The 71,580-nt window shown below is 44.4% G+C and overlaps 3 protein-coding genes across 4 annotated transcripts; all 3 read left to right on the top strand.

Moving 5' to 3' along the window:
* The first annotated feature begins 9,489 nt into the window (after window positions 1-9,489).
* Window positions 9,490-19,410, top strand: LOC105923192. The gene is made up of 4 exons (XM_036128556.1): window positions 9,490-10,634; window positions 11,086-11,185; window positions 17,008-17,094; window positions 17,278-19,410. Exons 2-4 carry the CDS (start codon window positions 11,109-11,111, stop codon window positions 18,131-18,133), a joined length of 1,020 nt encoding a protein of 339 aa, XP_035984449.1. The 5' UTR covers window positions 9,490-10,634; window positions 11,086-11,108; the 3' UTR covers window positions 18,134-19,410.
* A 4,523-nt stretch (window positions 19,411-23,933) lies between these two features.
* Window positions 23,934-42,003, top strand: LOC105923191 (SE-cephalotoxin). 2 transcript variants are annotated; one of them, XM_036128557.1, is made up of 6 exons: window positions 23,934-24,072; window positions 25,039-25,767; window positions 27,850-28,013; window positions 38,947-39,029; window positions 39,136-39,183; window positions 40,168-42,003. In XM_036128557.1, the coding sequence occupies exons 2-6, from the start codon at window positions 25,066-25,068 to the stop codon at window positions 41,805-41,807; spliced, it is 2,637 nt and encodes an 878-aa protein (XP_035984450.1). In that variant the 5' UTR covers window positions 23,934-24,072; window positions 25,039-25,065; the 3' UTR covers window positions 41,808-42,003. The 2 variants fall into 2 exon arrangements, with proteins under 2 accessions (XP_035984450.1, XP_012714540.2); XM_012859086.3 differs by lacking the exons at window positions 38,947-39,029; window positions 39,136-39,183; window positions 40,168-42,003 and adding an exon at window positions 30,677-31,971.
* Window positions 42,004-47,783: 5,780 nt separating this feature from the next.
* LOC118557716 lies at window positions 47,784-48,676 on the top strand. The gene is made up of 2 exons (XM_036127942.1): window positions 47,784-48,003; window positions 48,112-48,676. The coding sequence occupies exons 1-2, from the start codon at window positions 47,872-47,874 to the stop codon at window positions 48,667-48,669; spliced, it is 690 nt and encodes a 229-aa protein (XP_035983835.1). The 5' UTR covers window positions 47,784-47,871; the 3' UTR covers window positions 48,670-48,676.
* The last annotated feature ends 22,904 nt before the right edge of the window (window positions 48,677-71,580 follow it).

Genomic DNA, 71,580 nt, shown 5'->3' on the forward strand with positions numbered 1-71,580 from the left:
CTAACTAACATGGGTAAATTTAGGATTAAAGCATCAGTGTAAAATGGTTACAATATTTATGGAGATTTAATATCTTTCAACTAGAACACAAATATCTCAATAGTCTTATTAACCAGTTAAACATCCTAAGGGGAAAAAAACACATAACACTGAGCTTAGCAAACCTTTAACCTGACAGCTTTTAGATCAGGATAATTTAATGGTTATCGTTTTACATACAGGAAATAAGTAAGATTACTTCAATTAGATTAAATTATGGGGACATTTTGGATCTGGTCAGGATGGTTGGGGGCTGTGATGATAAAAGGGTAACAGCTTGAAGATGTATCAGTGAATGAAGGTTTTCTCTGAGGAACATTAAAGCGGCAATGACATCCCACAGTGGAACTCCTGTTGTGTAAAGAACATCGTGAACGGGACATAAGGTGAGATCCTTACAATGAGAGACTTTCACACAGGGGGGTGTGGAGACCCCTGGGGCATGGCAACCAGGACGAGCTGCTGTGGACTTGACACAGCTGGTGGAACCAGAGAGACGACGAGGTGGTCCCACAGGTTACCTGACACCTAACACTGACTGTAAAGGGTTCTGGGTTTTCAGGGTTGCTGAAAACAGAAAGCTTCAGAGAACCTTAACCCTTCCTGACCAGGCACTCAGAATACATAGATCATAGATCAGATTACCAAGGCCTAGACAAATAGGAACGCAGAGACGTGTTCATCCAAGAACTTTTTAATCAAAGTCCTTAATCCTCAGTTTAAGAAGATAAATAGAATAAAAAATCACAATGTACAAAATGCAAGGTTTACTTTATTTTAGGATTAATTTGGGAACTAATTCTGATTTGCTTAAGTAGCTTTGGTTGTTCAACAATGTTAGAACGTTTTCAAAAGCTCCTGTTCTCTCCTGCTCACTGCTTTGTTTTGTAGAACCTTGGCGTCCTTGAACAGTAACAGCATGGTGTAAATATTTTGTCTTTTCGGTGCAGAACAGCACCTCGCTTTCTTTAAAAAAAAAAAAAAAAAAGAGGTAGAGAGGGAAAAGACTTTCACATGGAAAGGCTTTCTTTTTCTCAGTTGGGTTTTCAAAATAAAATGGGAAATGACATGAAACGAATATGTTGATGAAATTATGTTGCAGAGAACTTCAACTGTCAGACAACAACAGTTAAGACACACATTGAAAGCATTCTGTTAAGAATTATTATGAATTTACTGCATATACATTTGAACTTAAAGATTACTATTTTAATTAATAATTAAATTGCAGAATTCTGAAAGCTAAATAATTGTGCACAGAAATATCTTGAATGTGAAAGTGCTTGGAGGATGTTTTAATAAATGACACATGAATGGGGGTTTTGATAAGAACACTAATTACACCTTGTTTCTGTTCTCCAGTGGAAACAAGGACTCGTGTCTGCAGACCATCTTCACAAAGTGTTTTATTAGAGAGAAATGCTAAATAAAATGCTCAGTTCCCATCAAGAACTGAACGCTTATTACCATCCAGCTCAATCGTCCAGCCTGCGAGGAGGAAACAAGAAGAGGACTGGGGATGAAGAAGCCAGAGAACTCTGATTCCTTATTCTTCAACGGGAGGAGTTGCCTGAAGAGACACTAAGCGCGATTAGATTATTTTCTGCCTTGTGCCTGAATGGCCTGAAGGCTTTCTTAACTTTGCGTTCTTGACGTTCGGACTCTTCTCATATTGTGTTGCTGTTTGTTTAACTGCTCTGTTCCACTGACTCACATGTTTGATTTTTTTTGTGTTATGAGATCTACACTTTAATGTTACATCATGTTGATCAATATGGGTTTTATGGTAAAAAATGGAAACTGTTTGCTTCAGACACACAAGGATCTATGGTTTATGCACCTTTTGATTTGATATAGGAAGAACCAGGATCAGATTGGCTCTAAAGATCCTTTAATATTAGCTGGTAATGATAACACTTAGATTCAATACAGGGTTTTCAGGCTCAGATTGGCTGAGAGCAGATCTCCCTGGGAGGGGGGCCTTGCTAGTTTTTACTACCCCCTAGGGGTAGCTTTTTCTGTGGTTCCCCTGCCCGCACTGAACCTCTCCTGCCTTTGCTCCTGGTGTTGTAAGTTTGGAGTGGTGGATTATTGTCCATCGTAGGGGTGAGTGGAGAAAGGAGTTGGAGGGTATTCAGGGTGGGGTAAGAGTAGACGGATTCGACCTTGGTTACTGAACAGATTTTAGCTTATCTAGTCTAATGTAATTTCAAAATAATGTGCGCATAGGTACCTAAAACAGGCCTTACCTAATTAGATGAATCCTAAATTGTAGACAAAAGCTAAATCTTTGATCTTGTGTGTTAAAGCTCTATGAAGCATTCATGTTGATCTGTACTAAAAGTTCCAGCACTACCCGGTTCCAACACGGGAACCCTTTGGGTCCCACTTTACGAGTTTACAGAAATGGTTCCTCTGTGCTTTGTTCACATTTTCAAGTGATGGGTCATCTTGTTTTGTCTTGATGCTGACGATGCCATCATCAAAAAAAAAAAAAAAAAAAAAAAAGAGAGGAATGTTATAAGAATTATTATTCTGAAGTCACTATGGCCTCACACCACTTGGACAGAGGAGGCCTGGAGACCTGATGTCTGTGTATAAGATCCACTGTTTTCTGATTGCAAGGCCAAATGCTGCAGCTGCTGAGGGTTACGATAGACTGTCTTTGTTTTGTCTCATGGGAAGGCCACGGTGCAGTATTAGGGGAAGCAGGGCAGACGCAGACCGCAGCAGAACCGAGGGGTGCGATTACTTTCCAACTATGTGAATCTCTGCTCTGTTTCTCAATAAAAGTGCTGGAACTATATCACCACCGTCTCCTCCTTTAGTAAAGATGGGAACTCAGTTACTATTGTTTAGAATTCCACCCAAAACTCCCATAACACAGCAGAGTCTGAAACGGGCGTCGCGGTGGGCGACCCCGACGGCGAAGTAGCAGAGTCTGATGTGGCCAGCGGTGGAAAAGTACCCTGGAAGACAAAATGCTATCAACTAAGGGTGAAGCAGGGCCACAGGACACAGGTGTCACAGGACTAGAGGCCACGGAGGTCGCAGGACTAGAGGCTACGGAGGTCACAAGACTAGAGGCTACAGAGGTCACAAGACTAGAGGCTACAGAGGTCACAAGACTAGAGGCTACAGAGACCATGGGGCTACAAGCTACAGAGACCACAGGGCTACAAGCTACAGAGACCACAGGGCTACAAGCTACAGAGACCACACGGCTACAAGCTACCGAGACCACAGGGCTACAAGCTACCCGGGCTACAGGCTTCAGGAGACCCCGGGCTACAGGCTTCAGGAGACCCCGGGCTAAAGGCTTCAGGAGACCCCGGGCTACAGGCTACAGGAAACGCCTGGCCACAGGCTATAGGAAACGCCTGGCCACAGGCTACAGGAAACGCCTGGCTACAGGCTACAGGAAACAGTGGACCCCCCAGGGTCCCAGCGTCTCTGATAGGTGGTGGACACTCCTGGATCCCCGCGTCTTTGACAGGCGGTAGACACTCCTGGGTCCCCGCGTTGCAGGATGAGGGCGGACCCACGCCGGACGCCGGGCTGGCATGCTCTGCACCCGCGCCGGATGCCGGGCTGGCGTGCTCTGCACCCGCGCCGGATGCCGGGCTGGCGTGCTCTGCACCCGCGCCGGACACCGGGCTGGCGTGCTCTGCACCCGCGTCGGACGCCGGGTTGGCGTGCTTTGCTCCCGCGTCAGACGCCGGGCTGACGTGCTCTGCACCCGCGTCAGACGCCGGGCTGGCGTGCTCTGCACCCGCGTAGGACGGCAGACTGGTGTGCTCATCACTCACGTTGGACACTGGGCTGGGAACTGAGATCTTGGCTGCGGGCTGAGCATGAACTGAGTCCTTGGCTGCGGGCTGAGCATGAACTGGGTCCTTGGCTGTGGGCTGAGCAGGTTCAGAGTCTTTGGCTGTGGGCTGAGCAGGAACAGAGTCTTTTGGCTGTGGTTGAGGAGGATCTGGGTGTTTGGCTGCGAGCTGAGCAGGATCTGGGTGTTTGGCTGCGAGCTGAGCAGGATCTGGGTGTTTGGCTGCGAGCTGAGCAGGATCTGAGTCTTTGGCTGCGAGCTGAGCAGGATCTGGGTCTTTGGCTGCGAACTGAGCAGGAACAGAAACTTTGGCTGCGGGCTGAGCAGGAAACAGGTCCTCCCTATCCCCGTAAAAGAAATCCCAAAACTGGTTCTCATGGATCCGGGGTGCCCTAGCTGGACTCTCCCGAGTAGCGGCAGCAACTGTATCCAGCTGACTCACCAGGGGAAGAGAGGTGACGTCAGCTCCAGTTGGCGCGTCAGCAGCAGCAGCGTCTGGCTGGGCATGGAGAGGGGTCCTGTGCTGGCAGACTTGGCTTCTGCGCCGGGAGGGACCGGGCGGCGGGGTTGAGGTTTCCACCAACGATGAGGCAACGGAAGCTGAGGCAGAGACTACAGCAGGCTTAGCAGCAGCGGCGGTCAGATCAGCAGATGTAGCAGGAGCAACTGACGCGGAGGAGACAGAGGCAGCAGCGCTGGGAGCAGCAGCTAAAGGCTTCACCCGATGAGCCAGCTGAGTGTCGTGGAGGTGGTGACAGAGACAACAGGGAACGAGACGGCTTCTGCTCTGGCTCGCTGAGGCAGCCGCAGCGCTGTCGGACTGACTCACCAGGGACGTGGAGGTGATGTCAGCTCCAAGCCGCGGGATCACAGCTGTGCCAACCAGCTTAGCCTCAGGTTGAGCAGTAGGCGTGTTCTGGCATCGACGAGCCCGGCGTCTGTGTCGAGAGGAGCCGGACGGTGAGAGAGTGGCTGCAGTTGGCGGAGGGATAATGGATTCCGCATCGGCAGGAGTGAGATGAACTGAGGCGGGATCCGTTGTGGGAACTGTAGCGGACTCTGCAGCTGCAGTGGTGGAAGCAGTAGTGGCGGAGAACGAGGGTCTGGAAGGAGGCGCTCGGCCGAATAGCTGAGCCACAGCAGCCTCGTTGTTCCAATCGAGCTCCTCCATCAGCCCTGTCTCTTCAAAAAGAGGAATGACCTCGGCTTGACTTGTCCACAGCTTGCGTACCTGAGCGACCATGCCTACCCGCCTCCAAGGTGGACTGAGCGAGGCGAGGTTCTTCAAAACGGCCCGGGACTGGGCTATGAGTTGCTCCGCTGCGCTGTTGCCTGTGAGCGGAGCAACATCCTTCTCGCCAGTTCCTGCAAGGAGGCTCTGTGTGGGTGTCGGGTTCATGTGGTCGGTTCGTTCTGTCACGTTTTGTAGACTGAACCCGAACACAACCACAGCAGAGTATAGTTTAACAGTTTATTGAAGTTTGTGGATAGTGGAGGAAGGAATCAAGAGTCTGTGCTGAGCTGCAGCAGGAGGATGGTGAAGGCAGGAACTGGCAAGCGGGACGGAGCCAGGGCACAGAGGCAGCAGAACCAGAAGCACAGCAGAATGGAGACTTGGAACCAGGCTTGACCAGCAGCACGACAGAATGGAGACTTGGAATCAAGCTGGACCAGCAGCACGACAGAATGGAGACTTGGAACCAGGTTGGACTCACAGCACGACACAATGGAGACTTGGAACCAGGCTACAGCAGGCTGACAGAGAATGGAGGAACTTCGGACTAGACGAGACTGGATGAGGTGAGCAGCAGAATCAAAGGTAAACAGGAAAACAGAACGAACCGACGAGGAATGACAGAATGCAGTGAGCTTAAATAGTGAGGCTGACAGGTGTGCTGAATACTGGCTAATTAGTAGCTGACAGGTGTGGAGGATTACTGAACCAGAGACTGGAGCTGTATGGAAGGTGGAAAGTGTCTGAGTCTGTGCATGGTGCAGCAGACAGGCTGAATCATGACACATCTAAATTCTGACAAGACCGAAGTTGTAATCTTTGGGCCAGAGTCCTCAAAAAATAAACTTCTTAACCAGTCACTTAATCTGGATGGCATCAATTTGGCCTCCGGTAATAAAGTAAAAACATCTTGGTGTTATTTTTGACCAAGACATGTCAATTAAATCCCATATTAAACAGGTTTCCAGAGTTTCCTTTTTTCACCTCTGGAATATCGCCAAAATTAGAAACATTCTGTCCAGGAGTGATGCTGAAAAACTAGTCCATGCATTTGTTACTTCAAGGCTGGACTATTGTAATTCTTTACTATCAGGAAGTCCACAAAATGCAGTTCAAAGCCTTCAGCTGATCCAAAATGCTGCAGCAAGAGTTCTGATGAAAATCAACAAGCGGGATCATATTTCTCCAATTTTAGCTTCCCTTCATTGGCTTCCTGTTAAATCAAGAATAGAATTTAAAATTCTTCTTCTAACGTATAAAGCCCTTAATAATCAAGCTCCATCATATATCAGAGCTCTGATTACCCTGTATGTTCCTAACAGAGCACTTCACTCTCAGACTGCAGGTCTGCTGGTGGTTCCTAGAGTCTCTAAAAGTAGAATGGGAGGCAGATCCCTTAGCTATCAGGCTCCTCTCCTGTGGAACCAACTCCCAGTTTTGGTCCGTGAGGCAGACACCCCGTCTACTTTTAAGACTAATCTTAAAACTTTCCTTTTTGACAAAACTTATAACTAGAGTGGCTCATGTTACACTGAGCTACCTTTATAGTTTTACTGCTATAGGCTTAGGCTACTGGAGGATATCAGGATCTAATTTTCTCACTCTATAGAGTTCTACTGTTCTTCAATTATGCATTATGTGTTGTCATTTCTGCTTTAACTTTTTGCTCTCTCTCTTTTTCTTCATAGTAGGTACACCTGGTATGGCGTTCCGTTAACTGTGACATCATCCAGAGAAGACAGATCACCCGCTATTATCATCTAATGTAGAACAGATTACTAGATCAATGTGTGCTTCTGTGCTTTTTTGTCTCTCTTGTTGTGTCTCTGCTCTGTCTTCTGTAACCCCCAGTCGGTCGAGGCAGATGACTGTTCATACTGAGCCCGGTTCTGCCGGAGGTTTTCCTTCCCGTTAATGGGGAGTTTTTCTTCCCACTGTCGCTTCATGCTTGATCAGTATGAGGGATTGCAGCAAAGCCATGTACAATGCAGACGACTCTCCCTGTGGCTCTACGCTTCCCCAGGAGTGAATGCTGCTTGTCGGGACTTTGATGCAATCAACTGGTTTCCTTATATAGGAAATTTTTGACCAATCTGTATAATATGATTGAACTTGACTTTGTAAAGTGCCTTGAGATGACATGTTTCATGATTTGGTGCTATATAAATAAAATGTAATTGAATTGTTGTGATTATTCCTCTGGGAATCTACGGGTCGCTGTAGTGATCTGTCGATAAATGGGTTAATCCTAAATTATTCAAAAAATATTAAATTGACAGTAATGTTCCATATTAATGTGGTAATAATGCGCATAGCACTATCGAAAAATGGCAGAGTGAAATGAAAAAAAGCCTTATGTTTGAAACAAACCCTTCTTGCGTGGTAGCATGAATGTTACCTGGGAAGCTAATAGCATTATGCTAGTGGACATTCTGTGCTAATTTTAAAAGGCTAAAAGCTGTATTTTGGTCGTAATCAGTGGACCGGACAACATAAACATTAATATCCCATCAATGTATAAAACCCCTTTGGAAATAGTTTGTTATAACCATAAAACACACTCATGCTACATCAGCATAGCATGAATTCAAAATAGCTAGCGGGAACTATCCTGTAAGCTCCCGGGCTTTAAAACAAAACAGTAAAACCATTTTAGATAAACCATTTGACTTTCCCTGCTTAACTCTGCCAAACCTGTCTGTGCCTCTGTGTCAGTTCGGTTCACTTTGGGGAGTCCAGTTGGAAGCAGTTGAATCAGGGTGACGGCTGGTTGTCTGATAAGCGACAGAGAGCAGGCGGCTAGCTCGACACGTGGCTGTTAGGAGGCGGCTCCGGGTTCCTGGGCTGTAGGAAACTCAGCGCTGCGGGGCTGCAACATGTGGAAGCGGGGACTTCCATTTGGCTTCCATGGCGTAGCTGCTTCTGGTGAGGGCCTGTGCCGGTTGCAGTGGCTGACTTCAGATCAGCTTTTACTCTCAGCTTGGCCTGGCTGCAGAAGAGAAGATCGCTCCGCTCCGTCTCGATTCAGCTTTCCTGCAAATGTTTGTGGGCGTCCGAACCCATTCGGAACAAGGTAGCTGTCTCCACGGTGTGGGTGTCCCTCCAATGCTGCTGTTGAGGACCAGCGTGCAAACAGAGCGATTGTATGTGGACAGCAAGTCTTCATACCATGAGCCACCCCCCTCCCTTGCAGTCAGAGGCAGTGCTAACCCAGAGGTGACAAAATTGTTAAAATTATTCTAAAAATATCATTTAATTAATTGTTTTTCCTTCTGCTGTGCATTGTGAACTGGTTGTTTGAACACAAACTAATTGTTGTTCTTAACACAGCGCTGTATAACGTTTTGCCACTAGGAGCACTGGACCTGTAACTTCCAGGTCTGGCGCCCCTGCAGGCCACTGGCAGAACTGCAATGTTGCAAAATTAAACAGTCTCCCTCCGTGCTTTGGACCCTTATAGTAGACCAGTTTAAATCAACAGACTGAGAAGTTGTGGAGTTACTCGGAGATACACATCCACCCCTCTGGGTTAAATCCTACATCAGAGAATCAAAACTATGTCTGATCAGGTAAGTGCCATATCTGTTTAGTTGTGTTGTTACCTAGAGCGGGGTTTTAGGTCACATGACCCAACCAGCAATGGATCCAACGCTCTCATGTTATATAGACGAGTTTTTGAGAAGGGCAGCCGGCAAGCAGCATCAATTCATGCCCCATTCTCTATATTAACCTGATAAATCATTTATCTCAGATTAAGCTAATACTTGGGTCAAAATTTACACGGTTCTGCTTTAAAGTGTGAAAACAACCAGAGCCTGACTCCGTCCACATCTAAAATTTTAAAAATCCTCCTAAAGGACGTGTGCCCAACAGACGATAGATCGCAAAGCTTGCTATTCCAGCTCCATCTCCCGACAGAGGTGTAGGAGTTGGAGCTGCTTTGATACCACACAGAGGTAGAGCTGCTGATGTCAGTTTTTCTGGGTGACATCATCTCTTTTGGGCCAATAGCAACACTGATTTGAAATTAAATGCAGTACATTTGTAAAACCTGAGGAGGGCGCTACATGGACAGTTTTAGACACAAAAGTTGGATTTCAACAAACAAAATAATTCGTCAAAATAATGATGGGACACGAAGACTGCAATAGAGGGCATCCATGTAAACAGTTTAGTATGAAAAAAAATTAAAGAGTTACACTTTAATTAGTTTTATAGCTAATTGACTCTATTCCAAATTCCTCCAAACTGGTTTTCAAACAAGTAAACTGAACTGTTAGATTATTACATAATTTAATGGTTTCAGTCTCATAAACTAAAGGTTGTGAATCAACATTTAGTTTGATATTTTTCAGATTTTCTTTATTTTAACTTTAGTTTAGTTGAATATTACCGGTTTGTTTAAAAAGTATATTGACTGAAGTATTTTAATTGGAAGTATTCTTTTGATAAAATCTTCTATTTTGGAGAAAAGTTGTGTTTACTATGTAAATGTGAGCAGCGCTTCCTGTTTGAGAAAACCTGAGCTCAGTTTCACTCCTTCATCTGCTGTCCCATGATCCCATCCTCATAATAGTAATAATGAAACAATAACAGACAGACTGCGAGCTGATTGGCTGTTGACTCCTGAGGATCAGGCAGGATTCTGACATGGTCATTTTCGTTAAAATGACTAAATGTATTAATAATTATTGTAACCAACTAAACCTATCTTTGCACAACATATTTTACAATAAACCAACAGTTTACAGGAAAGTGCTCTAAAGGCTGTGGGATTTTTTTATTTATTCCTGACCTGTTTACATCTAAACCGGTTCTGCAGCTTCTCACCGTCACATGACCTCAGCATGATCTCAGCGTGGCACACGTTCATTTTCTGCTCAGCTAATATAAAGCCAGAGATGAATTGAATGTTTAGTTAATAAAGGAAACACCAATCTGTTTATTCTGACTCAGACTAAAGAGTTTAACATAGGACCCATGATTTAACTTCCCATTTTTAACATGATGTATTGAGGATCTACAACTGTTCTGCTGTTGTCTCCATGTAGCTCCTCACATCATAACCTTATTATTAATCATCTTTATTGTTCATTGCAACATCCATTCAAGTTAAATTCATCCTCTGCGTTTAACCCATCCATCAGGGAGCAGTGGGGCGGCGCCTGGGGGGCTACCGGGGGCTAAGGGTTTTGCTCAGGGACCCAGAGTGGCAATCTGTGGGATTTGAACCGGGGAGCTTGTGGCCTCTCCAGGATGCATCGGCCTGCTCTGACCACTGGGTCAATCCCCCCGCCCCCCAAACCCTGCCCATCACGTTGCTGCTTTCAGTTGTTTCTGTATCTCAGAATGTGACAGATGTTTTTATAATGAGAGAAAAAGTTGCTTTCTCTTTCAGACAAAGAAATACATTTTTATGAACACACCCTAAGGGGATTTCCTTTCTCTTTCTATTTAAGCATATGTCCACTTTCAGGTTAAGTCCACAGGTGTTTCAGGAGGCGTGAAGCGTCTCTGACTACATCCAGAGAGGTAAGAAGGCAGAAAGATCCGCCTCTAAAACTTTATTACATTCATTACCTCATAATATTTACTTAAGTATTTAACAATAAAAAATAATTTTAACCACGATTTTCTTGGTTCTTTTTCTGTTGTGAACTGTGTTAAAACGTACTTGTTAGTTTAGTTGTCTAGATTCTCATTTTCTTATGTGAATTGGAATATGTGAACTTATTTCTTGTTGTTTTTGTGTTTTAAAATATAGTTTTGATAGGTAAAGTAGGATGTCATTGTTCACTTGGGTAATGATAATAATAAAAACAACAACTTTACTCTAAAACATTAACAAAATCACCTGAAGGTCAGATTAACACAGACATCCGTACTTCTGTTAATTATTTTAATATTTACTGACATACTAACTGATTTCAGGCAGCAACCATCACTTTGTCTGTTATAATCTATGAAAATTATAATTTCCTAGTGGTTCCTGAGCATAAACCAGCTATGAGCGACCAGACGACCCACAGTCTGATGCACCTGATTGCTGCCATGGAGGAGCTGGAGAGGCTCCTGGAGGATCTGTGAGTTTAATATTTTATAATAATAATAATAATAATAATAATAATAATAATAATAATAATAATAATAATAATAATAATAATAATAATAATTTTATTTAAAAGGCGCCTTTCTGGACACTCAACGTCACCATACAAATAAATGGACAAAAACACATCAATATCAATAACAAAATCAAAAACACAGAATAAGGGCCGTTTTAAAAGATACAAAGGCTGGAACAAGGAGATTGATATCAAACAGAATATGCAATCTCTTTGATATCAGTTGATTTCTTTGAGTTGCAATTTCTGCAAACTCCTCCTCAGATTGATTTAGTCTGATTCTCAGTCACTTGGTTCAACACAAGGCAGGAAAAACAATTATGTCTGTGTAAAAAACACTAAAATTAAATCCCTATATCCCTTATTGTTCAAAATTAAATTTCCATTTAATTTTTTTAGATGAAAACCCCTTCGTATTTGAATTACCTCAAGTGAAATGAACGCCTCTGGATCATTCAGCCTCCAGGAACAAGTCTCTGGCTTTAAATGCAGCTCGCTGTCTCCCTCTGCAGGCTTACTGAAGAATTACTCCAACCGCAGACTTACAGGAAGTCACACCGTTTACAGACAACAGCGCAGAAATCAGAAGCTTTTCAATTGAACTAGAGTCCTCAGATACTTTAGTTAATAATCCTGCTATATGATCCTCACAGACAGACTGAAGGAGGAGCATCCAGGCTGAGAAAACCTTCCTGCTCAGCTTTCTGCAGGGCTGTCCAACCAGCAGTCAGAGGAAATCCCCAGAAGTCCCAACATGAAAAAGGCATTCATAAAACTTTCCCACTTAAAGTGGAACTTCCCACTAGATCCTCCCCTCCAGATCACTGAGATAAATAGACGGCAGGCTGATTTTAAAGTCCACAGATTATTTCTTATACAAGATCACAGAAATTATATTTCCTTTCTATTTTCATCTCCTGCGGTAGATAAGGTAGATTTTTAAATATTTTAAACAAATATCTGCTTGTAATATGATACTGGATGGTTCACATGTTGGTCAAAATTCCTGGACCAAATAGAAAATAAAAACTGAAACCTGAATCTTAATTGAGCGCACATAAAACCAACGCCTTTAATGAACAGCAACCAGTAGCCTAAATTATAGGATTTTAGCTGCTACAACTTTATAGTGTCTATTTTATAAAACTGTAAAATTAACTGAGACTTTTTAAAAGGACTAAAAAACATGACTTTTTAGCAGAATTTATGAGTTTTAACCTTGCGTAATAAGCACAGATGTGAGAAGGAGAATTTTAAATTCTATTCTTGATTTAACAGGAAGCCAGTGAAGGGAAGCTAAAATTGGAGAAATATGATCCCTCTGGTTGATTTTCATCAGAACTCTTGCTGCAGCATTTTGAATCAGCTGAAGGCTTTGAACTGCATTTTGTGGACTTCCTGATAGTAAAGAATTACAATAGTCCAGCCTTGAAGTAACAAATGCATGGACCAGTTTTTCAGCATCACCCCTGGACAGAATGTTTCTAATTTTGGCGATATTCCGGAGGTGAAAAAAGGAAACTCTGGAAACCTGTTTAATATGGGATTTAAATGACATGTCTTGGTCAAAAATAACACCAAGATTTTTTACTTTATTACCAGAGGCCAAGTTAATGCCATCCAGATTAAGTGATTGATCAAGAACTTTATTTTTTGAAGACTCTGGCCCAAAGATTACAACTTCTGTCTTGTCAGAATTTAAGTGCAGGAAATTTAAAGTCATCCAGCTTTTAATGTCATCAAGACATGACTGCAGTCGAAGTAACTGATTGGATTCATCAGGATTTATGGATAAATATAGCTGAGTGTCATCAGCATAACAGTGGAAATTGATCCCATGCTGTCTGATAATTTTGCCGATCGGAAGCATATATATAGTAAAGAGAATTGGTCCCTCCTCCCTGGGCTGCCACCTTACCATGGTGGAGGGGTTTGAGTGTCCCAATGATCCTAGGAGCTATGCTGTCAGGGGCTTTAAGCCCCTAGTAGGGTCACCCAAGGCAGACAGGTCTTAGGTGAGGGACCAGACAAAGCGCAGCCCAAAATGCGCCTTATGATAGGGTGACCAAACGTCCGTATTTCCCGGGACATGTCCGTATTTCACGTCCTGTCCCGGGCGTCCCGGGTTTTTTTTATAAAGTGAGGAAATGTCCTGTTTTTGAAATTACCTTCATTGGTACGTCACGCTGTGTGTGACGTAATCCCAGAGCCGCGTCAGTGTGGGCAGCCCTGTTATTAATCAGAAGATAGAGTCCTCCCTCGCGGTTGTCGGCCGCGCTTGTCTCTTCTCCCCCCCCCCCCCCCTCGGCCGCGTTTGCCTTACAACACCCCCCCCCCCCCCCCCCCGCTCCGAGGTGTCCTGGTTTTCCCAAATGAAAATATGGTCACCCTACCTTATGATGAGCAAGATTATTGGATTTCGTGTTCCCTTGCCCGGACGCGGGTCACCGGGGCCCCACTATGGAGCCAGGCCTAGAGGTGGGGCACGTTGGTGAGCGTCTGGTGGCCGGGCTTTTGCCCATGGAGCCCTGCCGGGCTCAGCCCGAAGAGGCGACATGGGTCCCCCGTCCGATGGGCTCACCACCTGTCGGAGGGGCCAAAGGGGTCGGGTGCAATGTGCAACGGGTAGCAGTGGAGGGCGGGGACTTTGGCGTTCCGATCCTCGGCTGCAGAAGCTGGCTCTTGGGACGTGGAATGTCACCTCTCTGGTGGGGAAGGAGCCTGAGCTTGTGTGCGAGGTTGAGAGGTTCCGACTAGAGATAGTCGGACTCACCTCGACGCACCGCTCTGGCTCTGGAACCAGTCTCCTTGAGAGGGGCTGGACATTCTTCCACTCTGGAGTTGCCCATGGTGAGAGGCGCCGAGCTGGGGTGGGCATACTTATTGCCCCCATCTCGGTGCCTGCACGTTGGGGTTTTCCCCGGTGAACGAGAGGGTGGCCTCCCTCCGCATTCGTGTGGGGGGACGGGTTCTGACTGTTGTTTGCGCTTATGCACCAAGCAGCAGTACAGATTACCCACTCTTTTTGGAGTCCTTGGAAGGGGTACTGGAGAGTGCCCCTCCTGGGGACTCCCTCGTTTTGCTGGGGGACTTCAACGCTCACGTGGGCAATGACAGTGGGACCTGGAGGGGCGTGGTTGGGAGGAATGGCCCACCTGATCTGAACTCGAGTGGTGTTTTGTTGTTGGACTTCTGTGCTCGTCATGGATTGTCCATCACAAACACCATGTTCAAGCATAAGGGTGTCCATATGTGCTCTTGGCACCAGGACACCCTAGGTCGCAGTTCAATGATCGACTTTGTTGTCGTTTCATCTGATCTGCGGCCGTATGTCTTGGACACTCGGGTGAAGAGAGGGGCGGAGCTCTCCACCGACCACTACCTGGTGGTGAGTTGGCTCCGATGGCGGGGGAGGAAGCCGGTCCGACCGGGCAGGCCCAAACGTATTGTGAGGGTTTGCTGGGAACGTCTGGCATAGTCCCCCGCTAGACGGAGCTTTAACTCCCACCTCCGGGGGGGAACTTTAAACACGTCCCGAGGGAGTCGGGGGACATTGAGTCTGAATTGACCATGTTCCGCGCCTCTATTGTTGAGGCGGCTAGTCGGAGCTGTGGCCGCAAGGTTGTCGGTGCATGTCGCGGCGGCAACCCTCGAACCCGCTGGTGGACACCAGCGTTGAGGGAAGCCGTCAAGCTGAAGAAGGAGTCCTACCGGGCTCCAACTACAGAGGGATCACACTCTTAAGCCTCCCTGGTAAGGTCTATTCAGGGGTTCTGGAAAGGAGGGTCCGTCAGATAGTCGAATCTCGGATTCAGGAAGAGCAGTGTGGTTTTCGTCCTGGCCGTGGAACACTAGACCAGCTCTACACCCTCAGCAGGATTCTGGAGGGGGCATGGGAGTTTGCCCAACCAGTCTACATGTGCTTTGTGGATCTGGAGAAGGCCTTCGACCGTGTCCCCCGAGGGATCCTGTGGGGGGTACTCCCGGAGTATGGAGTACCAGGCCCTTTAATAAGGGCTGTCAGGTCTCTGTACGACCGGTGTCAGAGTCTGGTCTGCATTGCCGTCAGTAAGTCGGACTCGTTTCCGGTGAGAGTTGGACTCCGCCAAGGTTGCCCTTTGTCACCGATTCTGTTCATAACTTTTATGGACAGAATTTCTAGGCGCAGCCAAGGTGTTGAGGGGATCCGTTTTGGTGGCCTTAGGATTGCGTCTCTGCTATTCGCGGATGACGTGGTCCTATTGGCTTCATCAGGGCGTGATCTACAGCTCTCACTGGAGCGGTTCGCAGCCGAGTGCGAAGCGGCCGGGATGAAAATCAGTGCCTCCAAATCCGAGACCATGGTCTTGAACCAGAAAAGGGTAGAGTGCCTTCTCCGGGTTGGGGAGGATGTGCTGCCCCTAGTGGAGGAGTTCAAGTATCTTGGGGTCTTGTTCACGAATGAGGGGAAGATGGAGCGGGAGATCGACAGGCGGATTGGTGCAGCGTCTGCTGTGAAGCGGGCGCTGTACCAATCCGTTGTGGTGAAGAGAGAGCTGAGCCAAAAGGCGAAGCTCTCGATTTACCGGTCGATCTACGTTCCTACCCTCATCTATGGTCACGAGCTTTGGGTCGTGACGGAAAGAAGGAGATCCCGGATACAAGCGGCTGAAATGAGTTTTCTCCATAGTGTGTCTGGGCTCTCCCTTAGAGATAGGGTGAGGAGCTCAGTCATCCGGGGAGGACTCAGAGTAGAGCCGCTGCTCCTCCACGTCCAGAGGAGCCAGTTGAGGTGGCTCGGGCATCTGGTCAGGATGCCTCCTGGACGCCTCCCTGGTTAGGTGTTCCGGGCACGTCCCACCGGGAGGAGGCCCAGGGGAAGACCCAGGACACGCTGGAGGGACTATGTCTCTCTGCTGGCCTGGGAACGCCTTGGGATTCCTCCTGAGGAGCTGGCCCAAGTGGCCGGGGAGAGGGACGTCTGGGCCTCCCTACTGAAGCTGCTACCCCCGCGACCCGACCCCGGATAAGCGGAAGAAGACAGACGGACGGACAGACGGACGGAGAATTGGTCCAAGGACTGAACCCTGTGGTACTCCACAGGTGACCCTAGAGTTTGAGGAAGATTTATTATTAACATGAACAAACTGGAATCTGTCCGACAGATAAGATTTAAACCAGCCTAATGCTTTCCCCTTAATCCCTACAGTATGGTCAAGTCTTTGTAGGAGAATATTGTGATCAACTGTGTCAAATGCAGCACTGAGATCTAACAGGACAAGTACAGATACAAGTCCATTATCTGAGGCCATGAGAATATCATTAGTGACCTTCACCAGAGCTGTTTCAGTGCTATGATGAGCTCTGAAGCCTGACTGAAACTCCTCAAGTAGGTCATTGCTTTGTAAATGTTCACATAGTTGATTAGCAACTACTTTCTGAAGAATATTAGATAAGAAAAGAAGATTAGATATAGGTCTGTAATTTATTAACTCATCTTAATACTCCCCCTACTGGCCACCTGCAGGATTCACCTTGAATACACTTCAAATTAATTCCTGCTGTGATGAACACAGGTAAAAGGTCTTTAGAACCAGATTTTGTATGTCCTTGCAGTAATATGAGATACACTAACCATTTTCAGAGTTTTCATGCCGATCTGTTGTTGATTTAAACTTGTTAAGAAAACTGCCCCCTGAGATTGTCTCCAATGATTTGATGAAGCCAGATATAAAGGAATTAAAACCTTTTCAGGGCCAATAACCCACATTTCTCTGTGCTTCTTTATGGTCGGGTCACAGCAACAACCGCCTCAGCCCCATTTTCCTGGCTTCTCCTGTCCGGATACTCTGTCCAGTTCCTGTTGGGGGATCACAAAGAGTGTCCAGGTAAGACTGTATTTGTAATTAATCTACAGCCTTGGTCAATTTCAGGCTGTCCTCTGTAATGGGCATGCCCAGATGGAGGAGCAGGAGAGAACCAGGCCAGCTGTGCTTCATAGCGATGGACAGGTTAAGGTTCAGGATTGGTCAAACAGCTGACGTTCAGTTTGTTGGTTCATCTTTCTCCAGGAGGAAACGGCTCAGAGGAGCTCAGAACTCTGACGGCACCAAGAGCCCCGATGAAAAGAACGGATTGATAAGGCTTGCTGTGGAGAACTGCACCAACCCAACCGTCAGGAAGTGGCTCAGAGAAAAGTCCCACACCTTCACCAAGCTGGTGGCCATGTTTAAGTTCCTGAAAGCACGCATAGATGAGGAGGAGAAGAAGGACCACAGCGACTCTGTGGACATCACCTTTATAGCTCATGGAGCGATCGCAGACTTCATGATCCCAGCCAGCTGTCTGCTGCCTCTGGCCTCCATCAGCGACGTGGTTCTGTATTCTCCCTGGAACTGTGTCTCTGCTGGTTTAGCGTACGGCATCGCCTCAGGAAGACTAAAGCCTGAGCACAGGATCTTCTACTGCTCCAAGAAGGACGGCTGTACAGTTCCTGATGAAAAGCATCGGCCACAGAAACTGCCGGACCATTGGAACTCCATGAGGAAGGCTGGAGATCAGATGATCCCAAACATCACAGTTAGTCCTCTACGACCAGACGATGGCGTTTGGAAAGGCTTTGAATCTCGCACCAAGAAATACGGCTCTATCGGAGCAAACCGCATCGTGATCCCGTTCATCCTGCCAGGAGAAGAAGCTGAGAGCGTCCCGTTCTCTGTGGTCACCTTGGCTCTGTCTCTGGTTCTGCTCCAGTCCAGGTTCAAAGCCACCGTCCACCTGGACGCCTGTCTGGGGGACAGATCTGTTGGACCCAAGTTTGATAAAAGCTACCTGGAGCAGCAGTATGCTTGTGCTATGGACAGCACCACCCTGGCATGTTCTCCTGAGACGTTCAGTCAGGCCCTGCTGAGTAGCCGGGTACCATGAGATGAGGCATAAACACCGTACCGAGTGCTGTCAGGCGTCATCACCCCAACTTCTTCAACTGTGAGAACCAAACTTTATGTCTGCAGACGTCCAGGTTCTTCACAAACTACAGCCAAGAACAAAGACTTTTGTTTTGGCAAAATTCAGGAGCCATACTTGAAAGATCGTGGTGTCAGAAACCGTTAGATTTCTCAGGATTCATCATTAAACAACGTTGGGTGTCATCGTTTTAACAAAAGATGTGTATGTGCAATATCTGGAATTATGTAACGAGAGAATCGAGGAGGTCTCAGTCCAGAACCTTGTGGAGCCCCAGAACTGATTCAGGACTGTGAGAAAACATTGTTTACTTCTTTAAATCCATCCGATGACGACTGGAACCCAAAGCAGGTCCTGGAACCCACAGATGCTCTACAGACCGAAGAAGAATGATCTCAGACAGATTAGATCACACTGTGAGTAATGAACAGCTGGGTTTAGGATCATTAATCTGTCAGACTTTCAACAAGGAGCACCTGATGGACAATAAGACACTATCAGATATATGGACTGAACTAGTCTTCATCAAAGCTGCCAGTCCTCCTGCAAAGCTACGAACTCTGAAAGTTTTAGGAACTGCAGCATATTTAATTAAAGTTACCTAGAAAATTATACATTTTCATAAAAAGGAGAGTTAACCAGGGATGTTCAGAGGTTGAGGGATTAATAAAGTTGGAGGAACACATTGTTCATGATGCAACCAGGAGTCCTTTGGTCCGTTAGAGCAAACCCAAAGCCGTCCAGTTATCAGGCTGAGTATCATTAAAAGGAAAGCGTCCAGGCAATCTGAAGTCATAAAGCAGATGATTTGAGATTTGATTATATATACAAGGGTTAATATGTAACTGTTTTATGCACAAACATGTGGACACTCACGTTAATTAACAGCATGGGGGGAATGACCCGCATTCAGTTCCTCTTACTTCATTCTGGAGGTTTACTGTCAAATATTGCTAAAAATCTTGTTTTTTATATGACTTACAGTTCTGTCCATTTTGCCTTTCAGCTCTTGTTATAAAATGTGTTTACTGTTACAATATGAAGTTGTTATGCAGCAAAATATATCCAAAATGAGTCACTTTTTCAGTAGGTTTACAGCAGTGAAATCCCTGTCAGGGTTTGATTCTTCTTTCTTCCTGTTGATGTGCCCCTGGGCAAAGCACTTTACTCCAAGTTGCATATTGATCTGTAAATCAATGACATGTATACGGTTGGAGCTTCAGAAGTCATTATGGTTCTTTTTCTGCCAGTTTTAATCCAATAAAGAAACAACGTTGTTCAAGGCTGTAGTTTAATTATTGCAAACAAAGGAAGCAAATATACAACAAATTAAATTAACCCCAGTCGGTCGAGGCAGATGACCGTTCATACTGAGCCTGGTTCTGCCGGAGGTTTCCTTCCCGTTAATGGGGAGTTTTTCTTCCCACTGTCGCTTCATGCTTGCTCAGTATGAGGGATTGCAGCAAAGCCATGGACAATGCAGACGACTCTCCCTGTAGCTCTACGCTTCCCCAGGAAGCTGACATGTTCAGACCTGCTTTCTTTGTAATACATTTTGATTAGAAGTTTGTTAATGAAATACCTTAAGATCACAAAGTCTCATAATCTGTGGAAAATCTGAACATAAGTTAAAGAAGCTGTATGAGTCTATTTAAAATAAATCAAAGTGTAATGGTTGACAACTGAGGATGAAGAGTTGCTAACTATAAAAGACCATAGGAAATAAAATGTTACTTTACTGTGAAACAGAACCCAGAGCGTTATTTCTAGTTTTAAATAGGGATAAAGCTCTACAGATGTTTTTAGGCTTCAGCTTTTATCTTCTGGTGCTTCTTTAGTACTTTTTACTTTCACTCTCCTTTTACGGGAAACGGTCTGATTCGAAGCAATGCTCACACACCCAGACCCACATCCTGGTTACAGGCGTTAAAAGCAAATGATAATTAACTTATTAAGTTATAAAGAGCTCTGGGTTACAGTCCTGCTGCAGCTGGAGCCTCAGGCTGCTCCAACGGTTCTGAAGCCAGGTTTTCCATCCGGAGGTGCTCAGGTTCATGAACACGAGCATTTGGGTTCTCTCTTCTCACTTGATCTCCGTCAGCTTTCAGATAATCTGCTGCTTCAAGCGCAGAAAAGAGATGTGGTACGATGGTTTAAGCTCAACTCAGAATGCATAAAATGAACGCTGTGTGCACCAGTGCGATTCACCACATGAACTTCTGACCTGCTGGGAAAACGTTCTGCAGCTGCGTAAATTTATTCAACCGTCAAAAACAAACCGCAGCGTACTTAACCTCACCCAAATACAGGGTTATAATGAGGTTTATAGTACCTTTTGGAAATTACCTTTAAGCAAGTAATAAACATAGGTTTCACTAAGCCCACATTCCTTTATTGAAAACATAGTTTTTATCAGTTTATTGTGATAATCATGTTAAATGTCTTGTTTTCTTCACATCTAAGTAAAAATGATATTTACAAACAGAAACTAGGACATTTAAAACAGCAAACAGTTAATTGGGTTACTGAAACAAATGGACTTTTTGATAATATTCTCACTTATTCAATAAGACATTAAAAAATAAGTCCATTCAGATCTATTTACTTTGATGTTTTTTCATGAGTTTGAGCTTTTATGATTTAAATCTGCACAAAGAAATAGAATTACACGGTGGAATCCACATGGGGTGTTACAGTTACAGTCATTAGAGGGACAAAAGGGGGGTTCATTTTTGAAAGTGACATTTTCACCATGTCATTCATACATTTATAAATGTCATGATTCCAAACTAAATATTTAGTTTATAAACTTTGAACATAAATTTTCCGCTGGTGCGTTGGTGGTCCTCGGTGGGCTGGGTGCTTGTCTGTGCCGGCACGCTCCTGGCGGCTGCTTTGCAGGGCCTGGGCCCTCGTGGCTCTGTCAGGCCCTACCAGGGGATGGGGCACCCCTTAGCCTCGGGTCACTGGGCCCATGGCTGGATCCGCTTAGGCGTAGCTGGCTGCTGGCGGAGCCTACAGGTTCATCGCTGAGGATCCCAGGGGCTTCAGCGTTGTGGCTGTTGGGGGGTCTCCTGGGGCTCCTCTCTGCCCTTCCCTGGGATGGGGGAGGCAGCTTTCCCTGTGTGGGCCCGTCTTGGGCACCTTTGCTCTGGGGGTCTCTTCAGGCATCGGGCTTCTGGGGGGGGGGGGGGGGGGGGTCTTTAGATTTTCACAACCACTATTGAGCATTTCTTGGATAAGACACAAGCACACTTTCACAAACACCTACAGGTGCTTGGATCCAAGTACATACAGACTCACTTCTATTGTTATCTTCAGCTGTCTCTTTATACATGTCATATTAAATATGACATGTATATTTAACATTTTCTGTCACGCTTGTCCCTTGTGGGGTCGTGGGGGTTGCTGATGCCTATCTCCAGCTGTCAATGGGTGAGAGGCGGGGTACACCCTGGACAGGTCACCAGTCTGCTGCAGGGCAACACAGAGACAGGCAGGACAAACAACCATTCACACACACCTAAGGACAATTTAGAGAGTCATGATTTTGGACTGTGGGAGGAAGCCGGAGTACCCGGAAAGAACCCATGCATGCACAGGGAGAACATGCAACCTCCATGCAGAAAGACCCAGGGCAAGGGTAGGACTTGAACCTTGAACCGTGACCTTGTTGCTGCAAGGCACCAGTGCTACTCACTGCGCCACTGTGCAGCCCATAATACTACATATACTTCAGTAATGGTATCAAGGCGTTGCTTATTTATACCTGTAATACTTTATCGGCTGGTTTTGCTTTTTTTTTTTTTTGTATCTCTCTGCAGGAGTAGAAGCAGACTCAGAGGATGTTATATTACTTTCTCCCTATTTTTTGTCACCTTTTTTTAGCAATTTGTCTCATCTTTTTCTTTCCTTTCTTTCCCTTTTACCTTTCCGTTTCCGTTTATTTGAAATAATCCCAAAACAATATCCAATGGATCCAGTGGAACACTGGACCAGCTCTACACCCTCAGCAGGATTCTGGAGGGGGCATGGGAGTTTGCCCAACCAGTCTACATGTGCTTTGTGGATCTGCAGAAGGCATTCGACCGTGTCCCCCGAGGGATCCTGTGGGGGGTACTCCGGGAGTATGGAGTACCGGACCCTTTAATAAGGGCTGTCAGGTCTCTGTACGACCGGTGTCAGAGTCTGGTCCGCATTGCCGGCAGTAAGTCGGACTCGTTTCCGGTGAGAGTTGGACTCCGCCAAGGTTGCCCTTTGTCACCGATTCTGTTCATAACTTTTATGGACAGAATTTCTAGGCGCAGCCAAGGTGTTGAGGGGATCCGTTTTGGTGGCCTTAGGATTGCGTCTCTGCTATTCGCAGATGACGTGGTCCTATTGGCTTCATCAGGGCGTGATCTACAGCTCTCACTGGAGCGGTTCGCAGCCGAGTGCGAAGCGGCCGGGATGAAAATCAGTGCCTCCAAATCCGAGACCATGGTCTTGAACCGGAAAAGGGTAGAGTGCCTTCTCCGGGTTGGGGAGGATGTGCTGCCCCTAGTGGAGGAGTTCAAGTATCTTGGGGTCTTGTTCACGAATGAGGGGAAGATGGAGCGGGAGATCGACAGGCGGATTGGTGCAGCGTCTGCTGTGAAGCGGGCGCTGTACCGATCCGTTGTGGTGAAGAGAGAGCTGAGCCAAAAGGCAAAGCTCTCGATTTACCGGTCGATCTACGTTCCTACCCTCATCTATGGTCACGAGCTTTGGGTCGTGACCGAAAGAACGAGATCCCGGATACAAGCGGCTGAAATGAGTTTTCTCCGTAGTGTGTCTGGGCTCTCCCTTAGAGATAGGGTGAGGAGCTCAGTCATCCGGGGAGGACTCAGAGTAGAGCCGCTGCTCCTCCACGTCCAGAGGAGCCAGTTGAGGTGGCTCGGGCATCTGGTCAGGATGCCTCCTGGACGCCTCCCTGGTGAGGTGTTCCGGGCACGTCCCACCGGGAGGAGGCCCAGGGGAAGACCCAGGACACGCTGGAGGGACTATGTCTCCCAGCTGGCCTGGGAACGCCTTGGGATTCCTCCTGAGGAGCTGGCCCAAGTGGCTGGAGAGAGGGACGTCTGGGCCTCCCTACTGAAGCTGCTACCCCCACGACCCGACCCCGGATAAGCGGAAGGTGATGGATGGATGGATGGATGGATGATGTCCAATAAAGTTTGTTCCATGAGTATCAAGCGGAGCGCTATGGGGAAAGCAGCAATGTTCTGTGAAAGTGAATCTGCTGGGCTCTCTTTGTTATAAGGACAGCGATTCTTAGTGCTACATACATAATCATGTAAAGCACTTTGCATTGTCTCTGTACTGAATTGTGCTATACAAATAAATCTGCTTTGCCTTTCCTTACATTGGCAGACAGGACACATAAAGGAGTGAATGAGTCCTACCAGTATAGGTATTGCATGTTGCAGGTGGGAACTGATAAACACGCTCAGGAGGAATGAATGAGGCAGATTAGGGAAACCAGGAATTAAACAGAGCTACAAGGACATAATGTATTTTTCTAGCTTGTGTAGATATCCAACTAAGAACACAAGACAAAAATGAAAATAAAAATTAACACAAGAAAATCAGGATGTAAAAAGTAAAGCCCCCCCTTTTTCCTGCCAAGCTGCACACAGTTTTATGCATGAGGCCCTGCAGAGTTCCTCCCCCTGCCTGGCTGCAGATAAGCCTTTATAAGGAAGCTGTGCAGGAAACCTGTGTTCTTCTGACTGGCCTCGGCTGCAGAGGGACAGATGGCTCGGGTCAGAACTTGAAGTGATCAGTCGGTGTTGGCTGCAGTTAAACAGGACCAGCATCTCCGCAAACGTTCCTCCTGTTCTAATAGAGGCAGAAGTGAACATCCCCAGCTGACCCAGGCGGTGAGTAAACTCTGGGGGTTGTTGGTTCTACTGCAACACTTTTAAACTGGGTTCTGTTTCCAGTCTGCTGTCAGTTCAGTACGTGGTTCTATCAGTATGTTCTTTAAAAGTGTTGCTGAATGAGCTGTGATACATTGGATCTTTATCAGCAGGGGAAGATTAACGCTGAGTCGGTTTTCTCCTGCAGGACGGTAATGAAACATTAACTCAGATGTTATGAGCCATGTGGCCTGGCCAGCCAGACTAAGGTTTTGCTTTCGCTTTGCTATACAGTGAACTACAGCGTATCAAAAAGAGGCAAAAGTTAGTCTGGCTGGCCAGGCTATGAGCCATGTGCAAGATATGCACTTGGCTCTATTCACATCATTCCTATTTATAAAAGCTTGTTGCATGGATAACATGCAACAAGCTTTTATAAATAGCTTGTTGGTTTTATTTATTTATTTTCATTATCCAGCAAACTAGTAGTGTGTTAAATCATCTGGTAATGATTTAACCCCCCCATCACTACGTGTCACCCCACCTGCTTTCTCTACTGTCACCAGTTGTTGCATCAGTATGACACAGTGGTTGTGTCTATCTATCTATCTATCTATCTATCTATCTATCTATCTATCTATCTATCTATCTATCTATCTATCTATCTATCTATCTATCTATCTATCTATCTATCTATCTATCTATCTATCGTGTTTTGGCAGTTGGCGTTAAAATTGCAGTTTGGGATCTTCTTTGCATTAAATTTCATATGTTGTTTATTTAAACACATTTCTTGTCTTAATAATATACTTTCCTTTAAACTTCACATTTTTCTGTGACTCAGTTTAAATGATCTTTGAATAAAAATGGACTTATTAGAACCTGTCTTCTGAAAGCCTTGAGAACCGTTGATGCAGGACAGTTTCAAGAAACTCTGGACCACCAGAGGTTAAAAACTGATCTCACCTGCTTGCTCTGTCGTTGCAGATCTTCTGTCTTCTCTACAAAACGATCATGGATGACGCAGACGTTCTCGTTACCAAAATCAACAAATGGGTGTGTCTGCAGAAAGAATGTTCGAGGAAGTTGACCAATCTGGCGTCTGAGCTGGAAGATGCTGTGAAGGCTGCCAACGTGACCAAAGTGGTCGGCAGCTCGGTGTCGGTGGGGGGAGCAGCCGCCATGACAGCGGCGGGAGTTCTGACGGTTCTGACCGGAGGAGTAGCGCTGCCTGTTCTGGCTACAATGGGTGCGGTTGGAGCCGTGGCTTCTGGGACCAGTCTGCTGACCAGCGTCGGTTCTGAGGCTTACAGCGCCAGCAAGTCCAAAGACATCATGGAGGAGGCCAAGAAAGTCCTGGACGAGTTGAAGAGTCTGGAAGAAGAAATGAAGAAGCTCATGAAGTCCCTGAAAGAAAAATCCTGCAGTTCCTGTGATGATGATGATAATGATGATGATGATGATGGCGACATTCTGGAGATGTTCATGAGATCAGAGGCCAGACGACATGGAATAAACCTCTCTGGCAGTATCAGGATCAGAAAGGTTTGTGACGTACGGAAATTCAACATCTCCAGGAGGATCATGGCCAACCAAGTTATGCTGGCAGCAAGCGGCGCCATAATCCTACAAGCTCTGGTCCTGGCAGTTAGAGAAGGAGGCAAGAAAGCGGCTTCGTCTGTGGGGAAAAAGGCAGGATCAGCAGCACTTGGATGTGTAAGTAAGACCCGTGAGACTTGTTGGTGCTGGTTCCTGGCCCAGCAGTGAATTAACCAAAGCAGAATGTCTGAACTGATCCGACGTCTTTCTTACTGCAGTGAAAATAAGCAGTTTTTAATCAAAAGCTGAGAAAAGAGTGTAGGAGCTGAACACGAAGACAGGATGCTGTAAATGTGTTCCAGTGATGGGTGGAGACGGGTCAGATCAGAAAAAGATGTTAGTTTCCTGTCAGAAGCCAGCGTTAAACCTGCAGCCGCTCAATGCAGACTCACCAACGTTGGCCACAGGATCCTGCATCAGTAAACAGTAAACACAGCACATTTATCTCAAAGGCACGTCTATTCATTTCTTTACTTTAAAGACATAATTAACATTTTCTAATTATTCCATCCTCTGGGAGTGTTGCACTGCAGAGATTAAATGAGAACCCTTCTGTCAAATTTGATTGATGACCCCTGTCACCCCGCCCCCCATGTGACTCCACTCCCTGTGACACCCCCACCCCCAAATTACACAACCCCCACCTACTTCCACACCCACACCCCCCTAGGTCAGTGGTTTTATGTGTCATCTCCTCTGTGACTTCTTGCACGCTATGTTAGCTTAAAGTTAATTTTTTTTTAAGCATAGACTTAATTCTTTTATGCACAACCAATCTGTGAGTCAGGAATGTCTTTTTCTCGGGTTACTTAGAACAAAATGTGTCTGCATAATATCCAGGTGGCCAGGACGTCATTTTCACGACAACTCTTTTCATGGTTTACTTAGAATCAAATGGTCACATTCAATTATGGCTGGGTATCTGTTAAAATACGGCTTAATCACTTAGACGAGTTTAGCGTTCAGACCGGTTTAGCATGTAAAGGCATCTCCCCCCGTTTCAGTTAACATAATCGTCGGGGGTTTTCACTGTTTACATACAATCAAATAGTCACATGTCAGTATGGTGTAGGTGTGTGTTAACATAACGACTTATCCAATCAGATCGTTTTAGAGGCGGGATGTTTTTTTGTTTTGTTTTGTTTCTTGCGAATTACCACACATTATCAGACAGAAAATAATAATTTAACAGAAATCATGAACCACAGGTTAAATGTTGTTCTAAGTTAAGCTCATTTAACCTCATTCCACATTCTTTGCTCACTGAGGATGTTGCAGCCAAAGCAGGGAAGTCTTTTGTCAGGGGGTGGGGTGTCCTAGCTTTGTCTGACGGGAGAGAAGCCAAGACTGGGAATCTATTTAGAGCTCTGCAGACTCCCAAACATCCTCAGCATCCTGAGACATTGATCATGATTTAATGATCATGATCAACGTAAACTTTCTGGCAGGAATCCCTAAACATTTTCATGGGTTTTCCAGATAAATTCCTGAAAGTCACGTCAGACCCAAACAGCTGCAACGTCACTAAAACACCTGTACACCTGTACTGTCTTATGAAATGTTGCGGTTCTCACTTGGAAATCACAGGACTATTAATCTTATCTTCATGATAAACCCATTTGCTCATTTAAAAAAACTCAGAACAATTAGTCTTCTTTTCATTTAGCAGATTATCTGAACAGCTTGCATGCTCTTTAGAAATAACAAAACCGTTCCTCTTATGTCAGAAACATTCTTCTACATTCCTCGTATAAAAAAAATGAAGTAATTTAATCAGTGAAACAATGTGAATGTAGTCCTAATTTTTCCTCCAACATGGCGGTGCAGGTCATGTTTCTGTGGCTGGGGTTCTCTGAGACTGGCCACAGTTGGCAGCAGCATTGTCACTTTTCTACTTTTTTACTGTTTTACTTCCTTTAAACTCTGCCTAAAAGTTTCTGCAACTTTCATGAGAAATGTTCCCAGGCGATGGTTTAGTCCAGGGTCAGAGTGAAAATCCACAGAAATGTCCTGGAAAAGGTCCTTAAAGCTGCCTGACTGGCTCCTTCTAATATTTGAGAGATTAATTCACTGTTTATGAGTTCAAGGATGTTTTGCATGGTTTTCCTGGTGCTAATAACTATAAATATTAAAGTATTATTTAATAGTCCCATTTACCAGAGACCTGTCAGCACATTTAGCGGGATGTCCTGTGTTCAGGTTGCAGGTGGAGCTGTTGGGCTCTTGTTCTCGGTTCCTGAGCTGGTTAACGACTGCCAGAACCTGGACAACAATGAGACTGAAGTCAGCGAGACCCTGAGGGAAAACGCCAGGGCCATAAGGACCTCCGCTCAGGAGACAGAGGAAGAGTTGGAGAAAATAAGGTATGACAAGAAAATGATGTGTAGAAAAACATGAAAATAAAGCTAAATATGTTTCAGATTTTCTTGATACCATCGCTGAAGTATATGTAGTATTATTTAATATGACATGTATAACATGGCAGCTGAAGATAAAAATATGGGTTTACTGTATGGACGTACCTGAATCCAAGGAACTGTAGTTGTTTGAGAGAGTGTGCTAGTGTCTGTAAAGTTTATCCATGAGAAAAATGCTCAATAGTGGTTGTGAAGAGCCAAAGACCCCCCCCCCCCCCAAAATCCCAGATGCCCAAACGGACCCCCAAAGTAAAGGTGCCCAAGAGGGGCCAACATAGGACGGCTCCAAGGAAACCCCCCAGCCGCCGCAATGCCGAAGCTCCCAGGAGCCGCGGGGACGAGTCCGTGGGCTCCGTCGGCAGCCAGCTACGCTGGAGTGGAACCGGTCATGGGCCCCAGGGACCCGAGGCCCCAGGGGTCCCAGGCCCCGCAAAGCAGCCACCAGGAATGAGCCGGCTTAGTGGGCTCCGCACTAAGCGGAGACTTGAGATGTCCTTGGGTTAGGGTTAGGGTTAAAAAACATACACAGTCTCATTCACTCCTTACAACCCTAGTGCCCCCATGCACAACACACAGACTCTACAAAAAAAAGACGCCGTACACACATTCGCATGTACCACTCACATCCCATATTACCAGGTCCAAGCACCGGCACCCCAACGGGGTACCAGGTCCCTGGACAAGGGAGGTGAACCCTAAAATCAAGATTGGGGGGGGGGGGGGCACCACCAAAACCCAACCGACCCGGTAAATATGTTTCAAATTTTCAATCTGAGATCAATTACCTGCATTGAAACTGGAACGGCTTATTTGAGGCATTGCAAATTCTTTAAATTTACTGAAGTCTTAACATCGTCGCTCAATGTACACCCACCAAAATAAACCGACATTAAATCATCGTACATCTTCTCTCTGTTTTCTCTCATCTCTTAACTTCAAGCTGGCTGAAAAAAAAATTCTATCATTTTGGAGATTTTTCTTTATACAAAACCATTGATCATACATAAGTCAAACTTTTGCACCAAAGCTGATCTAATTGCACTGGTATTAGTTATCTAAAACCTGAGAATTGTGCTTGTCTTCTTAGTGACCAAAAACACCCCTTTGACTTTTATCCAGACCACATTTATTTATCTGATGGCTACACTGGCGTTAAAGTTTACATTCTGGGGAGAAGGCCATTTTATTTGAGATAAATAGACATTAATTTATGTTGTCTGTGTCTCTTTCCATGTAAAGCATTTTTGAGGGTCCTGAAAGACACACAGGATCTAAGCTGAGCTGACAGTGAGATAGATGAACATGATTTGATGGAGGGGGGGGGCAGTTTGATCCTCCGAGGCGACACAATCCGGTTCCACATCAACAATATTAATGCAAACCGATCAGTGCTATTGCTGTTCTTTCAGCCATTTAAGCACGCCAAAGCTGTATCCTCCTGCAGTGTAGATAAAGATTATTTTATGCCAGGATATTATTGTGATTGATTAATTATTTAAAGCTGGAGTTTAAAAGGTCTGAAATGGTTGAATGTTTTGGTAGTGACGAGGCGGCCTCTCCATCGTCCTGTCTCGTTCACTACAGCCCGCCTCACCCGGTTCGTAAATTCAGCTGCAAAGGAAGAAAACAATTATCAGAGACAAAACACTTGGAACATACACCTATTTATTACTATTGGAATACAAAGGGGAGACACACACTTACCACCTTATCCTAAAGCTGGGGGCATGCAGCGACGTGTCACCATTAAACCTCAGGTAACTCTTACTTGCCCTGAATCCCACAAGAAAATTGGGTGAATTTATAGCCTTGAACGACCCTGCAGACTCCATCCTATGTGAACTTCAGACCACAAAGTTTAACAATAGGAATTAGAACTTAGGTAACTGCTTACTAAAATAATACGAAAACTAATCATATATGTCAATAACAGTTTACCTGACTCCGCCAGATAGATTTGCTCCGCATATCCATCTGGAAACCTTCCATTGAAGTAATTTTGGGAAGGGGCGAAAATACTGGTTAGCTGATTGGCCTATGTTGGTGATAGACGGGCCAAATAAACCAATCAGATTTGTGGTCGCTCGTAACAGAGCGACGACGAAAACACAACCACAAGTCAAGCTACTCTTGCTGCTGCAGGTAAAGGCTCGTTAGCTCAGCAGAGAAATACTCTGTAATTCCGATAAAACTTGCTCGATAGCCGCGCTAACGCTAGTTTCATCGGCTGAAGCCGCCATGTTCTTTAGACTGAACTGTCGCGCTTCCCGTTGCGTCACACCTCAACCCGCCTCAAAGCCAACGCTGATTGGACGTTCGTTTTGTGAACGGCTCCAAATTTTCTTTAACGGAAAGTAGCCAGACTGATCTGCGAGTGAAACCTTGAAAGCTCGCGAGATCAGGATGGTCTCACGAGGCTAAATAACAGTAGCTTTGTGGATATTTGAAGTTGTTGAACTAATTAACTAAAGAAAAAATGAAAATATCGATGTCTACATTTTAGCACCATGGTGTGCAGAGGGTGCAAGAATAAAAGAGCAAAGGAGTGGGTTTAGAGAATATTTAACAAAAATGCCCAGAGATTTGATTTTTTTTTTATCCTTTTGCAGAGAAGCCCTTCAGAAGCTGAATAGAATTAAATCCATCATCGAGAAGAAAACCAGGAGCCACGTTGAGAAGGGCGAGTTAATTGCTCATGCAATTAAAAACTCACCAGACCCGTTAGTAAAAGAGTGGCTGGAAAACAACGCAGAGTCCGAGGACTTCTTCCATCTGGTGGATCTTTGGTACTTCATCAACCAAAAACTGGGGGAGGAGTGGGAGAAGAAGAACAAGAAGGATCGGGAGAGGAGGAAGATTGATTTGGTCTTCTTAGCTCATGGAGCGATTGAGAACTTCATGATTCCTGCCAGGTGTCTGCTGCCTCTGCCGTCCATCACTGATGTCCTGCTGTATCCTCCCTGGAACTGCCTCCTGTCTGCTGAAGCAGCCTACAGCATCGCCACAGGATGCATCCAGCCTCAGGACAGGCAGTTTGGGTGCAGCAAACAGCCGGGCGATTGCCCATTTTCCACTGAAGACCACGTGACATTCCCTCTGCCCAGGAACTGGAACTCCATGAGGCAGTCTGGAGCTCAACTGATCCCTAAAATTATGGTGGCACCTGTAGGAACAGCCAATGACAAGGCCTTTGAATATTTCATTGCTCTAGAAAACTATTTTGGTTCACCAGCAGCCAACCGGTATCTCATCCCATTCCTCGCCCCCTTCATCGGCAGAGTCCCCTTCTTCGTCGTCACCTTGGCCTTGTCCCTGGTGCTCTTTTTCTCAGGGTTTGAAGCCACTGTCCACCTGGCTGCCTGCCTGGAAAAATCACCCAGAAGAGCCATGATGGAGGAGGAGCTCCTGAGGTGGCAGTACGCCTACACTGTGGACAACACAGTCATGACCGTTCCACTGGAAACGTTCAACTCCACTGTGTTTAACATGTTCAGGGCTGTTTTTGGTGACGTGGTTCGCTCTTCTAACCGCTGAAGTGGAGAAGTAAAGTACAGGCTAGTCTGGATCAGTTCAGATAGGCCACAGAAAATGATGAATTCCCATGTTTTTTTCTTCACAGTACATATCAGGATGTTCATGGGGTCTTAAAAATCTTAAATTCCCTGAATTATCGTGTTCCAATCTTATTTGTTTTCCCCAGTAGGCTTAATTTCTTCATGCTATGTAACGCCCATGTCGCTCCAGCGACTATTTACAACTAAAAACACGCAGCCAGGCAATCGGCTTTTGTCTTATTGGTTGGCCCGTATCCCTCCACCTGATGGTCTATGTGCAGAAACAGAAGAAGTAGTGCCGTTGTTGTCATGGGAAAAAGCTGATTAAGCAACATTTGGCATCAAAACGATCAGTTTCGCCTCGAGCAGTGATGTTGAAGCCTGCTGCTTATGCAATTAAAACAGCATTAAACTGGGAATGTTGAATGGGAATCTTAAAGATCTTAAACACTGAAATAAAAGTTATAGAAAAACAATATAATTCCAAAACATATAATTGTGAAACAATTTTTCCAAATCCATTATTTTACAACAAACGTATGAAACCAATTCTTCTTCAAGAGTAAAACTGGCTTCATGTTTTGATTTCTCATTCAGCTATAAAGGCTTTACAGGAGAACACTGAGACCATCCCTGGTAAGGTGAGGATGTCTCCCCCTGGAGGACAAACCATGGCACAGTCAGAGAGGCTGAATAAAACCAGGATGGCCTGCAGGCAGCGCCGTACACAGACAAGCTGGGGGTCAGGGGCTGAAGTGGAGAAAATGGGCACCGTGTGCAGCGCCGGCACATGGAGCTGCCTTTGTAGAATGAGATTTATTACAGGCACAGCTAGAACAGCACATCTGCCTAAAAAGTGGATCAGAACGCTGCCGCAGATCCAGAACGCTGCTGCCCGCGTCCTCATTAAGACTAAGAACGTAGAAAACATGGACCCGGTTCTGAAGTCCTCACTAAGACTAAGAACGTAGAGAACATGGACCCAGTTCTGAAGTCCTCACTAAGACTAAGAACGTAGAGAACATGGACCCGGTTCTGAAGTCCTCACTAAGACTAAGAACGTAGAGAACATGGACCCGGTTCTGAAGTCCTTCCATGGCTCCCTGGATCTCAGAGAATAGACTTTAAAATCCTTCTGTTAGTCTATAAATCCCTGAATTAGCACCTAAATCCATCACAGACTTGTTATCAGGGCATCAACCCTCCAGACCACTCAGGTCTTCTGGCTCCAGCCTGCTCTGCAGAACCAGAACCAGAACCAGAACCAGACATGGAGAAGCAGCATTTAGTTCCTATGCTCCACTGATCTGGAACAAACTCCCAGAAAATTGTAAAAGTGCTGAAAGCCTGAGTTCCTTTAAATCAAGGATAAAAACACATTAGTTTAGGATTTTAACTGTTTTAGTTATACTGTTTTACTGAAACATCATTAATTCAACTTTATAGTCTGTTTTTAATATTTGCTTTTAGTTTCTATTTTCCAATTTTTTATTTTTCTTAATTTTTTTCTACATTTTATTCCAACTTGCTTTTTTCCTGGTTTTATTTTCCTATATTTTAATCATGTAAAGCACTTTGTGTTGTCTTTGTACTGAAATGTGCTTTACAAATAAATTTGCCTTACTACAAAGCTACTTTTGAACTTGTGTCATTATTATTACTATTGTTACAGTTAAGAATATCAAACCAAAACATGTCAGAGCTTAAAGATCGCTTTATCCAGTTCGTTCCTAACACCTTGACCCTGGTACTGACTCTGACCTTTCTTCATCGTTCTTCTCCTCCTCCTCCTTTGTAGAAGCTGCTGGTTTGATCCAGTCTTTAGGATCTGAAGGAGCTGGAGCTCAACCAGCGGACATCTTTTATAGTCATGGTTTGTGACGAGGCCCCTTTAAAGGTGCAACATGAAACGTTCTTCATAACAAAATCAGCAACAGAAAATGTGGTTCCCTGGGACAGATTTTCCAAATTTTCTAAATCTCACTGCCAATTTAAATATAAGAACTATAATTTATAGCCCTTAGAAACAGCCATGGTGAGCAACATTGGCTCTGAAGAAACCATAGATCAACACAGTGGGTCAAAAGATGTCAATCAAAAGAGGAGGGTGTACACAAGCATTTTGAAACCAGCATCTTTAAAATAGAATAGTTATTTCCATCATTTCTTTAGCTGTGTTTTGTTATTGTCTCAGGCTAAAAGGAATTTTATTTCTTTTTTCAAACTCATGGACAATCAGCTTTGATGCTGCTTGGGTTAAATTAAACTGAATGGAGTTATAGTTTGAAGGATTTTGGTGAGTTTTAGTACTTTGTGACTTGTTAATCGAAAAATGTTTGCCGCAGATTTTCACAGCAGGTCAAAATTTTCAGATTTCTTTCTTTTTAATAAACCCTGAGTTGTGTGTGAAAGTGTTTAGAGTGTACAGACGCTGGATACATGAGGCCCCCTGAGGAAATGAACCAGATCTGAATCCTGACGGTGTGAAGCTTCCCATGTTTCAGAAGAGGCTGCTGGTCCTCATCATTCGTAGCTTTGCAAGTTTAGGTTGTTTGGTACCCGACTTTTTCCAGAGGGAAATGAAATGGAAGTAGGTTCCAGTAGTAGTCTAAAGAAAATAATGTAATTATCGGCTAGATGGATGGGAAATATTTAAGAACAAAGAAAAATAAACTCACGTGCAACAGTTTACATACAGGGAAATTAAGACCTTTGTTAATGGGTATGAAAGGAAGGAAGGGAACAAAACGGCAACATGTGGACGAGAAACGGAGATTAAATAGGCTAAAAATGGAAGACCTGTAGATGTTTCAGATGATGTTAAGGTCCAGTTTAAATCAATCAATCTTTACTGTCAACTACAATTTGCCTTGTAATCAAAATTTCAGTTCCAGTACAACCGTCCATCACATACATAAACAAACATTTTGGGGAACGATTGACTGAGGCTTTGCGTTGCCAAGGAACTGCCATTTGGGCCGCTGCCATTTGGGCCGCTGCCATTTGGGCCGCTGCCATTTGGGCGCAGCCGTTAGGCGCGTCCCTCCAAACGGCCCCGGACCCCGCCTTACGCGGTGCCCACAGGGGCGCATCACAGGGGAGGTGAAGGAGATCAGATGGACTAGTTGTAGCACAAATATGACCAAACCTGGTGGAATCCACTGAAAAGTACCGCTGGTGTCCCACAGGGCAACACTTTGACCCACTGGTGTTCTGCATGCTGAGCCAAGTTCTTCATACAGCCTCTGTGGGCAGAACTTCCCTCAGATGTTTGGGCCGCTTCCTCTTGCCGACTCGACCCAACTACTGGATCAATAGAGACTTTAACGACGGCGAATCAGAATCAGCCATAAAAAATTGTTCCAGAAAGCACAAAGTTTGCCTCCAGCATGATTTCTGCAGACCTCGATGAAGTGAAGCACCGCTGGGCAGAAGAATGGACCAAAATCCTTGGAGAACAGAGGCTGAGTGTTCTTGGTGGTTCTACCAGCCGCTGGATCAGAGGCTGGACTCATGTTTTACTGACATAAACTGACGGTTTTTCTCAGGCAAACACCACGAGGGGATCCGCGTCATGGTTACCTCCTGAAGTGGTACGTCTGGAAGGAGATCCTCGCTGTTGGTATGAAAACATGTCAGAAGATCAGGTTTCAGACGCAGCTTTGAGGACTGACCACCAGAGGCAGAAATGAGGTCAGACGTAAAAGGAGGCGTCTGAACGGACATATCTGCTGGAACTCTGATGAAGAGCACTCTTCTTCTTCACAGACACATCTTCCTGTTACCAGGGTGACATGTTATCTGGTGACGCTCATCATTTGATCTGAAATGAACAGATTCATTGAGTTTACACCTGCTGACTGGGGAGCTGCTGTCTGCTGCAGATTTATCACAGATTCTGAGATCTGCTCCCATCAGAGGACAGGTGGACTTTTTCAAAGAGATGTTTCATTCAGCGTGAGGAGCAGCAGGGCGGGTCTGAGCTGAAGAATCTATAACAAGGGGCCCTGATTACCCCCCCCCACCCACCCCCCAGGTTACCTGGAAAGACCAGGTGACTTACAGAAACCTGCAGATCAGCGAGTTTAGTCAAACACTGCTGCCCCTCTCAGCAAATATTTAGCTGCTGTTTATTTACCATGTCCATGGAGGGGGGGTGGGGGGGGGGGCTTCCTGGCAGACCAGTGCATGACCCGCTTAGATGTGAGGGAGGGGCGGGTTTTACTGTAAAGAGGGAGCAAAGCTGCCAGGAGGTAGATGCTGTGACAACAAAGGTGGCCTCATTCATGATTTTATTTATTGTAGCTCCTTACACGGCATAAGGCAACCAAAGACCTGCGCAGGAGATGAAATCAGAATAAGAGAGGTAAACAATAACAATAAATTAGCAAAAGACAAGGACTGGTCTGATATTCTAGGTGTTTTAAAAGCCAGGGTTAAAAGATCAATTAATATAATTTAGGTGCTGAAGCTGAAAAGGCTTCGTCTGCCCTGGACACGTCCAGTCCCAGGAAGCACCAACAACATCTGATCTTCTGATTCAGAGCTCTTCCAGTAAGATGCAGGAGCTCAGGTTGCTTACAGCTTACGACATTGCAGGTGGAATAAGGCAAAATTACAATATAAAGTGCAGCAGTGATCAGAATGTAACAATGCAGGAGAAAAACAGTGCAGAAGAATGTTCCAGCATGTTCATGGCTCAGAAATAATGGTGCAAAAAGGCATTAACATGAAGAAGTTCAATGCAGTGCAAAATAATATGGTGCAAAAATACAGAAAACGTTCAGTTGTGTAAATTTAAATGGATTATAAAAGTTCGGCAACGCTGGTAGTGCAAAATAATGGTGCACGTGTGAAGAGCATTTAAACGTTTAAAACAAAGCATTTTGAAATCAGTTCTGGAGACGGTGGGAGTAAAACTGATCAATCCCACCATAGAGGAAGTTGCAGTAGTCCAGTCTAGACATGAATAAAGCATGAATGACCCTTTAAAGGGCATCAAAATGAAAAATACGGCTTTGGCGTCAATAACAGCGTTACCGAGTCTGCTCATTATAAAAATATTTGTTTTTATTAAGTCTCTTATAAATTTCGTGTGACACAGGTTTCGGTTTATTGGGCTTGTTTTTGGCCGTAAAGTCTCTTATTTGGGCAACAAACTAAACAACTATGAACAAGAGCTATAAGTAGACCCTCCCCCGCTGCGCCTAGCCGTCCCCTACACATCGCCCTCCATCTCCGAAATAATCTAAAAATGGGCTCATATGCACCGTCTGCATAGACACCTCTTTCTCTCTCCATCTAGGTGCTGTGAGAGTTGTACTGTGGGGTCTGGTGGGGGGGGAATTTATGACAGTGCATTGTTCAAAAGGTCCTTTAGGGGGAGCACCATTCAAAAATGACTTTAGTCCTTTACGTTTCTCTTTCATTGTTTCTAATCGGCGTTTGGAGCTTCAGGTGTTACTAGATCAAACTCTCCTCTGTGGTTCGATCTATCCAGCTCACTTGACAGATGTATCTAACTCTGCTCTCTGCATCTTGACTCTTTATTGACACTACTGAAATAACATGGCTGTAAAAGTTATTGTTAAATATAACTCTGTTTTTGCCATTAATCCTGTTTTCAAATCCCTCTTCATGCAACAGCATCATCAAAAATGGAGAATTGATGTTACAGACCTGATCTCTGATCATGAAGAAACAGCAACACAGAAATAGAAAACCTGACATCATGGGGATGAAAACCATGCCTTCCTTGCCAGGAGAACTGGGTCGGCCTCTCTGCTACAGCTCTCCACTGGTTTAAATCCTACTTAAAGGACTTTTAGTGTCAGCAGGTAACTTTACATCAGAGACGACATAAATCACATGTGGGGTTCTCCAAGGTTCCATCCTGGGTTCCTCCTGTTCTAGATCTACATGCTCCTCTAGCTCAGATCATAAACATCATCAGCTACCATCACTATGCAGACGACACACAGCTCTACATCACCATGTCACCAGGTGACTATGAACCAGTTCAGCCTCTGAGGAAATAGAAGAAATCAATGCAGGAGGAGACAAAATGTTCTTTAACTGAATAAAAACTAAACTGAAGGAATAATTTCTGGACCAATAGAGGAGAGATCCAGAGTTAGCTCACAGCTTCAGCTGCTTCAGCTAGGAACCACTGATCAGGCCTGAAACCTGGGAGTAGTGATGGACTCAGACCTGAACCTCCATCTGAAGACAAAGTGGACCTTCTAGAACCTGGAGAACATTTCCAGGATTAAAGGACTGATGTCTCAGCAGGATCTGGAGAAACTAATCCATGTTTATCTTTAGTAGAACTGATCACTGAGAACATGGACCCGGTTTTGAAGTTCTAACACTAAGACTAAGAACGTAGAGAACATGGACCCGGTTCTGAAGTCCTCACTAAGACTAAGAACGTAGAGAACATGGACCCGGTTCTGAAGTCCTTCCATGGCTCCCTGGATCTCAGAGAATAGACTTTAAAATCCTTCTGTTAGTCTATAAATCCCTGAATTAGCACCTAAATCCATCACAGACTTGTTATCAGGGCATCAACCCTCCAGACCACTCAGGTCTTCTGGCTCCAGCCTGCTCTGCAGAACCAGAACCAGAACCAGAACCAGAGATGGAGAAGCAGCATTTAGTTCCTATACTCCACTGATCTGGAACAAACTCCCAGAAAACTGGAAAAGTGCTGAAAGCCTGAGTTCCTTTAAATCAAGATTAAAAACACATTTATTCAGGTTTGCCTTTAAATGTTATTGTTTTAGTTTATAGTCTAAATTGTCTTATATCTTGACCTGCTGCTACTATTCCTTTGCCATGTGCTTTCCTCTGTAATGTTTGTCTTTTCTTCTGTTTCTATTCAGCTCTTTGAATTCTTGTTACTGAAATGTGCTACAAACAAACTAACCTTCCCTTTAAATTTACAAACCGTGAGTAAAGAAACCAGAAAAATAATCTACTGAGCAGCTCAGATTTGTGAATATTGCGTAAAATCTCTTTCCTTCCATTTTAGAGTTAGTTTATTTAGTGTTCCAGTCAGTGATGGTCAGTCAGATAAGAACCCAATAAAATATGCAGGCTGCATAGACCAGCTGTGGAAAAGTTTACAGGGGATGAAGACCTTTGCATGGCTTTAGGTTTGGATTTCATTGACATGTTAGGCAAATGTTGGGTTTAATAGATCTGACTTAAACCTAACCTTTGAGAGGACTTTGACTTGTCAATAACGACAGAAATTATGGACCTGTGTAGGGGGTGGGACTTTCTGTTCTTTAAAGTTAAAGTCAGCTTCATCCATCCTGCAGAGAGCAGAAGTTTCCTCTGACGGATTCTGGTGAGCAGCTGATCCTCCCTCTGGACTCCATCTGCTCTAAAGACATCCTATCAGGTCTGCAGGGTTTATTTTCACGCTGATGTTTAAATAGTGGAACTGCTATGGATCAGGTTTTTATGTGCAGTTGTCTTAATGATTTACTTGATTTTTATTTTCTCAGACAGAAAAATCCTTCAGCTGTCAGAGAATAAAAGAACCAGAACAGCAGGTAACTGACCAGGTTTCTTCATCCAGAACATAAAGATGTCCATGTTTGATGTTTGCTATATCAAATCTTCCTCCTGACCAAAGTCTAGGTCAGAAGAAGACAAATCTGCATTGGAAGGACGTCTAGATATAGTAAAAAAAGTAATTATTTGAATATCCTGCGACTTTGCAAGTTCTCCCACTTAGAGATCATGGAGGGATCTGAAGTTTTCATCCTAGATGTGTTGTGCAATTATACACTGTTCAAAGTTATTTATTGTTTATTAAATAACTCTCTGTCTGTTAAGTATTGTCTGGTGATAATCAGCCCTTAAGCTGATGTCAGGACAATGGTTGAAAGGGATGAATTCGAGCACTAGCGATCTTTTAACAGCAAAACCTGCACACACATAGAATAAAGGAGTCACAAACTTCATTTAAAGTTCAAGAATTTAATAACAGAAATAAAACTAACATCCAGAGAACATCACTATGTAATGCTGTTTATCTGAATTAACACAATATTTCCATTAACAAATCCTCTCTACTAGGCTAGTGAAACTTAACTAAACTACTAAGCAAAATGGAGATAAAAAAAGGAGCTAAGCTAAGGAACTATTTACATGCAAAAACAAACAAAAGACAAAAAAAGTTCTTGGTCATAATCAGAATAATCCAGTGAATACCATTCAGATCTGATAAAAAAAACATGGAGGGTCATGAGTTTGGCAGCAATCTCTTCCTCAGGGTTACCTCTACAGATAGCTCAGAATACAATGCCCATCGTGGCGAGCTGAGTTCCTCTTAGAACCATTGTCTAGAACAAGCTACCAGAGTGATAAGTTTACTCTGTTCTTAGAGTAATTCACTTTGACTTCAGACTTCTGGACTGGTTGTACCCAACTCGGTCCTTTAACTATATTTGGAAGATTTAGCAGTGTGTTGATCTACTAAAGCCTGTATATGTCTTCATACTTTGGACTAATTTTTATTCTCTATTTTCTAGTGATGGCTTCCCGACGCTGGGCCGGCTTGTTCCTGTTAGCCTCGTTGATCCTTCTTCTGCACTGGACAAACACCTCTGCTCGGTCTGTTGATGACGCACCACAGGCCCAATCCCTGCAGCGCAGAGCTCAAAGACAGCTACCCGACAGTACCAGAGAGTGGGTGCAAGCATCTACAGAAGTCGTCAAAAGCAGTCTGACTGTCATCAAAGAAGTGATCGAAAACATTCCCGTCGACAAAGTCACAGATGTGATGAAGAGCTTCTCTAAGTTCGCCAGCCTGGCACCCGGCATCGGAACTCTGGTCGCGTCCGTCCTCAATATGGTCTTGGCGTTAATCCCTCAGGAGAACCCGGTGCTGAATGAGGTAAAGAAGGGGTTTGCTGAGGTGAACCGGAAGCTGGACTCTCTCTCCATCCAGATCTCGAACCTGGCAGCAGATGTAGAATGGTTCAACTATGCCAGCGTCTACTCTAGAGACGAAGTCACCATCCTCAACGCCTGGGAAAAGTTCAATGACCTTCGTCAGAACAGCAACTTGGTGCAAAGTGCAGAAGAGAGACTCAGACTGGCTGAAATATTCACCAGCTACTATGAAAACTCAGGGGCCGAGTCCAGTGTGTACAATCTTTACCGCTACCTGACAGTTGAGAGCGCATCTCTGCATGAAAACCTCAACAATCTGCTGAAGAAGAAGTTTAAATGTGGCATTAATATAATCGGCAGATACAACTTGTACTTCAGCAGCTTGTTGTGGAAGGGCATGGTGCTCAACCAGTTCTACTGGAAGCTGATTGGTTTCAACACAGAAAGCAAAGAGGCTGAACATGTGCAGATGTTCAAGAAGGTCTCTGAAGCCCAGCTAGCCGCCATAGACTACTGCTTACAGAATTATGAGCAGTACATGAAGAAAGATGTGGAGGAGACTGCTAAAGGACTCAGTGCTGATGACAAAACTGCTGTGGCACTTAAGGTGAAAGAGGTTCTGGACAAGAAGTATAACTGGTACAAGTGGGTGGTGGTGGTCTACAACAAGGCAGACAAAGACAATCACCTGGTGTTTGGTGCCACTGAGGTTGATGCAGGGAGCATCATTGTGCTTGTGAGCCACACTCTCCATGGAGCTCAGATAGATGTCCCATATGTTAAGAAAACTGCAGAAACCTGTTTCAGCAATGGATACTGCACAAACATCCGAACAGATCAATGCCAGGAAAGCCACTGGCCTCAAGCCTGGGGGGGTGCTTCTTCTTCTGTCCAAATTGTTTTTAATGAATATGCCATAGTGTCACATGTCACCTACAATGAAGAATTTGCAGAGTTCCCAGCACCTCTTCATCGAGTGGGCTGCTCCTGGTCAACTGGTGGTGGAAGGATTTCCATACATTTCTCCAGGAAGCTGCCTGTCTGTACAAATTATCCCTGTCAGAACAACGGACGGTGTGAGAGAGTCCTGGACTCAAACGAATGGTTCTGCCGATGCCCCACTGGATTCTACGGAGAACACTGTGAGCAGCGCATTGACACAAGACCAGCACCCAAAAAAGATGCCATCTTCCCCCCCATCAAATCCATCCAGGACAGGGTCAAAAACCTTGAGCACAACCTGGAAAAAATCATGAACAGATGTCGCATTTCTTAGGAGATTTCTGCAGGATTCTGATGGATGACACCAATGACTTAATTCCATCCGATTGCTAAAAGTCATCTGAAAACCGAAATTACAGCAAATGAACAAGAACTGATGAATCAGAAAAGACTGGCCCTGCAATTCAATAAACCGCCACAAGATGGCAACAAATATTCATGTTTCAATAAAATGCTTCTGAATAAATTGATAGAAGGGATGCTGTTTATTTCTAATGAAAATAAATGTTAACATTTATTGGAGTTTATTTTCTCCTGGAAGCCTTGGGTTCAGCTGTTTTAGCTATTTAAGCTTAAAAACTGCTAAAATTTATGGACAGACAAACAGTTTATATTGTGCTTTAATATAACCCCCTCAGCAAAGCTGTAAAGTATAATCACCAAAAGCAAAGGTAAAACAAAAACTACTTAAAAGACATGAAAAGACACACACACACACACACACACACACACACACACACACACACACACACACACACACACACACACACACACACACATACATATATATTCATGTGTGTGCAGTATTGATAAATGATGCACCACAGGGTTCTTTTTCATTGGCTTTTTTTTTCACTCCACTAATTCTCACCTGGAGATGATTGAAGGAAACAGTTGATGGATGAATAAAGAGGTGTTCTGCAGCTATTTTGTTGTGTTATCCGTTCTTAATTTGCTCTGATTTCATGAATGATGACAGGAATGTCTTTGTTGAGTTGGAGGAGCAGCTCTGCTCTGCTCTGACTGCAGCATCAGGATGAAAACCTGTTTCTTCTCCACCAATCACAGCCGCTCTCTGACTGAAGGAGGAAAAGAACTTCCTGATAAAAGCGCGGCTGCAGAGAGGAGACACTTTGCAGACAATCAGCGGCAGCATCTGTGCAGAATACTGGTGCTGCGGGCACGCAAACCAGTTTTATGTTTTAAGGTCCATAGTGGCAGGTTTGGTGAGGTGGACTTAATGAATGAAATAGTCAAGAAAACTGAAAAAAAATAAACAGATTATTGAAGTTAAAATGGGTCATAATGCAGGTTTTTATTAGATAGTGTTTCCTACATTTCCCTTTTCATGAGATCAAATTCAGATATCTGTCTGTGACTGGATGATTAGTGATGGATTTTATCACACAGCAGAAACAACATGCTGGGGGACATTAATCGTTCCTGTGAGCTCTCTGATCAGCTGATCTCTGCAGCAGCTTTCCTCTTGGTCACAGATCAGTTAGGTTATCGTCCTCTGTCCCTCGGAACAACAACTCTTTAACAACCAAACAATTGTTTATTTCTACAGCTGCGCTCTAAGAGCCAGCTAAAACCTCATATAAAACTCAGCTGCAATAGGAGAACATTACAAATTAATGTTACATTTGTAATTACCTGTGATTATTAATACTGCATATTTAAACGACCCAGAGCTGTATGTTGAATATAAAACAGGCAGGCTGACTTTTACACTAACTAGTACTACTATACTCTACTGGCGTCAGTATTTGCAACACTTTTTCTGTCTACAAGTAGAAATGGACCTTCTGCAGGAATGTGAATTAATGTGTGGATCTGAAGGACATTTTAATTTGTTGACCTACTTCAGGAATAAATTATTTGACTTTTACTGAACTAAGTTTAAATTGATCAAATTTTATGGCCCTAACTTATTTCTATCATATGGATCTAAGGACAAGATAATTTTCTCATCATGATGCAAATCCAGCTGGAAGCTCTCAGAGAGGGTTCCCAATCTTGTGTATCATAGCCAGTAGGGCTGCACAATTAATCACATTTTAAATATAATCACCATTTAAAAAAACGCTATTTCCAAATCCAGAGGTCTGCAACTTTTGGCTAGGTAACAATTAATGGATCAGACGCTTCCTTTAGGTGTCAGTAACTTGTTTAAACTGGGTTTGCCTCACGTGGAAGGGTAGATTGCTGCAGCAGTGAGATGATCCTGTTTTATTATTTGTTTTAGAGTTTATATAATTATACTTTTTTACCAGAAACTTTCAGGAATCTCATCATAGTGTTAAGTACCGGTCAGACTGTTTAATACATTGACTTCTTTGCTGGTTGCACTTTATGTTCAACAAGGATTGATGTCCAACTCAACCAGCTGTTCTCTTAAATATCAAAATTCTGATTAACCAAAACAGTTAATTTTTTTTTAAATAGACCTTGTTTGTAGCTAACTTCCACCCAGCTGTGTGACCGGCTGTTTCTCTATCAAGCAGTTAAATCTTTTCTAAAACATGAAGACGTTTATTGAGGGGAGGGGTCCTTCTCACCCTCTGAGCTGCAGGGGGTGCACCTGTCACTAAAACACTGAAACACTTTAACTTTCCCTCCTTTAAATTAAGACAGTATTTTCCTGTGGTGCACACTGGAAGGCTGGGTACGTACCTAGCAACGGTTGCTAAGCTGATGTGCATTCCTGAGTGGAACTTCTGCATCACAGCAGCTCCTGTGATGGTGATGACATCACAGGAGCTGCTCTGCCTTAGAAGACCGTGTAACGGAATTATTCTCTCCTTCTGGCACTTTTTTGTGAGAGACAGACGTGTTTTTGGTGAGAGAAAACGAGTTAGTTAGCGATACCTTGCGATAGTTTGTGATTTACGATTTTTACAATTTTTACAATTTCTACGATTTTTACAATTTTTACAATTTTTACGATTTTTACATTTGATTTAGTTTTACGATTGATTTAGCTTTACAATTGACTGATTGATTGATTGTCAATCCCAGAGCAAACGCTGGGATTGACAATCCCAGCGTTTGCTTTACGAACCCGTGCAAACGAAGAAGCCATGAACGACTCCACCAGTTCAGGGGCTCCAGAAGTCCCAGCAGACTTTATGATGACATTGATGGAAGATTTCTTTTCGTCCATCTCAATGGAGCAGACCGTGGATTTGGCCGTAGGAGAACCCGATGATGACACCTTATCTAAGCTAAAGGAGCTGGTGTTGGATGTTGCCAATCTATGTACCGCCTTCATCTACAAAGCACGCTTCACATCTGGGGATGTGGAAACCGTTGTGGGCAAGTCAGTACTAACATCGTTTCTGGACTACCTTAACATGCGTCCAACCACTCAACCCAAGAGCTTTGACACCTTCAACAAGCAATTAGTCAAACTTGTCAAAGAAAAAGTGAGCTATGTCCTCGGCCCCATGGATGATCAATTAGCTTTTTATGTCTCTGAGATGGACAGACTGGATATAATGCTTCCACATGCAGAGATACTAATAGAGGAACTGTTAGCTGAGAGGTGTATACAACATCAGCAGAGGAAGCAAAACGCTGCTGAAGATCAGCAAGATGCCCTCAATAGGCAGCAGACAGAAGAGCTTCAGCCCATCGGTTTTGATCGGGGTGATTCCCAGACTGTGGAGGAAAAACCCACTCAGAGATCTCGGGGGTCCCTCCGTATAGGTACCACCATTTGTGGTTTGAGATGTTACCGGTGATCCCAGAGGAACCAGAACTCGAGGAGGCAGAAGCAGAGATCAACGAGGAGAGGGATTTTATTCCTGAGGACCAGGAATCAGATCTGAAGCTGGTGGACGAATTCATTTCTGAGGAGCTTTCAGCGATGAACAAGGTGATTTATTTTATCTCTAAAGAAAAGAAATCAGATCTTTAGATGGTGGATTGATTTACATCTGCTGAGATTTGTGAAATGATGAAGGTCAATTATTTTCTGTCTAAGGAAAAGGAGTTGGAGCTGAAGATGGTGGACGAATTCATTTCTGAGGAGCTTTCAGTGATGAACAAGGTGAATTATTTTATCTCTAAAAAGAAGGAATCAGTTGAGCAATAGGGTGTTTTAACTAGTCCACAGTTTTAAATAAACACTGCATGCATTGGAACAAGACGAACTATAAATAACAGCAACCAACCCAGATGATGATGATAGACATAATATTTATTGCTCTGTTTGAACAAAGTACTGATATAAAGTTTTCTACCCAATCAATATATGTAGTTGATAGTAAGATATTCAAATGTTTTGTTTGCATGTGGACTTTGCTTTCTAAAAATATATATTCCAGTGTATTCCTGTTTTACAAAATATGCAGACAGAGATTTTATCAAACAACAGGTTGAATATCTCAATTATACTAAATTGGGGCTTGCTAAAATCAGCCTTTTGTGTACGCTTTTGGGGAGGGCGTCTGAAAAAAAGAGTATGTACACTTTTTATTTGTTTTCTTTTAATAGACTCAATAAGGGTGTCTATGATCTGCTCTTAATGTGTTTGAGTTTGTGTGTGTTAAGATAAATTATTTTATCTCTAAGGAAAGGGAGTCGGGGTTGAAAATAGTGGAAAAATTCATCCCTGAGGCGCTTTCAGAGATGAACAAGGTAAATGATTTTATCTTTAAAACAAAAGACTCAGATGTTTAGATGGTGGATAAATTTATATCTGATAAGATTTCTGCAATGATAAAGGTAAATTATTTTATCTCTAAGGAAAAGGAGTCAGAGCTGAAGATGGTGGACAGATTCATCTCTGAGGAGCTTTTAGGAGTGAGCAAGGTAAATTAATTTATCTTTAAAATAAAGGAATCAGAACTTTAGATGGTTGATGAAGTTATATCTGATGATGTTACTGAACTGATTCAGGGGTTGTTTCCAATATCCAGCCCTTTCACATGTGCACAAACCCTACTCTTTGGTGGTGGGGGTCTTGTGTACGCATAAATGATGACCTGCTGTAATACGGCCCGTATTTTTAGCACATTTTGCTCTTCTCCTGCATAGCAAACTTGTTGACAGAGAGGCGGTAACAGTGTTGCCCAATTTGCTTATTATAAACTGTTTTTCATTTCTTTCTAAAGTCACTTGTAAATGTTGTTAGTCACAGGTGGTATTTTTTTGGCTTTGTTTCTGAACATGAGGTTACTTATTTGGGCTTGGCTTTATTTTCTCAACAGAACCCCTTTAGCTAGCTATCACGCCACGCAACAAGAGACCTGCTCATGCTACTGCTGCGTTACAGACAGCAGCCGGCTAAATATCTGTCCGCACACACACCTTGGCCTGAAGTGTTTCTGAACCGTGCGTTTCTGACTGTGCTTTGTTTTTGCCTTGCTTCTCTGCCCTTCCCTCAGAGCCCAGGGCTACTGCCAGTGGCCAGCTTTCAGAACGCGTATCTCTGCATTTCATTTTCTTCCTGCATGTTGCAAAAGGTCCTGCATAAAGTCAGTAGGAGATTAGTTGTGTCGTCTTATTTTGATCAATTTTAACAACACATAACAGCTCAGAAAACATGTTGCGCTAACGGCTGGCGTTCCCTTAGGGTGCGTTCACACCAAATACGAACAAGGCTAATTTTTCTCCTTGATTCCCTGCAGTTGGTCGCTTGATATTTCGCCTCTCTCTTGCAAACAATCCGCAGAGAAAACAAAGCCAATTTCACCCACGTTCGCTTTACTGGGTCATCAAATAGGAGGAGCATCTATACGTTAGCCAGTTTCTCCTGTCTGTAACACTCACCGTGGTGGACATGGATTTTACCGAGCAAGTCACAGTGCTGTATGTGATGAGTCCAAAACCCTTCGGTTTCTACGGGATTGGTGCGTTTGAGAAATAGTTTTTTTTAACTAGTCCACAGTTTTATATAAAAACTGCATACGTTGGAACAAGACGAACTGTAAATAACAACAACCAACCCAGATGATGATGCTAAACATAATATTTTTCCCTTCGTTTGAACAAAGTACTGATATAAAGTTTTCTATCCAATCAATATATGTAGTTCATAGTAAAATATTCAAATGTTGAGTTTGCTTTCTAAAAATATCTATTCCAGTGTATTCCTTTTTTGCAACATGTGCAGAAAACAATTTTATCAAACAATAGGTTTATTGCGTCCGAAAAAAAGAGTATGTTTGAACACATATCATGGATTTTGAAAAACCCCTAAGATAAATTATTTTATCTCTAAGGAAAAGGAGTCGGGGTTGAAAATTGTGGACAAATTCATCCCTGAGGAGCTTTCAGAGATGAACAAGGTAAATGATTTTATCTTTAAAACTAAAGACTCAGATGTTTAGATGGTGGATAAATTTATATCTGATAAGATTTCTGCAATGATGAAGGTAAATTATTTTATCTCTAAGGAAAAGGAGTCAGAGCTGAAGATGGTGGACAGATTCATCTCTGAGGAGGTTTTAGGAGTGAGCAAGGTAAATTAATTTATCTTTAAAAAGAACAAATCAGATCTTTAGAGGGTGGATGAATTTATATATGAGGAAATTTCTAAAATGATGAATGTAAATTATTTTATCTGTAAGGATAAGAAGTCAGAGCTGAAGATGATGAACACATCCATCACTGAGGAACCATCAGAGGTCAAGGAGATCAAAAAGATCATCTCTAAACAACGTTTACAGACCCAAGATATCTCAGAGGATATCATTGAACCCTGTAAAAATCAAGGGTTGAATGACAGAGCTGTTCCAGTAATCACAGCAAAGCAGCAGAACAAAGGAGTTGGAGTGAAGATCAAAACGTTTCTTCAAAAGTACAGTCAGCGACGATACAAGAGAGTTGCACCGCAGCAGTCGTTGGCTGTTAAAGAGGAACCCAGTGAGGAGGAGACGGATGTCGCAGGGCTGAAACAATCAGTGTCTGAGGAGCAGACACGTGACATCTTGAGAGCGGTCTCTGGAAAGACTGGCTGGTCACAGGCCGACCGCTTTATCTTGCTAGATTTAAAGGACTCAAACGTAGAGAAGGCAACACTTTCTCTTTGTAAAGAGAAAATACTGAAGACAGCAGAGAAACCCATCCTCAAAAGGGTTTTCTCTTTTGTCGGCAAAGCCCTCTCCAAGCCCTTTAAAAAGTCCTGAGGGCCACCTGAAGTGGTCAGGTTAAACCGGGCAGGTTTCCAACAACTTTGGAAACAATCAACACAGCTACATTCACTGACAAATCTTTTCACCCAGTCTTCACCAAGTCAGCACCTAATAGTCATGGTCTGAATCGGACATTATTTCATCCACAGGCAGATAGATGAACGATGTGTGTCAAAAATGTTGACTCCAGGAGGCCGCTACGTCAGAAAGGGCCACCAGAGAGCATGAGTGGTGGCACGGTGAGTGAAGCAGTGGTGTCACAGGCAGCTACCGGAGCATCCAGCAGTCAGTCGGAGCAGCAGGTGAAGGTCAGTGAACACAGAGTCTGTCTCGCAGGCTCCTTAGACAGCATCACCAGCACTTGATGGAGTTGGATAGGGTTTGTGTTGTAGGTTCATGTGAAGGTGGGTTGTAGAGATGCATTAACCTAGCTGATGGAGCATTCAGATGTCCTGGTGAACAATGATGGAACCAGACATCTGTAAGCCCCTCATGCTACGTATTTAGGCTGTTTGGGAGTTTTTCTGTTACCATTGGTGGATATGTGAGGTGTACAGATGATGATATTAACCCCACCACACACACACACACACAAACACATTAAGAGTCTAGAGACTGGAATCTGGGCAGGACTATGAAGACTGGAATCTGGGCAGGAATATGGAGACTGGACCCTGGGCTGGACTATGGAGACTGGAACCTGGGCAGGACTATGGAGACTGGAATCTGGGCTGGACTATGGAGACTGGAACCTGGGCAGGACTATGAAGACTGGAACCTGGGCAGGACTATGAAGACTGGAATCTGGGCAGGACTATGGAGACTGGAATCTGGGCTGGACTATGGAGACTGGAACCTGGGCTGGACTATGGAGACTGGAACCTGGGCTGGACTATGGAGACTGGACCCTGGGCAGGACTATGAAGACTGGAACCTGGGCTGGACTATGGAGACTGGAACCTGGGCAGGACTATGAAGAATGGAACCTGGGCAGGACTATGAAGACTGGAACCTGGGCTGGACTATGGAGACTGGAACCTGGGACCAGAAGCTGGAACTTGTAGCTGGACTTTGGATTATATAACCACAGGTTGGAGTGTGGAGCAGAGAGGAGTTCTGGTCAACAGTGGTCGAACCGCTGGTACCCACGAGGTAGCTCTGGAGACCTGAGACCAAGGTGGAGCTCTGGAGAGCAATGTCGAGGCCTGGAGATCCACTGACGCAGCCCTGGAGAGCAGGAAGCCGGTTTGTGTCTCCATGGAGCTCTGGCAATGACGGCAGAGGTAGGTTCACCTGGACAACCATGTCAGAGAATTGAGATGAATAACACAAAGTAGCTTGTTCTGAAACCTTTGGAGAACTGGGATCAGGAAAAGAAGGCTGGGATGAAGATTTAACATGAGGTACTAATGGTAGTGACGGATCTGGAGCCATTGATGGTGATGATTGATCCAGATATGTGGTTGGCGGTGATAAAGATACTGGATACCTGGATACTCTAATTTTGATAACCCCCGTTTGGAACGACAAGTAGGAGGCATCACTGTAATACATCACAGTGACCTCTCACTCTGCCCCATCTCCGTCCTGGTAGAATTTTCTTCAACATCTTGCCTTCAGATTACCCGGTGCCTAGTCACTCATTGCGGATGTCAACTGATAGAGTTAAGTTTAATAACTCTTTGATTCTGGAAAGAAAGCCAACACAAACAAGTTTTTAGACTCTTCTCAAAGAGACAGAGGGCAGAAGAGCCAGAAACGTGAGGCCGTTTTCATCACAGTCTCGGCTCCATCTGCGCTGGTTACCTCTGTCCATTTGCCTTTATTATCAGACATCAAAGAAGTGGCAGGCGGAGTCAGGGGTTCACAACATGGGGGTAAGAAACAAAACAAAAGGCAAGGGGGGTTTTACAACATGGTGTAAGATTAACATATATAGCAAGAGACTCTTGGTCTAGGAGAACCATCTGTTTCTCCTGTGTGAAGTTAAAACAGTAGAACAGTCCTTAATAAAAAGATAAAAAGAAAATGATTACATTCACATTTCTTCTAACATCAACTACTGCCCCCCTAAACCATGGACCTCATTTATTTCAGATTTCATAGATTGTGTCACACAGCTATCCTCCATCTCTCCATCTGTCCTGCTTCTTGGTGACTTTAACATCCACACCCCCCACAGCTATATTAACATGTGATTTCTTGGATACCTTAAACTATCTCCAGCTCACACAGCATGTCAATTCACGCACTCATACACATGGACACATAACTTGTGACTTACTAACCTCACAATTTCTGACCATCTGCCAATTACTTTGGACATTAGCATCCACACTCGCCCCGCCAAACACACACGGACAATAACCTACTAGAACCTGAAGTCACTATCTTCCTCTCTGTCTGAGATGGATAGGTGGTGTCTATCCATCTCAGACACCACCAAACGTCTCGTAAACATGAAACTCAAGAAAGAGGTAGGTATGTCTGGAAGCAGAACTTGGTGGCAGCTGTGTAGTTGCAATGTTCTTCCTTGCTGCTGACGTTTGAGGGTGGACAGGCTGGAGATGGAGTACCTTGTACAGGGATTGTGATCACAGGTAATCACGGAGGAGAACAACGATTGACCTGGAAGTGAGGATTGGAACCAGAATACAACAGCGAAGAAAATTCCAAAGATCCAAGGCTTGGAATTGGCATTTGTTGTCAGGAACTGCTCCCTTTATCCAGCTCCTGATTGGCTCTCGACGAGTTGCACCTGTCAGCCTGCAGCACCTGTCACACCCTGCCTGAGGAGAAGAAACACACATACCCACACACTGCATCTGGAGACACAACAGTCTGGGGTTTTGGGCTCTGAGGAGACAACGAGTGGACCCTGGAGTGACATTGAGCAGACTGAGGTGACAATGACGAGACTCTTTGACGGTCAGGAGGGGACTCTGGGGTTATGATGAGTTTAGTCTTGGGCTGTCAGGTGGTATGAAGTAGGGTCTTGGGCTCTCATGTAGTAGATCAATATGCTCTGATGAAAACCACAGTACAGAGCACGACATGGACAGCTTTGTTGCTATGCACATCCAGAAAGGAACCGTCCCGCCCCCTTGATTATCCTGAACGGGCTTGAAGGTGTTATGGCGTCGCTTCTTTTGAGATATGAGGATGAAGCAGCAGCAGGCAAGTAGGAAGTGTCAGCTGGATCCCCGAAAGCAGAGACATTAGCCATACCCTTCGAAGCAGGGACAAAAGACCTGGACAAATTCTTGGCTGTGGGAACAAAAGCATCACATTCCTCCACACAGCTCTTGAAGTGTTTGCCACATCTAGTCTTTAAATGGTGAACTGGGGCCTTTGAGGAGTCACTCATGCAGTAACTACCCATACTGATCTTAAACCTCTTGAAGCCCATGTCTACTTGATCCGAGTTTTGACTGAATTCTTATGTCATGATGCTGCTGCAAGGAGAACAGAGCTTTAACAAAGGACCAGACAGAAACATGTGGAAACGGGTATTATTACAGGAGGATGGAGTGGGTAGTAAAACAAACTGCTAAGCATATATAGTCTGAAGATATATGACAGGCAAACTGCAAGGGCTATTCAGTGAGAGAATGGAGAGCAGTCAGGTGAGATTTGAATTAGCTGAGACTTAAGCCAGCTTCACACTGACTACGCTCCTTGCGCGCTCCGTCTTTTCATTAAAACATGTGCCACACAGCACTCCAAACTAGATCCATTGTCAAACAGACATTTAACAAGAAACAATATAATGTAAAATGACTACAAATAAAACACAAAAGAATCTACTAAAGCAATACACCACACAATAAATAGAAAAAAAGGAAAGGAACTAGTTTGGCAACACTTTAATAACCACAACAAACAGATAAAAAGAACTAGATTAGGCAAGACCTAAGAAGAAAATGATCACAGTCAAGACACAAAGAAAATTAAAATATAAACACCTATAAATCATGACACTAATAGTGGAATCAGACATCTGTACATCTCATATATGAAGCAAGAAGCCTGAAAGGCCTTTCTTACCTTTGCTTGGTGTGTGGGGCATACAGCTGTCATGGAGATCAATTTTAGTATCAGATGTCTGTAAGCCCTACATGCCAGGTAGTGAGAATGGTTTGGAATTTAGTGTCTGTTCAGCACATGTGGGGCATACAGATGTGGGGTTCCTCCATTGACCACCAAGATATCTGTATTCCCCACATACTAAGTAAATAGTGTCGGTTGGTGTTTTTTGCTATTAACTGATATGTGGAGCTTTCTGTTATCATGGTAGTGAGAATGGTTTGGAATTTAGTGTGTATGCAGCACATGTGGGGCATACAGATGTGAGGCTCCTCCGTTGACCACCAATATATCTGTATACCCAACATACTAGGTAATGAGTCTGGGTTGGTGTTTTTTGCCATTGCCTGATATGTGGAGCTTAATGTTATCATGGGTTTTTTATGCTGGGACCAAAGATCTGTATGCCCCACATGGCAGGCAATGAGCCAGGGTGAGCTTTCAATGTTCTTGCCAGGCATGTGGTGCTTACAGATGTCTGGTTGCTCCATTTGCCACCATGATATCTTTATGCTCACATGCTAGGGAATGAGCCTGATTGGGTGTTTCAAGCTGTTGTCTGGCATTTGGGACTTACAGTTGTCATGGTTAGTAATGCTAGAACCAGACATCTATATGTGCTATGTGCCAAACAATAAGCCTGAGTAAATGTTTTGTGTTCTTGTCTGGTATGTGTGGGCAGACAGATGTTATTGTTACCCAAAATTCTATCAAGATATTTGTACACCCCTCATAACAGACATTGAGCCTGGGTGGGCGACTCATGCTATTGACTGGCATGTTGGGTGTACAGATGTTATTGTGGCTCAGATGTATGTACACCCCACATGCCAGGCATGGAATCTGGGTGGGAAATTTTTGCCATGTCCCAGCATGTGGGGAGTAGTTTTCAAGGGTTCTAATGTTGGAACCAGACAATGGGTCTGGGTGGGTGTTTTGTGCCATTGCCCAGCACATGGGGCAAAGATATTTTATTGTGTTCCAGTACTTTATCCAGACATATGTAAGGCCCAAATGTCATGGAATGAGACTCAGTGGATGCCATTCCCTGGCATGTGGGGAATACATAGGTTTGGTTCCAACACTAGTCATCATGACATTTTTATACCCCTGTTCGACAGTGCCATTGTCTGGTATGTGGGGCATACAGATGTCATTAGCTACGTTTACATGTACAACAGTAATGGGAATAAATGGCGGATCGGAATAAAAAAGCGTCATATAAACAAGCCAAATAAAAAGTGATAATCGGATTAAGCTCAGTCGGAATGAAATTGTCTACCAAATGAGAGGGGTGGTTTATGCTGATTGATCATCCGATCAGCAAGCATATGAATTCTTGGCAGGCTAAGGTTATTACGTATTGTGGATGTGCGATCAACTTAAACATGATGTATTTCAATGTTAACGAGTGGCGGAAATATGTCGGGAAGTAAAACTGTTGCGTTTCCCGATGCAACCTTTCTGTTCTATAAATGAAAGAGCTCAAAATTGTCGATTACTCAGTGACGTTTTCACCGTAATTAGAACATCATGAAAGTCCGTTCTTGGACAAGACAAACAAAAACGTATAATAATGTTTTGTTTACTATTTTTGTAGTTTAGCAAAGACGGACGTACTACTTCTGTTTTTTGGGGGGAATTTGATAACAGCGTATGTCAGACTGGGTATATTCTGAATAAATTAAGGTGCATATACACCCACATTATAATTTTATTACCGTATTTTCCGGACTATAAGTCGCAGTTTTTTCCATAGTTTGGCCGGGGGTACGACTTATACTCCGGAGCGACTTAAGTGTGAAATTATTACACATTTTTACCGGAATATCATTACACCTGTTATTTTCATACCAAACAGAAGACAAGCTTTGCGCGGTGCGGGAGGAAGAGGACATGCTATGCGTGGACGAGCAGGGGGGGTTGGTTGGTTGTGTGTGTGTGTGGGGGGGGGGGGGGGGGGTTGGAGAAGACCAACTTTGCGCGGAGCGGGGGGAACAAGACATGCTATGCGCCGGGGGGGGGGGGGGGGGGGGGGGGAAGGTGATGAAGACAAGCTTTGCGCGGACGACCAGCAGAGCAGAGCGCCTGTTATTTCACTATATGCACGCGCGAAAGCAACAACAAAAAAACGGCTGTTACCGTCAAATAAACATGCAAGCATATCGACTTAGGTTTTTTTTTTTTTGGAATGTTGGCGAGGCGGTAGCGTGAGTTTGGCAAAGCAGATAGCGCTGCGGGAAACACTGGTACAATTATTCAGCCTGTTGTTGCCTCCGTTCTGTTTTCATTTAAAATTGCTTTTCAAGATGACATGTCTGTTCTTGATGTTGTATATTATCAAATAAATTTCCCCCAAAAATGCGACTTATACTCCAGTGCGACTTATGTATGTTTTTTCCTTCTTTATTATGCATTTAATGGCTGGTGCAACTTGTATTCTGGAGCGATTTATAGTCTGGAAAAGACGGTAATTAATTGTTAACCCATATAAATGGAATAATCCCAATACATTTTAATCCAATTTTGACATTTTTGTTCATGTAAACATAGCTATCGTGGACTAATGTTGGATCCAGATGTCTGTACTCCCCACATGTCAGGGGTTGGGACTGGGTGGGCATTCTGTGCCATTACTTGGCATGTGGAAAATGTAGATGTCTGGTTCAAACATTGTTTACCATGACATCTTATTGTCAATTAATTAAGCTTTATGGGTCTGTCGTGTCATTGTCTGTGATGTGGACCATATAGTTGTCATGGTGAACAATGTTGGAATCAGAGATCTATAAGCTCCACCTGCAGGACATTGAGCCCATGTGGGTGTTATATGCCATTTCTTGGCATGTGAGGAGAATGGATGTTAATTGTGGCCCAATATTGGATCCAGACATCTGTACTCCCTACATCCCTAGGAACGGGACTTGGTGGGCATTTTTTGCCATTACCTTGGATGTGGGGAATATAGATGTCTGGTTCCAACATGGTTTACCATGACATCTTTATAGCCCACATGTTAAGTAATGAGCCTGGGTGAGTGTTTCATGCGATTACCTGGCGTGTGGGGCATACAGATGTCTGGTCCCATCTTTGGTCATTGTGACATCTGTATGTCTCATTAGCCAGGTTAATGGATTTCTACAAACAGCTCCATGAACGCATGCAATACAACTCTGTCCAACTCCACCACCTGCTGGTGGTGCTGTCTGATGCGTCTACGAGTCTTTCTCTGTGTCTGCTGACCTTTGCTCACTGTTCCAGCTGACTCCCGGACACACTGGTAACTACCTGTGACACCATCACCTCACTCATTATGTCATCACTTGTGCCCCCTGAGGGCTTATCTGGACTTTGCGGCTTCCTGTATGATTCATTTTGACACCTGCCTGTGGTCTGCTTGTGGAGGAGAATAAAACCAAACTGGACCATTTCTACTGGGTGCTGACTTGGTGATTCTGTTTTTTGGTCAGTGGATGTAGCTGTGATAGATTTAAACTGCCATTGCTGGTATCCTCCATGTGCCCATGTGTTTCAGGGCCTCGTTGTATCATATGGCAAATGGCCTGTACTTGTAAAGCGCTTTATGAAGTCTAACAACCCCATAGCGCTTTAAACTACTTTCAGTCATGCACCCATTCATTTACATGCTGGTGGTGGTAAACTACATTGCAGCCACATTTGCCCTGGGGCAGATTGACAGAAGCCAGGCTTCCATAAAATACAACTGCCACCATCAGGCCTTCTGACCACCATTAGCAGGCAAAGCAGGTGAAGTGTCTTTCTCAAGGACACAACAACCCACTGGTTGCAGGGCCAACTCCTAGCTCCTGTGCCACTGTTGCCCCTGGTAGAAGTGGTTGAAGTAAGTTTTCAGGTAAAGCTTAAAACCTTTTAGGGATCACTTGAAGTTAAACCCCTAGTTTGTTTGAGGCACTAGTGTTTATTAAGTGGAAAATAAAATGAGACAGAGAGACATGAAGCAAAGATCTGTCTCTCCATGAGGACTCAAGCACAGGACAGCTGCGTTGAAGATTGGTGCCTCTGGACATGAGTCACGCTCCCTACCCTTGCTAAAACACTGCTAACTGATTCACTCAGCGCTGGACTCATTTTTATTTTGATTTAACCTCAGTCCAACCATTGCTATTGGTCAGAAATGTATATATGTTCTGTGTCCTGGGACCCAATTTAAAAATTGACCCGAACAGGTTATTTAATAGGAAACCAGTCTGAAAGCTTAACATTACCTCTATGTCTGAGATGCATTGAAAAAAGCTGACCACCTCTGATACCTCTTTGATGGACTGGTGATATCTCCAGGGTAAACCCCATCTCTCACCCAACAACAGCTGGATGTGTCTTTTAATGTGTGACCAACTATGAACTATCCTATTCTTTAAAACAGTCTTCATGACATATCATGAATGATGGCTCATGGGATTCTCCCAGTCAGGACCGTCATGCACTCCCAGGGCATGTCAACTGTATCTACTTACTCCCGACCTGGTTGTGGCGCGCCTGGGTCGGTGAGGCACCTGGTCAAAGAGTGCAGTGCTGCCGTAGACCAGTGGGCCCAGCCTGGCTCCTTACAATTCCCGTACTTACCAGTAAGGGAGGTTGAGCTCTTAATGGGGTGAGCTGCAACACACAAGCAGCAAAGAAAGATGTTGCCCATCATGAGCTCACCCTTGCACCCTTCAAAGACGCCATATAGACCTCCATGAACTTGCTGGTTAGGAAGCACAAGCAGATTCCCCCCGTGGTTGTGATCCAGATGGCAGAAGAAGAGCCTGCCAAAGCTGCAGGCTGCTGGCAGCAAAGAGAGGACACAGCCACAAAGAAGCATCGCCTCTGTGCCGATTCGGACGAAGGAGCCAGAGTCACACGGGGAAAGGTCAAAGCAGCAACGGTCTGGCTCTCCGGGTGTGGCAGGTGGGAAGGAGCATCAGGGTGGGGATCCCCTCTGAGCATCGAGACTGTTTGGAAGAATGGAGAGGCTATTTTAAAATGTTAAGGATTCACCTCGCTCCTTTACAAGTTTTAAACATCCAGTGTCACTTTGAAAATTTTCTATTAAAACATTTTGATTATTTTACATGATCTGGGGTAGACATTTTGAGCAAAATGTGGGAAAAGCTTTGGTCCCAGCTCCTCCCTTCTATATCCCCCAGCATGCCAGTCAACAAGTCATGCTTTTAAACCATTTTTTTTGTAACTGAATTGGGAGTTAGCAGTAGTCCTGTTTTCTGCTCTTTGAGTTCTAGCATTTGAATTGACAGGGAGGTGGCCCAGATGTGATCATCAGCTGGTTGGCTGGTCTGAGGCTTCTTGATTTTGTTTATTTCGGTCAAGGCTACCAACTCTTTTTTTATTGTTTCTTTAATACTAACTTCAACCACTGCTATTAGTCAGAACTTTAAATCTTCTGTCTTGTGACACTCGTTAAAGTATGGAACAAAATAGATTGATTACAAAACCAAATTCCAGCCATAACCAATTACCTTCTTGCCTGAGGTCATTGAAAAAACAAAAAAATTACCACTTATGATTCCTAGAAAATGCTAATTACAGCTGTGGTGGCCTGGTGACCTAGCCAGCGTGTAAGCTAACCCCTCACCTATTGACTACTGGATATTGACCCCTGCTCATGAAATCATCTTAGACTGGAGGATTCTTTTAAGTAGCCCCCCTATTCAGGGGTCAGTACAGCAAGCCAGTACAACTTTAATTTATACTTGACATATCTTGCGCCAAATGCCTTTCCTGCTACAAGTGGAATTCAAACCAAAGTCTGACACATTTTAAGAATCACCTAACTGTTCCTCTGAAGACCCTTATGGTAGAAGTCCTCCTCTATAATGCATAGTAAATCACCTCCCAGTGCACCCATCCAACCTTCTACCAAGCCACAACTCCAAAAGATAGACAGAAGGAGACAATCACCAACTTCACCAAACACCAATCTTGTGCCGCCCTCAGCCTCTGTGAATATCATCGCCTCATCTGCAACAGTAAGACATCTTCACCACTGCTTTTACAACACATTCTCAAATCATTTCAGTTTCAGATACTAATCCCAGTACCTCTCCTCCAGGATACTGATAAGAATCATTCACTCCACCAATCTCCTGCCAACGTCATTCTCTAAGGATATCCTATCCTCCTCTGCACCAGTAAGAAACCATCACCCCTTCATGTACACCACATTCTCAACCCATTTCAGTTTTAGATACTAACCCACCTAAGTCTCACCTTAAACAGGACAGGGTTTCCTAAGGGAGACTTCACATTCTTTTGCTCAAACAAGTGGTAATCAGACGCTCCTCTTCTGTGTATCATAGATTTCTTGAATTCTTACATTTCGTGTTGCTGTCCCTCCCTTAGAGAAATCTGTTTTCTTTGTCGATGCTCAGACATTGGATTCCAACGTATTGTTATTCATTCCCTGTGTCTTTTTTCAGAACTCTCCTTAAGAACCTCTACACCGCTCCTCTGTCTGCTCTCCTGGCTCAAGTGTTCCTCGATAACTCATCGCTCTCTCACCTGCCAGTCCACCCTCCAACATTTTGCTGATCCACAACTTCCACTAGGAAAAGAAGGACCGCAGGAGACAATCATTAACTCCACCAATCTCCTGACCAACCTCAGCCTCAGTGGATATCCTCACCTCCTCTGCACCAGTACGACACTGTCTCCCCTCCTTCTACAACCTGTTCTCAACCCATTTCAGTTTCAGATACTAACCCACCTATGTCTCACCTTAAATAGGACTGGGTTTCCCGAAGGAGACTTCAGCTGTTCTGCTCACACAAGTGGTAATCAAAATCTCTTCTTCTGTGTAACCTAGGTTCCTGGATTTGTTATATTTCTTTTTGCTGTATCTCAATGTAATATAAATCTCTTTTCCTTCTCAATGCTCAGATATTGGACTCTAAAGTACTGTCTTCCATTGTCTGCGTCTGTTCTGAGCGATCTCCTTAAGAACCTCCACACTGCTTCTCTGACCACCCTCCTGCCTTTACATCCTCCAAAGTTGGTTTCACCAATCAAAAACTTCAAGAAGGATAAAGGTAGACAGTCCCAAAGTTTTACAACATATTCTACACCAAATACAGTTTCAGGTAGAAACTTACTTTCCTCTCCCATGAAATAGGACCAAGTTTCCTGAGGCAGATGCCAGATTGTTGTCCTCACACATGAGGTAATCAGGCTCTTTTACTCTTTGTGTCTAAGATTCCTGGGGTCCTTACACTTATATTTGCACTCTCTCCTTACCAGCAAATATGCTCCTTTTGTCATTTAACAACTATTGGATTACAACAAATTGTTTCTTGTTCTGTTAGTCTGTTTGGAGAACTCTCCCTAAGACTCTCCACATCACTCCTCTGGCCACCCTCCTGGCACAAGGGCTCATCTGTAACTCATTGGTCACTCACCTCCTGGTGCACTCTCCATCGTCCAAACCTCCACCTTCAAGAGAAGGACAGAAGGAGACAATAACTACTTCAACCAATCACCAATCTGCTGCCAACCTCAGCCTCTGCTGATAAGTTCACCATCTTTGCACCAGTAAGAAACCAACTCCATTCCTTTTACAACAAATTCTAGACCCATTTCAGTTTCAGACAGTAACACATTAACCTCTCCCCTAGTGCCGTCCTGGATTCTTGATCTAAAACAAGAAGAATCATCTCACTGTGCAGATTTACCAATAAACCTTTCAAACTTTCCTTTGGTTTCCGTGATTATTACCTGCAGGAGATTTTCATTTTGTCAGAAACATGACATAAGCGGGTCGAGAAGATGGATGGCCTTTCTGAAATAATTAAACATAAAGTTAAAGTCAAGACAGCCAAAGAGCAGGCCAGATACAGAAAAATAAACCATTCAAATTCTGTTGCATTTTTAAAATTACAGAATAACAAAACATAGAAAAAATATTATAAACTTGTGTTTGACCTCTAAGAATAGTCTGTGATGCTCTGACCAGGTGAGGAGAGTCCTCTGGAGTCTCCTTCTGCCCTTTTTAATGGTGTAAAGTGCATCCGGGTCGGTCACTGCAGTGCAAAGCAGTGAGCTCAAATACATTTGATTTTCAAGGCCTTCGGTTTTCTCATGACTCCCTATTCAAAAGCATTGCTGGTGCTCATTAGGTACACTTTATTGCCTAATCATATCAACCTTAGATTCTAAGTCTTATTGTGGATTTGACCATCAGGACTTAGGTGGTCTCGTTTGACCGTCTGATCGGGCCCTTTCCAACAGTACCAAGCTTGCATAGAAAAATGTTTCTTACGCTGAGAAAGACCCCAATACACACTCCTTTTCTGCACATTTTCCCTAATAGTGATTTTTCACTCAAACTTCAAACTACCCCTTGGCCTCTGAAGCAGCCAGAGACTCCAATTTCACAAGACACTGGTAGACTAGAACATGAAATTCTTGGTAACTCTAGATTAAGTTGAATTTATTCAGATCTCATTTTTGCAGCAATATGTCCAGTGGTGGCAAAATGAAATACAGCAATGTGTGGTTTTATTGTTTAGGATGCAACCTTTTATACAATACTCCAACCGAAACTGAAGAAGAAGAAACATTATTATCATTTTCAGGATACAACTAAATTTCATTTGGCAGCATCTCTTTTTGTTTGTGTCAATGTCAACCACATATAGTTGATGCATATATCTCATGAAATAACATTTTATAAAAAAATAAAAAAAAGTTTAACTTTTTGTTTAGGTGCTAAGAAGAATAAAAACAGTGGAGAAATCTGAGCTGCAGATCCATGTGTGGATTCCTTGGAATAACAGGATGTCAAGTCAAGGAGGAGGAGGGCGTGCTGGGACAAGCAGGTCGGCCAGAGGTGGAGCCACAGAGACAGGAACCTGTTTGAAGGTTTCAGAACCAGAGACAAACTGGATCAGGATGTTTGGATCTAACTTCTGCTGCAGGTAAAACCATCTCTCTATCTCTGGATTCAATGGGAATGAACTGTTTGATGATTCTGTGTGGCTGCATTGGCACCTGAAATATTAAGAAGTATTTTTTTCACATCAAACAGTTTAAAATAAAATAAGGTTCTGCTGAAGTGAGTCTGTGAAGGTCTGCTGTCTGGCCCGGTCCAACAGGGACTCAGCTGCTGAGCCTCAGGCTGGGTTCTGGTTTTCTGCGGGTGTGTTCAGCTCAGCGGGGGAAAAAAATGTCCCTGTACTGATTTCAGATCAGCTCTGAGCCTGAACATGTTCCAGTTTTCAGGACATAACCCTGGGTTCTCCAGAACCATGCTGGACTCAGATCAGGAGGGTTGTCTGTGTTCTGGAGGTGTCGTTTACGTCTGAGTTCACCTGGGACACAGCGAGGAGAGAGACCGGGAAGAACAAATGTTTCTGTTTCTAGTCCCACAAACACAGAAGGCAGCAGAACTTGAAATCAGGAGGTTCTGCTGTTCTGGGTTCAGCTTTTTAAGACACGAGGAACTCGGACCAGTGACAATGACAGTTCTGACCTCAGACCTTAAAGCTCTCCTTTCCTTTTTAACCCGGACATTTTCACTGATTTTACCTGAGGAATGTTTCAGAACCAGACCTGGAGCTTGATCCAGAACCATTCAGGTTAATGCAGCTGGTATCAGACAGAGGTTGGCTCTCTGCTTCGGTCATAGAGCACCTCCACCACAGCTGGTTCTTCTTGGCCCAGTAGAATCCCTGTAAAGCTGCTTGTTTTAACAGTGAGGACAAACAGCCTAACCTGACAACAGCCAGCTGTATGTATCGCTCCGCCTAGCTCCACTCACATACATCTGGGACACCGCCATAGGCATTGCCTTTACAGAAGGCTGGGCCTTATCAAAACTTCTTGCATATGATTGGATAAGCCACTTGTCTGTCATCTTTATCAACGTGCTATTTCAACCAGTCACACCGAAGCTAACCCGTGACGCTGATGAGACCGACGCCGGAAAAAAAAACCTTTTTTCTTTTTTTTTATGTGTTTGCGGCTCTAGTGCAGGGTTTCCCGCAGCGCTATCTTGGCGAGGCGGCCGCGGAAAACGTGTCGTCCACCCCCCCCCCCCCCCCGCTCCACGGAGAAAAAGTCATCCACCCCCCCCGCTCCGCGAGTCGATCCGCCTCGCATAAGCAAATTCCTGCAGGAAACACTGTAGTGGCGCGCATTTTATTGACAGTGAGCTGACAGGAAGAGGGGGGAGGACAGGCGGCAAAGCGCCGCGGGTCGGAGTCGATCCCGGCCCGACCGCGTTGAGGACTAATAGGCCTCCCAATATGGTTCGCGCTAACCGCTAACCGCTCCGGGGCGCGTCCGCGTACGCGCCCCGGAAAACAAAACTTGACAAATCCGGTCGGGAGAAGGGCGAAAACATGGTTTCCACCAACAAAAGCCTTCAGAGCCGTTCTCTGATGTTCTTTTAATGAAACAATATCAGATAGATTGGACAACACGGAGGAAATAGCAGCATCAATGCTAACGCTTGCTTCCTCGATGCGAGCCGCCATTGTTGTTGGAATCTCACGGTGGCTTCTCCACTACGTCACATCCATGAAACACCCGCCCTGCGTCCTGATTGGCCAGACCAAAAATTTGGTTGGGGAAATCATTTTCAATGAGCCGTGTCCCAGATGTATGTGAGTGGAGCTAGGCGGAGCGATACATACAGCTGGCTGTTGTCAGGTTACAAACAGCCTACTCTGGTACCAGATTTGACCAGGTTCTGCTGGTGGACCCAGTTCAGAGCCAGCTTAGCTTTGAAACTTTAAAGAAAATCTGTGACTGTCTACCACCACAGACCCACATTGTTAGGTTCTGGTTCCTCAGTGGAGAGACAGAACCTGACCATCTTCCTGCAAGCTGGTGAAACAAAAGCCCAGATTTCTACAACATGAGAAAAATTTGACAAATTTGTGTTTTCTTGTAAAATTTGGAACATTTGTTGAATTCTGTGGTATAACAAAAATGTGTTTTGGAGCCAGCTATAGCCTTAAATAAGGAGGTTCTTATTATGCGATATTAGCAGAACTCCAACAATAGTCTTGACGAGGATTTAAGAAAACAGTAATTTTACCTGAATTTTATGGCTATGAACACATTTAATTCATAAATTTGAGGAAAGTATTGCATTTGATCCTGTTGGATCCAAACAGTCATCACTGCCACAGTTTCCTTCCTCCTAATGTGCTAGAAAAGTCAGACCTGGTCTGATTGCACCTGTTTGTGCTCCTGCTGCTTGGTTGAAGTTAAACTCTGGTTTAATGACAGCAGATCAACCTGTGATCCGTTACCTACAGTCATCATGGTAACCGCTTGCTTTATTAGCCTCGAACTTTGGCCAACAGGCAGCTGATAGACAACCAGCACTGCTCAGACATTATGAGGAAAATCTTCTTGAGTGTTTGAAGGGAGTCTAAATCTGATTAAATGGTCTTTGGTCAGATTCTCTGAGTATTTAAGAAGATGGTTCAAACATCAGTCTATTGTCGTTTTACAACGTTCACGTTATACATCAATCCTCTCCCTTCACTTTTCCAGACAGTAGGTCTTAAAATATATTGCACATTAACTTGTACTCAAAGTACAAGTCTTATGAGGCTGTTTTTGAGGTGGCTTGTCCTACTTTTTAAACTCCTAAACTTGTTCCAGAGCGCAGAAGGTCAAAAAGTCCCTGACCAGAGTGTAAGAGGTCAGACAGCATCTTCTTAGTCCTGTAGGCAACGAGACCCTCCAGTGTCCTCCAGGGAGGGCGGGGGCAGCTGGTGACTTTCTGGGCTGTCTCTATCCCTCCCTGCAGGGTTTCTGGTGGTTAGGAGACTACAGCCACCTTCCACTGACTTCTGTGTATCATAGAAGTACGAGGTCCAGGAGGGAAACACAAACACCTCTTTCCTTACAGGAACTCTGCTGCTCTTTCTGGGAAAGCCTGAGCTATTCCCTGACCAGAAGCCTGGTAGATTAAAAAATCTGGGCAACCTGGGAAATCTCCAAAGAGAGGTGCCATGAACTCATCATGATTAGATGCCAGAACCATCTCCATCCTTTTGATACGGAGAAGCGTAACTCCAAGATCTTGCTGGATGATGGAAGTCCTCACCTCATCTCCAGAAAGAGCCTGGCTACCCAACAGAGGAAGCCCGTTTCAGCTCCTGGGATCCAGGATCTCGTTCCATCATTCCAGTCCAGGAGTATGTTATGTAGGTCCTTACAGATGATTGTGTCACATAAGTCAGAACCACAAACAGGTTTTGGAGATAATTATACTTAACAGAGCCGAGGGCATTAAAAAAAATCTGAAAATTAAAAACAGAGAATACTGTAGGCCCTCCTGGGGGAACAATCTATGAAAAGGTCTTGAAAGATCTGCTGGTCGGTACCAAATACTAGGGGGGTAGAAGATCTTTAGCTCCATGAAGAAAAGTTTCAAAGCTAAGTAGGGGAATTGCCAGCTGACAGACACTTGAACAGCTCTGCTCAATGATCCACAGAAATTAACAGACATTCATCTGTTTGTCTTTGAGCCGATCGTGTGTCAGATAGTAAACGTGTAACTCGGTGCTGCGTCAACGCCATGTGGCCGGACTTTCTCAACATTCCTGTTTGTTTTCCAGAGTTGTGTAGGAAGACTCAGCTGAAGGATTTATGAGTTCTATTCGGTTATTTCTGTGCTGAGCGGGACCACACCCACGCTCACCCACAGGGTAAAGTTTGGGTCTTCCTCAGATGTTCTCGGCTCTGATTGGCTGCTGGCCTCATGATGTCACATAACACACCGTCGGTCCGGATCCCACCATGTTGTTGGAGACGATACTCAGCAGGAATGTTTGCCCTGTTCTGACTCGTCGATGATCCAGCCACAAACCTCGACCTCGGTTTGATGATTGACAGCACAGATTGTTATCAGCGTGCAGAGAACAGGGTGTGTGTGTGGGTGCGGGGGAGGGGGGGGCAATTACACGGCAGTCTACCGAAGGAAGGGGCGAGTTACCCAGTCAAACAGTGAGAGAGAAAGGAGGGAGGAGAGATAGCTGCATTCCAGCATGGTGTCTGAAACACACCTAAAACGGTTGAGGAGCAGATCCCTGTTCAGGTAGTCAGGAGGGTTCTGGTTATATGTTAGTAATTCACCCCTGTATGGTTTAAAAGTGGTGAGTAAAAGATTCTAATCTTATGGATGGAGACATTATTCTTTACCTTAATCTGCTGACTAGATAAAATCTGAGCAGATTCCCAAACTGCATCTTGGGGCCAGACATGCGGACCTCGGTCCAGCCTTATTACAGGGCCGAGACTATAGAGAACCACGGCCTCACTGCTGTAGCACCAACATGGCTCTGAGGCCCGTTTTCCTGAGCGATGGTCATGAATGTGGAGCGGATCAGGGTGTGATCGGATGTCGATGTAGTTTCAGTGACTACTGACTGAATCCTTCTTGTATTGTTGTTCCTCCACAAAGATAGGAAACACACACACGACGTGATGACCACAGAGCAATGTGGGCGGGGCTTAGAGCTGACGGGAAGAGCAGGACTTCCCTTTGTAAAGAGAGCTGGTCTGGAATCAGCCTCCTGTCATTGTTCTGTGAGACAGAGTGCCTGGCTCGGAGGCTGCCGGGCAGGAAGACTTGGAGTGAAAGAAGTTGTGCATCTAAACACACACTGACAGAACAGTGGGCAGCGAATCCTAACATCCTTCCAAATATTAGAATCAAAATGATGCCCTTGGTCTGAGAAGAACATTGTTTTCCATCTGGGTCCAGGTGCTTTTGGGTCTTGCAGACTTCAGGTGTTTCCTTCCCTTGAGCACCTCAGCAAGTCTTATAGTCCTGCAGCAGGAAACTTAAATCAGCAGGAAGCTTGGGACCGAAGGTCCAAAACTCTTAAGCTGTTTGTGTAATGAACGGAATATAAGGACCCAGAATTCAAACCAGACAAAGTGTGAAAGAACAAACTGATGCAGATTGCGTCAGCGTCTATGGCAGGAACCGCTTGATATATAAAGGACAGCTGCTTAGTGACTTAGTTAATCTTTCGGTGATGATGATGAGTCACAAATGTTATGGTCACTAACCTTCTCTTATGACCCGGTCCGGGGGAAACCACGAGTGTAGGTTTGAGCCAGCTGGCTGTTGTGCTAGTGTTGCTAGCACTGCTCAGGAAGTCCTGGAGCAGGCTCTTGCGGGTGTATGATGGTCAATGGACAGGCAGAGGGTCAGAACCATGAATGCAATGGCCAGCAGGAAGATCAGGGGGGCAAACTAGATGCCGCAGTCAGAAGGAGTTCCAGGGTCACAGCCAGGTGATCAGAAGTCCGATTAAGAGCCAGAGGGAAATCACAACCGAAGATCAAGCAGGGGTCAGGCAGAACAGGTCAGGACAGGCAGCAATCAGGAAGACTCAGAAGTCGAGAGGCAGAACAGGTCAGGAATCAGGCAATCCGCAAGTCAGAAAACAAGAATGCTGGAATAAGTCTCACCGGATGGCTCGAAATAACCTGGCACTGATGTCTGGTCTGATGACTGGTTATATACTGACAGGAGCAGGTGGATCAGATGAGTGGTGATGAGAAATGGGAGATGGGGAGGTGTGTTGTGTCAGTAATCAGACCAGCATTAGCATCATGTTACTCTGAGCTACCTCTATAGTTATGCTGCTATAGACTAAGGCTACTGGGGGATATCAGGGCCTATATTTCTCACTCTAAGGTATATTGTTTTCCAGTCTATTGTTCTCCAGTTTTGCATGACTGTTGTTATTTCAGCTTTTACCTTTTTGTTCTCTCTCTTTTTTCTTAATAGTAGTTACACCTGGTCTGGCGTTCTGTTAACTGTGACATCCAGAGAAGACGGCTCACCCGCTATTACCATCTAATGTAGAACAGATTACTAGATCAATGTGTGCTTCTGTGCTTTTTTGTCTCTCTTGTTGTGTCTCTGCTCTGTCTTCTGTAACCCCAGTCGGTCGAGGCAGATGACCGTTCATACTGAGCCCGGTTCTGCCGGAGGTTTTCCTTCCCGTTAATGGGGAGTTTTTCTTTCCACTGTCGCTTCATGCTTGCTCAGTACGAGGGATTGCAGCAAAGCCATGTACAATGCAGACGACTCTCCCTGCGGCTCTACGCTTCCCCAGGAGTGAATGCTGCTTGTCGGGACTTTGATGTCCTTATATAGGACATTTTTGACCAATCTGTATAATCTGACCCAATCTGTATAATATGATTGAACTTGACTTTGTAAAGTGCCTTGAGATGACATGTTTCATGATTTGGCGCTATATAAATAAAATTGAATTGAATTGAATTGACCTACACGATAGTATCCAACCCTCAAACACAAATTGAAATTTGTGTTTGAGGTCTCTGCACACACACCTTTCCAACACAGCAGCTTCAATAAGTATGTGCACCTTAGTCCAGCAAGATTTCCTTACAAAAAATAAAAGTTTCCATGCACTTTTACTTCATCAAATTAGACACACTTTACCTTTACTTCTGATAACGGGACTTTGAAGACAAAAACAAAGCAACAGCAAAGAAAACTCAGTTACATACATGCGTTTTAGTCAAACAACAGAGCTCTCATCATTTAAACTTTCAACATAGACGTCTCATGCACACTCTTTTCAATCACTCTTTCAATTCACTCATTTCTGAATCATTCCTCTCATCTTACTTTCTCACTTTCCCGGAATTTAGTGTTTTTTTCTAATGGTCCAGATGCCCAATATTCCTGGATTTTTACTGTGCGCACATACAATTTAACTCATATTTTACTGGACCCGTAGCAAAAAAAAAGGTAAAAGTAAACGTTTATACTGCACGTGCTCCAGAACAAGGCCTACTGTTTCAAATTTGATCGGAGGCTCTTTCACCTCGTTTCCTAAACCAGAGTACTCAACAAAACCAGACTGCAGTTAATATTTCATTGGATTCTCACACGGATGATCCAAGAAAAACCTTATTTCTCTTCTTCAAGCGCTTACATTAACAGGGCCACACCCTACAGGACTCCGACCAGCCGTGACGTTTCTAAAATCAACCACTCACGATGATTTTTTTTATTCTAAACAGTTATATATGTTAGCTGAACTTCAACTAGACCACAAAGGCCAGATCGGTTCAATATCCGATGCTACACTAAAGCGCTCAAACAGGGCGACCGATTCAAGCAGCTGGGTGTAAACTAGTTTCCTTTTCAGATTGTCGCGTGTTGTCAATTGTGTTGGAATTCCATACCATTCCACATCTTTTTCTATATTTAAGACAATCCTTTCCGGGTGTGGGAAATGTAACTGAAGGCAAATAGAGGAGCTACCCCTCCACCGATCAAACAAACAAACAAAACACTCTTCCAAAATCAAACCTCACTGGAGGCAGTTTTGTCTTTAACAAGCAGAGAAAGAAAGAGAGAGAGAAATGCAAACATATACTCACCCTCTGTATCCCTCTAGGCCTCTGTGTCCTGGCGCAAGTGGCCAGCTCGTGCCGCGGGCCTTACGCTGTCTCGGGAAGAGAATCTCCTTCTTCTTAAAAATCACGTCGAGGTTCACCAATTGTGTGGGAGATTATTTAACTACTGAACCTTAAAAAAGAAAGAAGATTCAGGGGATGAAGATTTAAGCTTCTCTGTTTGCCAACGGAGAACTCTTAATTCAAAAGGTCACACGTACAAATGAGTGTGAGCAAAAGTTCTGATTACAATGCAGTAAATACCCCTTCTTATAGGCCAACATTTGTGTGTGTGCGCTTCGGTACGCCAATTATTGTGTATGTGCAGAACATTCTTGGAACTCTACTGTGTGTGCGTGATCTCTCTTGGCAGATCTGCTCTGTATTTCTGGGAACCTCTTAGCTCAAAGCACAAAAACAAACATATTCTTACTAATCTTACTAGTTGACAGATCTTTGGACACTACAGAAAAACAGTGTAAAGGGTCACTGTCCAGATGTCATGTTCCTCTTGCTAGTGAAAACACATAACAGTCTAAAACAACAGGCCTCCCTTCCACAATGCTCCCGAGTCCGGTGAGGCGGTCCAGGAGGACCCTCCCTCCACCATGTCCACATCTGATTTAGCCACGATGGGGCCGCCCTCTGAGATGTCTGCCACCTGAGATCTTGCTGCTTCGCTGTTGGAAGACTCTGCCCCGCTGGGGTCACCCTGCAACGCCCACCACTGCTCCAACACAATGTTCTCAAGTTCCTGTTATTCCATGTTCACAAGTTCCTGTTATTCAGTGTTCACAAGTTCCTGTTATTCCACCGCTCACAAGTTCCTGAGTTCCAGCGCTCACCAGTTCCTGTTTTTCCAGCGCTCACAAGTTCCTTTTACTCCAGCACTCTCTATGTTCCTGAGTTCTCCCAGCACTCTCCAGTGGATCGCTGAGCCCCCGTGGTCGTTGGCTTCCTTGTCGGCCAGTTGAACTCTTTCTGTTGGACCCCTAAAAAAGCCTACCTCAGTCACCACCTCACCGCCGGTCCATCTTCAGTCTTCTGTTGCTCCTCAGCCGGAGATCTTCTCACGTCCACCTGAGCCTCAACTTCCCTTAGCCTGGCTCCTGAAATTATCTCACGCCTGGTGGTCTGAGTTCCCCGCATCTGCCTGCACCTCCAACGGTTCTCCCTGCTGCACTCCTGGTCCTACTGCAGCTCTCTGCGTTCCAAGAACTCTCTCTCTGCTGCTGATTCTCCGGTTACCTCAGTGCTCCAACTCCTGCACCTCCAAGAACCCTCTCTCCCGCATTGCTGGATCCACTGCTGCCCCAGCGTTCTGTGTACTATCCCTCTGCTGTGTTCCTGGTCCTTTTGCAGCCATCTGTGCTCCAGAGCTCTCTCTGCTGAGGTGTGGATTTTCTGCCCTGCACCAGCATCCTCCGGTCCTCCAGTCACCTCCAGTCCTCCAGCATTCTTCGTCCACCTCCTCCACCCTGGTAAAGACTCTAGTTCACCACCCTCCACAACCCATCCTTCCTTCAATAAACTCTCTTAAACTAAGCTCTGTGTGTGGTGTGAGTTTGCGTTCATAAGGACAAATCCTGACACAGCCCAGTTGTACATTAGTTGAAAGTTAATAATAAAGTTGAATTTAATATTTGAAATGCTGTTAGTATCAGTGACACTTCTAATTCCAGTGCAGAGTAAATACAATAAATTTACTTGCAGTCTCTTAAATGTATAATTTTGCTGTGGTTTATGATGCAGAGAGTATCTTAAAAAAAATAATAGGGCGGGGTTTATCTCTGCACATTTCTATAGCTTCAAAAGAAAATACAGGATGTATCTAGACAACAGACAGATTTTGAATATATTTGGTTTAATAGCCATGTATTTACCGTCTGTCTCTGTTGCTGGTAGTTCAAATGCAAAGTTTTTCAAAGTGGGGAAAAAGTCCCAATTCAACATTAATCTGAGCCAGTAATGCTTTAAACATTGACAAACAGCATCTAGTGTGTGTCGTGCTTATAAAATTTGCATAAACGTAGCAAATAAAGCTACCTTTTCTCTTTAGACAGACGAAACGAATCCTGATGCTCAAATTAAGCATCAACAAATAATAACATGCATACTGCGTAGGACCAATGACATCAGACCAGTAAAGCTTTGGACCAATAGTGTCCCTACTAAAGTTCAAATCGGGGGTGGGGGGGGGGGGGGGGGGGGGAGAGGAGTTCAAATCAAGCCTATGCCCTTGATTCCATGTTACATTCTTCATAGTATGGGTTGGTACATTTCAAACGGTTGTATAGCAGGGTATGTTTCTGTATCGTGTTTTAAATCCGTGCCCCATGTGCCCTCTTTCAACACCTGGGTCTCTGC

Source organism: Fundulus heteroclitus, chromosome 3 (genome assembly GCF_011125445.2).
Source record: "Fundulus heteroclitus isolate FHET01 chromosome 3, MU-UCD_Fhet_4.1, whole genome shotgun sequence".
Lineage (NCBI taxonomy): Eukaryota > Metazoa > Chordata > Actinopteri > Cyprinodontiformes > Fundulidae > Fundulus > Fundulus heteroclitus.

What these genes read in the sequence shown, in the direction of transcription:
- LOC105923192 (XM_036128556.1), top strand. Translation starts at nt 11,109, where the DNA reads ATGAGCGACCAGACGACCCACAGTCTGATGCACCTGATTGCTGCCATG. An exon ending in GAGAGGCTCCTGGAGGATCT is followed by an intron (nt 11,186 to 17,007) that starts GTGAGTTTAATA and finishes GTCGGGTCACAG; the next exon opens with CAACAACCGCCTCAGCCCCA. An exon ending in GGATCACAAAGAGTGTCCAG is followed by an intron (nt 17,095 to 17,277) that starts GTAAGACTGTAT and finishes ATCTTTCTCCAG; the next exon opens with GAGGAAACGGCTCAGAGGAG.
- LOC105923191 (XM_036128557.1), top strand. Translation starts at nt 25,066, where the DNA reads ATGGATGACGCAGACGTTCTCGTTACCAAAATCAACAAATGGGTGTGT. An exon ending in CTCTAAAGACATCCTATCAG is followed by an intron (nt 39,030 to 39,135) that starts GTCTGCAGGGTT and finishes TTATTTTCTCAG; the next exon opens with ACAGAAAAATCCTTCAGCTG. An exon ending in TAAAAGAACCAGAACAGCAG is followed by an intron (nt 39,184 to 40,167) that starts GTAACTGACCAG and finishes TCTATTTTCTAG; the next exon opens with TGATGGCTTCCCGACGCTGG.
- LOC118557716 (XM_036127942.1), top strand. Translation starts at nt 47,872, where the DNA reads ATGGTGGATAAATTTATATCTGATAAGATTTCTGCAATGATGAAGGTA. An exon ending in AGGTTTTAGGAGTGAGCAAG is followed by an intron (nt 48,004 to 48,111) that starts GTAAATTAATTT and finishes TTTATCTGTAAG; the next exon opens with GATAAGAAGTCAGAGCTGAA.